This window comes from Entelurus aequoreus, linkage group LG27 (assembly GCF_033978785.1).
Source record: "Entelurus aequoreus isolate RoL-2023_Sb linkage group LG27, RoL_Eaeq_v1.1, whole genome shotgun sequence".
NCBI lineage: Eukaryota > Metazoa > Chordata > Actinopteri > Syngnathiformes > Syngnathidae > Entelurus > Entelurus aequoreus.
This window is the reverse complement of record NC_084757.1, coordinates 19,124,855-19,196,943: the sequence shown is the minus strand read 5'-3', so window position 1 is coordinate 19,196,943 and position 72,089 is coordinate 19,124,855. Positions and strand designations below refer to the sequence as shown.

At 39.2% G+C, this 72,089-nt stretch overlaps 2 protein-coding genes across 4 annotated transcripts in view; one reads left to right on the top strand and one right to left on the bottom strand.

Annotated features, from left to right (window-relative positions):
* fsd1 (fibronectin type III and SPRY domain containing 1) overlaps window positions 1-14,946 on the top strand; it is a 54,426-nt gene extending 39,480 nt beyond the window's left edge. The window contains exons 12-13 of the mRNA XM_062038553.1: window positions 13,998-14,086; window positions 14,165-14,946. Coding sequence (XP_061894537.1) covers window positions 13,998-14,086; window positions 14,165-14,275 — 200 coding nt within the window. The 3' untranslated portion in view covers window positions 14,276-14,946. The remainder of the gene's footprint in view (window positions 1-13,997; window positions 14,087-14,164) is intronic.
* Window positions 14,947-48,168: 33,222 nt separating this feature from the next.
* On the bottom strand, window positions 48,169-71,648 carry LOC133644509 (signal-transducing adaptor protein 1-like). Of its 3 annotated transcripts, none has more exons than XM_062039040.1 (15): window positions 71,360-71,648; window positions 68,691-68,791; window positions 66,249-66,351; window positions 60,335-60,406; window positions 60,130-60,249; window positions 59,892-59,948; window positions 58,432-58,535; window positions 56,596-56,727; window positions 55,599-55,668; window positions 53,293-53,395; window positions 53,128-53,217; window positions 51,524-51,577; window positions 51,406-51,438; window positions 51,147-51,293; window positions 48,169-48,625 (listed from the first exon to the last, which is right to left on the bottom strand). In XM_062039040.1, exons 3-15 carry the CDS (start codon window positions 66,333-66,335, stop codon window positions 48,570-48,572), a joined length of 1,125 nt encoding a protein of 374 aa, XP_061895024.1. In that variant the 5' UTR covers window positions 66,336-66,351; window positions 68,691-68,791; window positions 71,360-71,648; the 3' UTR covers window positions 48,169-48,569. The 3 variants fall into 3 exon arrangements, with proteins under 3 accessions (XP_061895024.1, XP_061895023.1, XP_061895022.1); XM_062039039.1 differs by lacking the exons at window positions 68,691-68,791; window positions 71,360-71,648 and adding exons at window positions 66,557-66,659; window positions 70,567-70,969; XM_062039038.1 differs by lacking the exon at window positions 68,691-68,791.
* Between the last annotated feature and the right edge of the window lie 441 nt (window positions 71,649-72,089).

Genomic DNA, 72,089 nt, shown 5'->3' with positions numbered 1-72,089 from the left:
TTGGTTGATGGTTGATTATATGACCAAAATAAACTTATTTCATTTATTCATTCATTATCTCTCGCACTCATAGTTTTATTCCATTTTGCATGTAATTATTCCTATTGATTTCTTCCCCTTTCACTCAAACAACTAAATAAACAAACAAATAAACAAACTTGTAGCTAACCACAATCAACAGCATACCATTTACGAATACCTTCATTTGTCACTTTCTCATCTTTTCTTCACTTTTGTTTTCCTTTACAAACAACATCCTGTATCCATCTCTTCCTTACACTTCACACAATGTTTCTATTTTCTGTTCTCCTAGAAACCATTCACATAAGGTAAGGTTATAAACATCCTTTTCCCATATTTTCTCAAACCATCCTCTTCACCCTCATTCTGTTTTTTCACCTGCTCTCTCTTCCTCTCTCTCTCACTTTCTCTCCTTCTCTCACAATACAAACACAATAATCCAAAATAATCAGTCTTATAAAATAATTTTAGCTTTAGATATGACTTAGGGCAGTGGTTTTCAACCTTTTTCCCCAGTAAACTAAAGAAATAAAATACAGCATAATGTCATCATTTTCTGATTTATTAAATTGTATAACAGTGCACCATATTGCTCATTTGTTGTGGTTTTACTTGACTTATTTGGACAAAAAATATAAGAATAACTAAAACGTTTTAAAAATTAAACAAGTGATTAAATTATAATAAAGATTTCTATACATATAATCAATCATCAACCTTCTTTGGATATTGTAATAAAGATCCATCTGGGCTCGTGAACTTAATTCTAAATATTTATTTTGTTGAAGAATTATTCTTCTATAATTATATTTATAAAGGATTTTGAATTGTCGCTATTTTAAAATATTTAAAATCTCAGGTACCCCTTGGCATACCTTCAAGTACCTCCCTTTTTTGTCCGGGCGGAAACACCGTACCCTCCTTTGAGAACTACTGGTTTAGCCTATAAAAAATCCTTTGTCTCATACATCATTACACTGTACAACTCCTCTTTGGGAGGGCTAGGATGACAGGGAATGCAAAACAATAACAGTGCGATACTTTTTTATATCATGGTCGTTAATGCCTAGTTTCTCTTATTTTACTGTTCTATTTTTATTCTCCTTGTAATATTTTTCTATTCTGTTTTCATTTATACCCTTATTAGTTACTGTTTACTTTTTACTTCTTCTTCCTGAGGGAACTCTCCTGAAGGAATCAATAACGTTTTATCTGTCTATCTATCTATCTATTACTAACCCGAGCATAATTCATGACGTCATGCTCATCTTGCAGACAGTTATTTCCATTTAGTTTTATTCTCTATTTGTAATTCTACATGCACCAATGTCACATAGAAATTAGCTTTCTTTGTTATTTATTTACATTATTATTTCTGGTTTACTTGCTGTCTGTTTACTTACGTTGTCATATTTTGGTCTGTCTTCCTTCTGATTAGAATTTGTTTAACGCTTCTCTACGTTTTGTTTTGACAATGGCGCTGAGTGGCTCTTATCTGTACTTCTTCAGACTCTATGTTTCACAGCCTGCACAGATACCCCTAGATGTTTTAGAATATAAATTTAACTTTTATTTTATTGTGTGTTTATTCCTAAAAAAAAAATTAAAATGTCAATGTATGATCAATTTATTTTTATCAAATTTAAATTCAATATTATTAATTTATTTGTTGTATAACTATTAATTCAAAGTTACAATGTGTCCTAATCTATGATGTTCGTGCGTGTGTGTTTGTCTCAACTTCCACACAGAAACTGGATGGATCAGATAAGCAACAAGGCTGTACCAAAAATAGTATACTAGACATATAAATGAATGATGAATTAAACAATGTTTCAATGTCCCACAATCCGTATTTATTTATTGATATTTAAACGTGTAATTTTCCATATATCTATTATTTTACTGGACTTAGCAAGCACCTACTACTAGCACACTCTACAGACCGAGAATAACTGTTCAACCACACTTAGTAATGCCAAGCTAGATGCTAACTTAGCCTTACTATGCCTCAGTAAGCAAACTTTTGCTAACCTAGCCCAATGCTATGCTAACACAATGCTAACCTAGCTCAATGCTATGCTAGCTCAATGCTATCCTAACATTGTCACACCTCTTCGGCCCACGCCTCGTACAGCTGACACTCACACAGCCTCGCCACACGCACACACTCTTATCTCAAAATGTCTTCCAGCTGAGACTCCTTTTTTTTTTTTCTTTTTTTTTTTCTTTATATGCGTCACACAGTCACTCACACAGAGAATTTACCAGCACAGTTAAAAGTAAATGCAATAGACAACTATTTTTCTCATCCAGAAGCACAGCTGTATCATATCAGAACCTTAATAATAAGAACAACATTTATCATTCACTCTTAGATGGACAAATAGTCAAGTTTAAGGAGGGTATTCCGGACTTCCCTGCTTAGGCTGCTGCCCCCGCGATCCAACCTCCGAGAGCGGAATAAGATAATTAAATGGATAGATCATACACTCATATGTTTTCTGTACATAAACTTTGTCTACTTTCTCACACGCACACACATTTTAGACAATTTCCAAACTTTTACAGATAGCGGGGCTGTGAGAAAAAGCGTGAAGGGAGGTTGCGAGAGGGGGGGAGGAAAAGGAAGGGGGGAATTAAACCAGATAAGAAACCAGGTGCTACACAAAAGTTATTAAATTATGCAGATATATATATATAAATTTAAAAAACACACATTTTTATCCCACAACCCACGCCCCCCTGGTCCGGACCAATATGAACAACTAATGCACGCGTGCTTTTGTGGAATCGGCCGTCTCATTAACAAACACAGGTCCCATCATTACTCATACAACGGCGATTAACCCGTTCAGCGGAGCAACCCCTGGTTTTACTCCCTGACCAATACACGGCAACAGCATAAAAGCACCATAGAGTCACTGATAATCACCCAATGCTCTACAGTCATCATGTTTTGGTCAGTTCCATACAGTTTCACCAAAGCTTCACCGAAGCTCCACCAAAGCTCTACCATATGCAGCCCGATCAATATCCATCTATACTGCAGCCAATTAAACAGAGCGTTGTGACAAATACAGCTCAGTTGATCTCCTTTACCGGAGTCACCAAACGGTCACCCAAAATGAGGCTTTTCCAACGCTGCAGTTTCCACATAGAGAGATTTGTCGCACATTCATAGACTTCATAAATTTGTATGGGCCAAATGTCACATCAGTTAGCAAAACCCTGCCTTAAATTTAGCTGTATCCAACTCTGGCTAATTCTGATGCACTTGCAGAAAGAAGCATCCTCTGCCAACAACGACAGAGGATGAAGAGGTTAAGAGAAATTTTTCGTCTCACATAGTCTATGCTTCTACACTCCAAACCACCAAAATTCTATCAACAATCCCCTTATGTTAAAAACAAGAAATCACAAGTTTTCAACAAACACACAGACAAATGATCACATATAAAACAACTCAATCCAACCATAATTTACCCCAGTCCAGGTTGTTTTTGGAGAACCTGACTAAACCTATCTTTTATCAAAAATAGATTCAGCAATTAGTCTTATCGATCCGGCTCTCTCCAGGCAGAAAATGTTTACACTTTAAGCAAACTGCTTACCTTGTTATGCGCGCGTGCAGCACACTGTCTGCCTGACTGAGAGAGCGGGAGCGGCTGTCGACCTGTAGCTTCTAAACCATCCTGTTCGTGACGCCAATTTGTGTAGTGGATTGTCCGAAGCTTAAACAGGCAACAAAAGTAGTTTAGTACAACAAATGTATTTACCCATTATCAGAAGTGCAGGTTGAATTGAGTTGGCCGTGCAGACAGACCACATGTCACTCCGGAGCAAACAAGACACACACAAGCCAAAATCACTCTCGAGTTCCGGTTTTCTGCCATTTTTTATATGTCTTTTGTGCGTCATTGTTTGTTATCTAAATGCGTCAATGTCTTGTTGTTTTTCCTATCTGTCTCTTGTGCGTCATTGTTTGTTATCTAAATGCGTCAATGTCTTGTTGTTTTTCCTATCTGTTCCATAACAACTCGAATCCTTTAGACCACATATGTCAGAGTCAAGGCCCGCGGGCCATATCCGGCCCGCGAGAAGGTTTTTTACGGCCCTTGGGATGATCTTGATTTATTATTAGAACCGGCCCGCAGACCGCAGATCTTTTACACGCACCAAGCGGATGCCGGTCCAAGGTTCCGAAAGGGGGCGAGCGGCCCGCCGGGACGTGCCTGCCGGCCGAAGGGCTGCAGCCCGGCCGTCAGTCGCGGAGCCCGCCGTGCCACGCGCGCCAAGGGGGCGGGCCGAAACCCGGCCCCGAGGCCCTGAGACTTCTGCTTTGTTTCCCCAAACCGCGCGTCACCGCCGGGCCCGCACCACCGTCGGGCTGCAGCCCGAGCGTCGGTGGCGGAACCCGTCATGTGCCGCGCGCGCCAAGCGGAGCAGGGGGGTCAAGCGGGCCAAAACCCGCAGGCCACCCCCTCACCACGAGGCCCTGAGACTTCTGCGTTTGACCCCTACGCGCGGCCCGTCGGGACGCGCCCGCCGTCAAGCCACGAGGGCCAGCCGTCGGGTCGCGGAGCCCGCCGTGCCACGCGCGCCAAGGGGCGGGCCGAAACCAGCGGGGGGTTTCGGGCACCCAACTCGCCTCCCTCCCACGGAGGGAGGAGGGGGGTTTAATGTGAACATTACTGTGCAATCACATATTTAGAGTTTTTACTCAATTCAAGTTTAAAAGTTAAAGTTTAATATTTGTTTTCACTGCATGTTACTTCTCCTTAAACAAAGTGTTGTTTTTGATTTATAGATTTTTGCACTTTATTTTATTGTATTTCAATTTAATTATATTTTAAAAATATTTCAGTTGAGTGGATGATAGAAAATTGCTATTATTGTTTTTTTCTTTGAAGTAAATTTAGCCCACTTTTGCTAAAATAGAAAATATAGGCTACTGATGGTGCCTTGAATACCGGTTTCTTTCATTTAATGTTCATGTTATGGGGATTTTTATATAAAGGAAATTTGTCTTTTGTGTCTGTTGAAAATTAAAGATTACTGACAGAGCCATAAGAAAATATTGCTTTATTTATCTGATCATATTGGAATATATTTGTTAGGTTTTCAGTAGGTTCAATTAGGTTCACTAGACTATATGCGTCATTTAAAAAATTTTCAATGAACATTCGAACAGTCCGGCCCTCGGCTTGTAGCTAAATTTTTTATTTGGCCCTCCGTCCATTTGACTTTGACACCCCTGCTTTAGACAGTCAACACATTCTGTAGACAGGTTGGCACGACTTAATATTCACTTTTGTCCCACCACTGGTCCATTCAATGGCACAAAATACAAGAGAATTGAAAATGAGCGGACATTCTTAAAAGACAAGAAATATAGGTCAAAAGGTCAGAAATTCTACGACACCACTATGATACATATGTGCGTAGCCGCTAAAAGCGACGAAAAGCGTGAATGCTCTTAAAGCATGCACATGGTGATTTATTGACGCTGACAAACTTACAGACTTTAATTTTCATTTATCTTTTGGTTGATTGACTTATCGAATATTGGCCCAGGCCTAACCAACACTAGGTTGAATTAACAAAAGAAAACATTTTCTGCTGTCATTTAAAAAAAATTAAATCTTCCATCCATCCATTTTCTACCGCTTGTCCCTCTCGGAGTCGTGGGGGTGGCTGGAGCCTATCCCAGCTGCATTCGGGCGGAAGGCGGGGTACACCCTGGACAATTCGCCACCTCATCGCAGGGCCAACACAGATAGACAGACGCACTTGCTCCTTCTGGAGACATTTAAGTCTTATTTTCAATAAAACTATAGTAACCAACTTTTTAACAGTAGATTTACCTGCTGAATACAGTTTTCTGACCCAGCCATACAGTATTTGTTCTCCGCCTTCGCGTCGCTGATAAAGGATAGCATCCCAGGTGTATGCGAGCATGTATGTCCCCTCATTCCTGTTGATGGTGTTGGCCCCTCACTTCCTAATTTCCAAAGCCTCCTTGATCCATCTCTATGTATATGGCTTGAAAGTGGGGCGTAGAAATGCATTGCATTGTGGTTGACTGGACTCTGATTTGCTTATTTTCATGGTCGAATGCAAGACTCTGTGCTTAAGTTTTTAGTGTTTTTTTTAATTTAACAAATTCAAAACATGGCGCGAACGTGCTGCATCATTAACTGCCCCAATCGTAGTCATGATCGCTTTAGAAAAAAAAGGATTTGGTGAGATTTTTCTGATTTCTAACGTGAAAGCAAAGCCGAAAGATGTTGTGTTATGAAGCTAATAAAGATACATGAATTACAGCCGTGAGACGATCAGATATGACTTTTAACGCCATCACCTGGTACATGCTGGTGTGTTCACGGCATTTCCCTACTGGTATGTTTAAATAAAAACATGTTTTATTCAGTTACACAAGTAGCATTTAGTTGGATGTTGGCGTTAGCCCAGCTAGCTGCGGGCGACAAACAACATACTTTGGGCATGTTGTCTGTGTACTCTTATTCTTAGGTAAGCACAAAAATGAGTAAGTATTATTTTCGGAGAGGTAGCGCAGTGATCAAAGTATTTAAAAGTAACAATGGACTTGTTTTTTCGAGGAACCCTGCTTATGAAAGTAGGCTGGGGGACCTCACCTGTCTCGGACACATAAAAGATGAAAGCCATAGGTTACGCACAATTTGGACAATGTACCTCAACAGACTTTGCATTCTGAAATTCTTCTCCGGTATTAAAACTGACTCCCTTGACGGAATATAGACATGTTGGCGGCAGTTGTACTTGATTCAAATCTCTTGTCCATCCGACTTGCTCATAGCTCATATGAGTCAATTCCACCATTGTTTATTTTTTTTTTCCAGGTAGTGAGCCTTTGGAATAGGGTGAAGTTTGTCTCGGTACAGTGCCTTGTTTTTATTTTATTTTGTACAGTCCTTTTTAATCCAGTTTGTTCCCTGCTGTCACATTGTAAACAAAGCCTTTATCCAACAAGTATTTTCTACCCAGCCGCCACAATGAATTGCAAAACCATGTGGACTTTCAAGCCCTATTTGTTTCTGATAAAATTACTTCTCCTTGTGTTCCGGAAGTCGGTGCACTGTCATAATTTGCTCCGCTGTCACTTCCATTGTGTCAATCACGTCCTTTGTGGCTTAAAGTTGTTTTGTGGCTTTATATTGTTCTGTTGTGGCTTTTGCAATCGTGCTGTAGCTGAAAGTTTTTGTGTTGTAATTAATGATATTTTCTTGTGGCCTTTTTGTTAATGACCTTATTCAACCACCGTAGCTTTCCGCAAGTAGACTTAAAGGGAAACTTCGGTTTTTTTCAACCTGGGCCCTGTTTTCATTATTTTTTCTGTATATGTGAGTGCTGGATAAAACATTTTTTGAGGTCGCGCCAGTATTGAGCAGGGCAGGCAGCCTCCAGCCCAGCTAACGCTCGTACACAGGGCAACTGGCTCTCGTCAAAATTCGGCCTATAAACATGCATTTTTTTCACACTGACAGGCTCAGATAGTTACAATGAGTGTCCGACAACATACTAGAAAGGAGAAATTAACGTATGTCTCTACCTTTAGCTGGAGATCGCTGTTTGTTGTGAGCTGTGTCCAAATCTCACCACGCTACAAATCTCGTTCCGAAATCTCGCGATAACTCGCGACAAAACACCGGTGGAAAAACAGTTACCTGACTGAGGTGAAGAGAGACGACCGAACTAAAATAACAGTCTTCGGTAATCCAACAGAAAATCACTTCAGTCATCTCTCTTCACCTCAGTCAGGTAACTGTTTTTCCACCGGTGTTTTGTCGCGAGTTATCGCGAGATTTCGGAACGAGATTTGTAGCGTGGTGAGATTTGGACACAGCTCACAACAAACAGCGATCTCCAGCTAAAGGTAGAGACATACGTTAATTTCTCCTTTCTAGTATGTTGTCGGACACTCATTGTAACTATCTGAGCCTGTCAGTGTGAAAAAAATGCATGTTTATAGGCCGAATTTTGACGAGAGCCAGTTGCCCTGTGTACGAGCGTTAGCTGGGCTGGAGGCTGCCTGCCCTGCTCAATACTGGCGCGACCTCAAAAAATGTTTTATCCAGCACTCACATATACAGAAAAAATTATGAAAACAGGGCCCAGGTTGAAAAAAACCGAAGTTTCCCTTTAACGTTTAACGTCTTTACACTTCATATACATGTTTTCGTTTTTAAATGTAATGTTTTCCTTTTTCTAGTATCGATAAAATCAATCGATTTCCTTTCAAAACAATATTGGATCAATACTTATCTTCTGGAAGACAAATTTGCAGAGCACAGACTGACATACTTGAAATTTTCTTTAAAAAAAAAGCATTTTTTACAAGCATTTGTATTGATACAAAATGTTGTACACTAGCAACATCATGTAACATCTCACAGCAGGGAAGTTTTTTAATCAATACCTGTTTTTTTTGTCTTAAACAGGTCAACTAAAGGTGCAGTACAAAGTGCAATGCTATTATATAATCATTTTGTAAAGACCACAACAGATCAATCACTGTTTCTTTTCATTACAATTAGACACAGTATATCAAGCCATCCATTTTCTACCCCTTGTCTATATAATATTTAAATTAATAGTCATAAAGTAATAAATAAAGTAAAATAATATTTATACATGGCATTTTTTTGCAGAGCACAGACCAAATATATAATATAAATCAATACAATCAAATAGCGTGTTAGGTAGGTATGCATCTTGTAACAATAGGAATTATTTGTGTTTGTTGCACACGGATGTATTTGAGTGATGGACCGAAAGCCATATTGAGTGTTGACAGCTATATGTGTCTTTGTCGTGTGTATCATGAAATTAAAATGACCCAGTGATTAATTGAACTGGATTGCTTTGAGGACGATTGATGAAACGGGATGGCGGCGGTCGTGAGTAAAGCGTGTTGCTTCCTTATTTTTTGATTATTTCTAGCTGATTATCTACCCGTGTCTTTTTTTTATGCGTAGCTTCAAGTGAATGTCACAATGTGTCACAATTACAAGGGTCAGCTGGATAAAAAAAATACAGATAGCTGTATAATTTGTCCAAAATTTTAACGGTCTTCCTGGACCGACCCATTTAGGGACTGGTACCAAAAAATACCTGTATAGATAGTAGGGTTGTCGGATCGGGCGCCGATATTTGCCAAAAAATGCGTATCGGCAAAGCATGGGAAAATGCCGATCCAGATCCAGTTCCGGTCCGTGTTTTCCAACGCACCAATTTAAATAATACATTCCACTTTTCTGCTGCTCTCTAATTTACGTCCCGCATTTTCCAGCACACCTTCAACACATCCACAGGTCTGTCCTAACTGTCCTAATCGGAAGCGGATGCCGGTTCATGGTTCCGAAAGGCGAGCGGAAGTTGAAATGTCAGCTGTGTGGGATTATTTTACCCTACAAAACGAAAAAGATGAAGAGGTGGAGTGCAAAACATGCCACAATAAAGTCAAGCGTGGTGGTAAAGTTTTAAGACATTTTAATACAACAAATCAGATCAAGCATTAAGCGAAATACCACCGTAAAGAATATGAAGAATTTCTAAAGAAAACTGACGATAAGAAAAAGAAAGGTCCTACCCAACTAACTGACAGAAACGTTCGCGAAGCGTGACATACTGCCACTGAACAGTGCTAAAGCCCAGGGGATAACTAGAGTCATTGCCGAGGAAATAATTCTGGATGATGAGCCGTTAACTCTCTCGTGAGTAAAGTCGGCTTTCGACGCACCATCCAACACATCTCCCCATTATGCTCGGACTGCAGTCAGGGGGGGGCAAACAATTGAAGGGAGTGTGTAGATAGTTTTTTTTTTTTTTTAAGTTTACACTTGAGGTCTTCGACCTCAAGTGTAAAAGGCAGGGCACATGGCGGTCCGATCCTCGGCTACAAAAGCTAGCTCTTGGGACGTGGAACGTCACCTCGCTGGGGGGGAAGGAGCCTGAGCTAGTGCGCGAGGTGGAGAAGTTCCGGCTAGACATAGTCGGACTCACTTCGACGCACAGCAAGGGCTCTGGAACCAGTTCTCTCGAGAGGGGCTGGACTCTCTTCCACTCTGGCGTTGCCGGCAGTGAGAGGCGACGGGCTGGGGTGACAATTCTTGTTGCCCCCCGGCTCAGAGCCTGCATGTTGGAGTTCAACCCGGTGGACGAGAGGGTAGCTTCCCTCCGCCTTCGGGTGGGGGAACGGGTCCTGAGTACCCACCACTGCTCAGAGTACCCACCCTTTTTGGATTCTCTCGAGGGAGTACTTGAGAGTGCTCCCCCGGGTGATTCCCTCGTTCTACTGGGGGACTTCAACACTCATGTTGGCAGCAACAGTGAAACCTGGAGAGGCGTGGTTGGGAAAAATGGCCGCCCGGATCTGAACCCGAGCGGTGTTTTGTTATTGGACTTTTGTGCCCGTCACAGATTGTCCATAACGAACATCATGTTCAAACATAAGGGTGTCCATATGTGCACTTGGCACCAGGACACCCTAGGCCGCGGTTCCATTATTGACTTTGTAGTTGTGTCGTCGGATTTGCGGCCTCATGTTTTGGACACTCGCGTGAAGAGAGGGGCGAAGCTTTCTACCGATCACCACCTGGTGGTGAGTTGGCTGCGATGGTGGGGGAGGATGCCGGACAGAACTGGCAGGCCCAAACGCATTGTGAGGGTTTGCAGGGAACGTCTGGCAGAGTCTCCTGTCAGAGAGAGTTTCAATTCCCACCTCCGGAAGAACTTTGAACATGTCACGAGGGAGGTGCTGGACATTGAGTCCGAATGGACCATGTTCCGCGCCTCTACTGTCGAGGCGGCTGATTGGAGCTGTGGCCGCAAGGTAGTTGGTGCCTGTCGTGGCGGTAATCCTAGAACCCGTTGGTGGACACCGGCGGTGAGGGATGCCGTCAAGCTGAAGAAGGAGTCCTATCGGGTTCTTTTGGCTCATAGGACTCCTGAGGCAGCGGACCGGTACCGACAGGCCAAGCGGTGTGCGGCTTCAGCTGTCGCAGAGGCAAAAACTCGGACATGGGAGGAGTTCGGGGAAGCTTTGGAAAACGACTTCCGGACGGCTTCGAAGCGATTCTGGACCACCATCCGCCGCCTCAGGAAGGGGAAGCAGTGCACTATCAACACCGTGTATGGTGGAGATGGTGTTCTGCTGACCTCGACTGCGGATGTTGTGGATCGGTGGAGGGAATACTTCGAAGACCTCCTCAATCCCACCAACACGTCTTCCTATGAGGAAGCAGTGCCTGGGGAATCTGTGGTGGGCTCTCCTATTTCTGGGGCTGAGGTTGCTGAAGTAGTTAAAAAGCTCCTCGGTGGCAAGGCCCCGGGGGTGGATGAGATCCGCCCGGAGTTCCTTAAGGCTCTGGATGCTGTGGGGCTGTCTTGGTTGACAAGACTCTGCAGCATTGCGTGGACATCGGGGGCGGTACCTCTGGATTGGCAGACCGGGGTGGTGGTTCCTCTCTTTAAGAAGGGGAACCGGAGGGTGTGTTCTAACTATCGTGGGATCACACTCCTCAGCCTTCCCGGTAAGGTCTATTCGGGTGTGCTGGAGAGGAGGCTAGGCCGGATAGTCGAACCTCGGATTCAGGAGAAACAGTGTGGTTTTCGTCCTGGTCGTGGAACTGTGGACCAGCTCTATCCTCTCGGCAGGGTCCTTGAGGGTGCATGGGAGTTTGCCCAACCAGTCTACATGTGTTTTGTGGACTTGGAGAATGCATTCGACCGTGTCCCTCGGGAAGTCCTGTGGGGAGTGCTCAGAGAGTATGGGGTATCGGACTGTCTGATTGTGGCGGTCCGCTCCCTGTATGATCAGTGCCAGAGTTTGGTCCGCTTGCCGGCAGTAAGTCGGACACGTTTCCAGTGAGGGTTGGACTCCGCCAAGGCTGCCCTTTGTCACCGATTCTGTTCATAACTTTTATGGACAGAATTTCTAGGCGCAGTCAAGGCGTTGAGGGGATCTGGTTTGGTGGCTGCAGGATTAGGTCTCTGCTTTTTGCAGATGATGTGGTCCTGATGGCTTCATCTGGCCAGGATCTTCAGCTCTCGCTGGATCGGTTCGCAGCTGAGTGTGAAGCGACTGGGATGAGAATCGGCACCTCCAAGTCCGAGTCCATGGTTCTCGCCCGGAAAAGGGTGGAGTGCCATCTCCGGGTTGCGGAGGAGACCCTGCCCCAAGTGGAGGAGTTCAAGTACCTTGCAGTCTTGTTCACGAGTGAGGGAAAAGTGGATCGTGAGATCGACAGGCGGATCGGTGCGGCGTCTTCAGTAATGCGGACGCTGTATCGATCCGTTGTGGTGAAGAAGGAGCTGAGCCAGAAGGCAAAGCTCTCAATTTACCGGTCGATCTACGTTCCCATCCTCACCTATGGTCATGAGCTTTGGGTTATGACCGAAAGGACAAGATCACGGGTACAAGCGGCCGAAATGAGTTTCCTCCGTCGGGTGGCGGGGCTCTCCCTTAGAGATAGGGTGAGAAGCTCTGCCATCCGGGGGGAGCTCAAAGTAAAGCCGCTGCTCCTCCACATCGAGAGGAGCCAGTTGAGGTGGTTCGGGCATCTGGTCAGGATGCCACCCGAACGCCTCCCTAGGGAGGTGTTTAGGGCACGTCCGACCGGTAGGAGGCCACGGGGAAGACCCAGGACACGTTGGGAAGACTATGTCTCCCGGCTGGCCTGGGAACGCCTCGGGATCCCCCGGGAAGAGCTGGACGAAGTGGCTGGGGAGAGGGAAGTCTGGGTTTCCCTGCTTAGGCTGCTGCCCCCGCGACCCAACCTCGGATAAGCGGAAGAAGAAGATGGAGTTTACACTTGTTCAAGAGCAAGTATTGATGCTGAGTTATAGACATTTTATCCCACTCAGGTTGTTAGTGTGTTTTGCTTTTTTTTAATAATGTTTACAGAATTATTTGCACTTTATACTGTTCACTTTTTTACTGTTCATGCCATTTCTGTTTGTCATGTATAATTTGGTCTATTTTGTGTTTATCCTTGAATAAACAGGTCAGTGTCTTGTTACCAACCATTATGTATTATTCAAACTCACCTAATTCAGCTGGCTAGTTGTTATCAAGAGTACTAAAACCCTTTTCAACATGAATCTGACAACTAAGTAGGCTAAAAAACTTTAAACTTTAATACATGCTCGGATAGGCCAGTATCTGCCAGTATCGATATCGGATCGGAAGTGCAAAAACAACATCGGTATTGGATTGGAAGTGCAAAAACCTGGATTGGGACATCCCTAATAGATAGATAGATAGTACTTACATCCCTAGCGAGGGATACATCATACTTGCCAACCCTCCCGATTTTCTCGGGAGACTCCCGAATTTCAGTGCCCCTCCGGAAAATCTCCCGGGGCAACCATTCTCCCGAATTTTTCCCGATTTCCACTCAGACAACAATATTGGGGGCGTGCCTTTAAGGCACTGCTTTTAGCGTCCTCTCTCACCTGAAACCTTCACCCCTTAACAGCCGCATGCTGTCCTCACTCAGTTCTGCATGCTGACCTGAGGACAGCCTGACGTCACGTCCGCTTTTCCTCCATACAAACAGCGTGCCGGCCCATTCACATAACATCTACGGCTATTCACACACACAAGTGAATGCCAAGCATACTTGGTCAACAGCCATACAGGTCACACTGAGGGTAGCCGTATAAACAACTTTAACACTGTTACAAATACGCGCCACACTGTGAACCCACACCAAACAAGAATGACAAACACATTTCGGGAGAACATCCGCACCGTAACACAACATAAACACAACAGAACAAATACCCAGAACCCCTTGCAGCACTAACTCTTCCGGGACGCTACAATATACACCCCCGCTCCCCCCAACCCCGCCCACTTCAAGGTTAGCAATTATGGGATACATGGATACATCATGTCTCGTCACTGACGTATTTGTGATCGCCTTCAGGCGTGCTCTCTTTCTTCAACGCCAAAACCAAGCAGTTGATGCACACCTTTAGGACCAAGTTCCAGCATCCAGTCATCCCGGCGTTCATGGTAAGAAACCGCTGCTCAAAAACAATGCCCTGATTTTTTTCTTTGTTGTTCATCTAATGTCATGCCGATGATTCACAGGTGTGGAACGGCAGCTTCTCGGTTGTGACAGGCCTGCAGGTCCCCAGCATGGTCCAAAGCGGCCAGAGGAGGAACAGCGGCACCAGCAGCTCCAACGCCAGCCTCACTTAGAGACCCAGCACTTCCCATCGTTCGGCCCTGCACAGCCAGCTCGGCAGCCTCACCTTGCGGTCGACAGCGCAACAGTTAGTGGCTCATGAGATACTGTGCGCTCCTCACACGCAAGGGGGTTGGTTCCTTCAGTCTTCTTGCATGTCAAGCTCAGTCCTACGAATTAGCGCTGGCCGCTTCTCTTCTTGAATCCCTTCCCCCTTCCTTTACTGCGGTCATATCTTCTCTCTCCCTGTGCCTTTCTTCTCATTTCCACATCACTGCTGCGAGAGAGACACCTCCCCATTTCACTTAAATGTTAGTGTCTAATGTGTCTTCATGTAGCTTATTGATCATTATGCGCCTCTATGGCTATTTACCCAAATGAAAAACTCTGTTCACTACCCAATTCAATGTTGCTTGTTTATTGGCATCCATAGGGCCTTCCTGTTGCTGCATTACAGGTTGCCAATCAACTTTAAACAAAGACTACTTATTTTGAATGGTGCATGACACGAATGGCTGAAGTCAAAGAGTAGATGTGCTCTTTTCAGAGCTCTGCCGCTTCCACCTTTTTTTTTTTTACATGGATCTGTTCATCCTGGTGTTGGAAGTCTGAGCCGAGATGTGCTGGGTGGCTAACTAACTAGCCTTGCTACTAATCAGTAAACAACTTCTGATTTCTAGTCGAATCCAGACTTGTTCAAGTTCATATGTCCCAGCCCAATTTCACATTGAGGAGGTGATGACTTAATATACAGTGGAACCTCAAAACTCGAGCGCCCCCAAAGTCTGAAAAAAATAACGTATTTTTCGGATTATAGGTCAGTCGCAGTTTTTTCATAGCTTGGCCGTGGGTTTGAATTGAACACGCTTCACTTTTGTGTGAAATTATTAACACATTACCGTAAAATATCAAATAATATTATTTATCTCATTAGCGTAAGAGACGAAGCAAATGGCAGCAATCGTCACACACACGTCAGCAATCGTCACACACACGTCAACCAATAAGAATTCGGCGGGGGAGGGTCATGGCACAAGTGCATTGTGGGTCATGGGATGCTAACTGCTATATGCTCTATGCTACTGCCGTAGCTATTAAAATGGATCACATCAACATTAGCGGTAACTTATAAAAACTGAGAAGGACTGAACAAAAATGGCACCGAAAAGGAAATCAAATACTGCAGATTACAAGCTGGACGTAGTGAAATATGCAGCAGAGAACGGCAATCGAGCAGCAGAAAGAAAGGACATACCAGAGGCGACACCGGGGAGGAAGATTTCATGGGATTTAGCGATCGGGAGTGACAGATTGTTTGGTAAACGTATAGCATGTTCTATATGTTGTAGTTATTTGAATGACTCTTACCATAATATGTTACGTTAACATACCAGGCCCGTTCTCAGTTGGTTATTTATGCGTCATATAACGTACACTTATTCAGCCTGTTGTTCACTATTCTTTATTTATTTTAAACTGCCTTTCAAATGTCTATTCTTGGTGTTAGATTTTATCAAATAAATTTCCCCCAAAAATGCGACTTGTACTCCAGTGCGACGTATATATGTTTTTTTTCCTTCTTTATTGTGCATTTTCGGCCAGTGCGACGTATACTCCGGAGCGACTTATAGTCCGAAAAATACGGTAATCAAAAGTCAAATGTGACTTGAGGTCGAAAATAATATAATTCAGTTTAGGGATTAACTCTGTGACTGTGAGTTGTTCTGTTTTTGGCTTTTTTGTATTTTGTGTAGCAGTGTTGAGGAAAAGTGTGATGATAACCATAGAACAGGAAATGTAACTTACTGTGACATCTAATCAATACCATATGGAACAGCAGTATGGGCAATACAAATAAGTAGACAGTTAAATATGCAAATTACCTTTATTTTACATTGAATATATATTATTATTATATATTACAGAACTGGTATTAATACCACAACCAAACAAACAACTGTTTTCTGTCCATTACATATCACTCAGGATGACTAGTTTAAATGTATTTTAGATGTTTTTAGTTTCATAATGCTAGTGTTTTTTTTACACAAGGTTAAAAAGCATTTTAAAATCTTATTTTAAACGTTAATGTGTTTTATGAGAGTGGCATTTCGAGCCTGTAACAATTTAATGCGCTTTTCATAATTTCATAAGGGAAAAACCTGGAAGTCAAACAGCATGTTTGAATTTAGTGGTTCCACTGTACAATTGTGAATATTCCATGCATGTTCACTCAATCACCTCCCCTCCTCATTGTTGCTTTGTCTCAAAACAACCAGAGCTTCATCTTTGTAGCCTCTTTTTTTCTACGTAATTGTTAAATGTACTTCACAATAGTGTCAGTCATTGTCATCGAAAAATAACCTCTGTCTTCCAAGCCCCTGCTAACAAGTCGCCTCGTGATCTGATCTGCCACCCGGCTGACAAACAAATTGATGAAGTGTTGACAGGTGTACATGTTTACTTCCTCGTGGCTCCAACACTTTGTTTTCACCTGAAAAATATGTGTAGGCGCTCTTAAAAAAAGAAGGGAATCTTTTTGGTTCGTTTACATGCTAATGAAATGTCAGAAAAATATGTGTAGGCGCTCTTAAAAAAGAAGGGAATCTTTTTGGTTCGTTTACATGCTAATGAAATGTCACAACCTAGTGTGAATAGTCATTTTGTTTTCCAATATAACCTCATCAATCAGTGACCTAATAAAGGAGTGAGAGCACTTAGACTCAAGTGTCTGTTTGAGAAGCGATGTGGCTAAGCTAGTACAATAGGAACAACTATAGACTGATAAGTATCGTATTTTCCGGACCATAGGGCGCACCGCATTATAAGGCGCACTCCAGATGAATGGTCTACTGTTGATCTTTTTTCATATATAAGGCGTTATATGCTGAGTCACAGGCTTTACTGCGCCCTATGATCCGGTGATTATAGGGCGCGTTAAAGGAGTCATATTATGTATAATTTTTTTCTAAATGTAAAACACTTCCTTGTGGTCTACATAACATGTAATGGTGGTTCTTTGGTCAAAATGTTGCATAGATTGCTTTACAGATCATCTTCAAGCCGCTTTCTGACAGTCGCTTACGAATGCGCCGTTTTGTGGGCGGTCTTATTTACGTGGCTCACCTTCGGCAGCGTCTTCTCCCCGTCATCTTTGTTGTAGCGGTGTATCGTGCAAGGACGGGGTTCGAAGAAGTGTCAAAAGATGGAGCTAACTGTTTTAATGACATTCAGACTTTACTTCAATCAAAACGGAGCAGCATCTTCTCATCCAGAAACAACAACACCGGAAATGTGTCCCGAGAAAAACCGTCCGACCGGATCTCTAATAACTAAAGTTCCTTGGGTGAATAATGTAAACTCACTACACCTGTATGTTTTAGCGCTTTCTTGGCGAGTTTACTGACAGATATAAGTAAGAACTTTACACTACTTTATATTAGAATTGGCAACAGCAGAGGATGAATGTCCCATAACAAGAAGATAGAGAAAAAGAAGAAGCTTATCGACGAACTACAAAGGCGGACGCATGCAATTTTTCCGGATTTATGCAGATCCCAAATACAGATCAGCAGGTACCAGAAGGTAAGAAAAGTTGCTTTTGCATAATATTGTGAAGCAAAACGCCAGATCATATGTCTCACCTTATACACACACCATAATAATACTTGTATGTTGAAGCACATCAAACGGTGCAGCCTACACTTATCTCCTTATGTTTGACTGCCATCTACTGGTCCCACTTATCATTACACCATGTACCAAATAAAATTGCTTCGAGGTGGGTAAGCTCAACCAAACCTATTCCTTACATGAGGCGCACCGGGTTATAAGGCGACGGTCATATTTTGAGAAACAAAAAGGATTTTAAGTACGCCTTACAGTCCGGAAAATACGCTAATAGGGCTGCACGATTAATCGCCATTGAATCACTATCCAGGTTTTTATTAGTGCGGTATCCTACTGCAAGAGTTTGAGTGTGTGTGTCCCCCGCCTACCCAGCTGTAGAGTAACAGACGTGTTCACCAATCAGAATTATTGAGCTTTGCTTCGTGGCCGATCAAAGGTGTCTCTCTCTCTCTCTTCAAACAGGGAGGAAGATGAATTGCTCTCAGCACCTGAGCGCCTTCATTCAACAGTAGAATTAACTGAACGCAATGAGCCCTCTTTTACGTCATTCACAATCTTTGTCTGGGTGGGCGGAAAGCGCAGCGCCAGCTTACACACAGCACGGACAGAGTGCCTCGCGACTAACTTTAATTAACAGTGTGTGAATGTGGAAGAGCTTCCACACATAATTTAAATTTTGCTTACAGAAAGGAGAATATTATTATTTTTATTTTATTTATCAGAATCACAATCATCTTTATTGGCCAAGTATGTAACACACAAGGAATTTGACTTTGTACTGTGCTCATTTTGTTATTTAGGATAAAGTTATTTACCCTCCAATTATAATTCAATAGTAAACATATCTACAGTAATAGAGTTTATATCCTTTTAAATGACAACTTGCATTATTGTTATACTGTATATTATGATTGATCACTGTATAGTTTTTATCGGTTATTTAGTATGATATAGACAAAAGCTCTGAGTCTGCACAAAGCCAAATATTTTTGAAAGTAGCATATTGTTCTAATGTGTGGCACCTCGAGACAAGAATATGTTGCTTGGTAATCTAAAAGTAACATGTCTTCCTTCACTTGTTATTTTCACATTTTTATGTATAAAATATATAAACGGCAAATTGAATGGCAATTTTGGACATCGCGCAGCCTTTGAGCACATACTGAACCGAAAGTGAATCAGCACCACATTGCACCCACCTCCTTTTCACGGGAATTGATTAGTCATAGGATTAGTTTTTCATAGGAAACGTCAAACGTTAACAAATAACATTCATCAACAGTGACGGCAGTGAACGGCAGACTATATAATTATCTTTTATTCAACCCCTTAGTGAGAACTCACTTTTCACACTTGATTCATTCTTGATTCATTCTTGGAATCCATAACCCGAATCTACTAAGCTCAGCTCATGTTGATGTCTCATTTAGTTATTAATCCTTATGTAACACAGAGAAGCTGACTGGAAAAATACAAAAAATAAAGCAAAAGGTTCTACACACCTGCACTGATCCAATCTTTATAGAGACCGCTTTACCCGTCCATTGACAGTGTCATGAATTTTTTTTTGTGGTTTTTGCCTATTTGTTTCCTCGCAAAACCAACAATAATGTAATCCCACCCCAAACCAAAGGTATTAATTAGATGCTTTATTTATCCCTTTAAGTACATTTTTGATTTATTAATCATCAGAATCTTCCAAGTTTGTACCGTCCCAATTTGGATCAGCACCAATGTGTTCACATTAAAACATATACACACACGTGTATGCTTGAATTGTGTTATTAAATTGGACATATAGTGATTCATATCTACATTTAAAACACGTCCTTGTGGTCTAGATGAGAGATTCTCAAACTGTGGTACTAGTGCGCGGGTTTCATCTAGTAGTTTGCCGAAATAATCATTGAATTAAATATTGAAACACATTGTTACTGTTCAAACTGTGTGTCATGTTACAGTGGCCAAAAATATTAAATATACTTGGTCATTAAAACATCAGCCTCGTTTTTAATGAATGTGTAAGCCTACTACGCTACTGTATTTTAATGTTGGTCAACATGGTGGTACTTGGAGAGACGAAAAAAGTTTGAGAATCACTGGTGTAGACGATATGTACTGGATATACTGTATGTGGTGTAAATGTTTCTCCAGAGTCCCATTTATAACCCGTTTTTGAGAGACTTGTCTGCAAGATGTTCATTTGTGGTGGTGTTCCAAGAATACAACTAAAAAGTATCAGAATTCATCATTTGAAAATATATACTGTTAAATACATACTGGTAAATATACGGTACAGGCCAAAAGTTTGGACACACCTTCTCACTCACAACACAACTGCTGGTCCCAACCCCATTGATAAAGCAAGAAATTCCACTGATCAACACTGATAAGGCACACCTGTGAAGTGAACACCGTTTCAGGTGACTACCTCTTGAAGCTCATCGAGAGAATGCCAAGAGTGTGCAAAGCAGTAATCGGAGCGAAGGGTGGCTATTTTGAAGAAACTAGAATATAAAACATGTTTTCAGTTATTTCACCCTTTATTGTTAAGTACATAACTCCACATGTGTTCATTCATAGTTTTGATGCCTTCAGTGACAATCTACAATGTACCGTAATTTCCGGACTATAAGCCGCACCTGACTATAAGCCGCACCAGCTAAATTTAGGGGAAAATACAGATTGCTCCATATATAAGCCGCACCCGACTATAAGCCGCAGGGTTTTGATGTGTAATTACTGTAGTATATAGGGGTTCCTGCTACCACGGAGGGGATTGTCGGGACAGAGATGACTGTTTGGGAACGCAAAGCGTCCCATTTATTAACAATAAATCTTTCAATCATTCAATCAAACTTTCACATCTTTGACATGGCTAACAGCATTCGTGCAGAGTACAAATAATACAACGGTGCAAAGTAATACAAAGTGCTCGCCTGTACGTTATCAAAATAACCAGCCTACCGGTATATGAAAAGTCAGTCTTTAATCATTGTGTCATCGTCTTCCTCCTGCGTACTAAAACCACCGAAATCCTCTTCGTCGGTGTCGGAAAAGAACAAGCCGTAAATAAGCCGCACCCTTGTATAAGCCGCAGGGACCAGAACGAGGGGAAAAAGTAGCGGCTTATAGTCCGGAAATTACGGTAAATAGTCATGAAAATAAAGAAAACGCATTGAATGAGAAGCTGTGTCCAAACTTTTGGCCTGTACTGTAAATCACTGCTCTTTTTTTTTAATCATGGTTAAAAATAAACTTCATAAACCTGTTATAGAATCACAGTTACACCTACCCACTCTTGGATTAATCCAGCTCTGCATAAAAAAAGTATTTTTTAGCAGCGTTCATGGCACTGCATGTCACACATCAGTGTTATTATGCGCACGCCACGATTAAAATAAAATACTGTAATACTTAATCCTACCTTTATCTTGTTTCCTCAAACCAAGTCATAATGTCGCCCTATTTTTATTTTTTCGGTTAGTGTTCTAATGGCTAATCCAATTCTGTGGTAGCCCAAATGTTGAGGACAAACATGGCAGTATTTATTCTGTAGCATTTATTTTATAGACCTTGAGCATGAAACGAGAAAGAATGTACAAAATCTCCAGCGGTAGCGGTCTTGCTCAGCAAAGAGGGAGGAGGCTTGCTGACAAAGCATGTCCAAGAATGAACACATATGTCTGACCACCTCACTGGGATGTCACAATGTAGCCAATGTTAAAAAAAAACACCTCAAACAGAGGCATTCAAAACTGAGTGCAAGCTCCTGCTAGTGTTGTACGGTATACCAGTACTGGTACTAATGAACGGAAAACGGTACTATACTCTGTTTGAAAAGTACCAGTTCCCGGGCATGATGGTGCGTCGTCACGTAATGACATTGCTGGTTTACGAGCAGAGGAGCATGTTCGGCAGCGCACAATCACGGAGTACTTACAAGCAGATACAGTGTGTAGACCAGGGGCCGTACTTATCAAGCTTCTTAGAGTGCCATTTTACACTTAAGTCCTGAGAATTTGCAAAATTTAGTCCTACTCTCAAACTTAAGAATAAAAGCTTTTTATCAACGTTCTTAAGTCTAAGAATCACTCCTACTCTCCACGATATTTAAGAGACCTTCAGAGGTGTCTTAAGTGGTTAGGAGTTGCCAGCAGGGGATGGCACTGAGGCGAGAGAGACGTGCGCGAACGTTCAGGGAACGGAACAATGTTTTGTTTTTTTTTGATGACGAGCAGCTGATCAAACGGTATCGTTTGGACAGAGCGGATATTATTTTTGTCACAGATGTAATACTTTTCGATTCCTTGTTGATTTCTGCATGTGGCTGCAGTGGGCTAGTATATATAGAGCCACCCAGTTTCAAATTAGTTGCCTAATTAATGAATTGGAAAGAAAATGTTATGACAGTAGCGTATGTGTGTGGCCGTGAGGTGAGTGACGTCAGTGAGTGTGTGGGCGAGAGAAGAGAGGGAGCGGTAGCGTGAGTGCCGGCGGGGACTAGTTTGTTTTGTATTATTTTGTAGTTTATTGTCAAAATATACACTCCCATTGTCCACTTAAATATTTCCAAGATATTTCTTTATTCTTAGACAACGGATTCCCTTCCGTGATTGGTCATTTCTATGGACACAGAAATTACGTCACCTAAAATTCCGTTTACGGCACATAGTAATGTCGTAATTCAGCTCTGAGTGTGACACTTAAGATTCAGTCCTACACTTCGCTGAAAGTGTGAGTTAGACGCTTGATAACTAACTTTTAAGTGCAGCTTTCAGCGAAGAATTTATTTACTCTTAAGTCAACTCTTAGCAGACTTCTTAGGAGTAATTCTAAGAAGCTTGATAAGTACGGCCCCAGGTGTCACCAACGCGGTGCCCACGGGCACCAGGTCGCCCGTAAGGACCAGATGAGTAGCCCGCTGGCCTGTTCTAAAAATAGCTCAAATAGCAGCACTTACCAGTGAGCTGCCTCTATTTTTTAAATTTTATTTATTTACAATCAAGCTGGTTTCGCTTTGCTCGACATTTTTAATTCTAAGAGAGACAAAACTCAAATAGAATTTGAAAATCCAAGAAAATATTTTAAAGACTTGGTCTTCACTAACTGACAAAGAAACAGATAACAGATTTGGTGTTCAGTTCAAAGTGTGACATGATTTATTTAAAAATTTGAGAGTTGACTTTTGTATTTTACATGAGTTATTATTTGTACAAACATGGTGCAAAGTAATTCATGATTTGTTAAAAAATGTTAGTGGCTAGCTAGTTAAAGTGGGATATTGTGATTTCATAAGACTGTCTTAGAAGTGATCATTTGAAAATGTTCAATTTGAAAAATGTGCACTTAGAGAAAATATAAAAATAAAGTGTTGCATATTGATATTTATCTGTTTCTATATATATATATATATTGTGAGAAATCATTAAGATGATCAGTGTTTCCACAAAGATAAATATAATTATTTATTAATAATAACATAGAGTTAAAGGTAAATTGAGCAAATTGGCTATTTCTGACAATTTATTTAAGTGTGTATCAAACTGGTAGCCCTTCAAATCAATCAGTACCCAAGAAGTAGCTCTTGGTTTCAAAAAGGTTGGTGACCTCTGGTGTAGACAGTAAAGGGAGAACGGACGCATTTTGGCCTAAAAACTAACGATAAAGGTGAAGTTGTCATGATCTGTGGTCTAGATCAGTGGTCCCCAACCACCGGGCCGCGGCCGCACAAGAAAAAAAGAAAAAGAAAAACATTTTTTATTTTATTTTATTTTTTATTCATTTAATTAAATCAAGATAAAAAACACAATATATACATTATACATCAATATAAATCAATACAGTCTGCAGGGATACGGTCTGTAAGCACACATGATTGTATTTCTTTATGACAAAAAAAAATAAAAATATATATATATGTATATATACATAATCCCCCCGGTCCGTGGGACAATTTTTCAAGCGTTGACTGGTCCGCAGCTACAAAAAGGTTGGGGACCACTGGTCTAGATCATGTTTTGTTTAGTTATGTTCTGTCTGTTTGACTCCATGTAGTTCCTGTTTGCGCTCCCTTGTTTGGTTTCCATGGCTACTCATTGGTTTCACCTGGCTTATGCACACACCTGTTCTAATCATGAGATCACTATTTAAGTCTGCCTTTGTTAATCACTCGTTCTGGCTTCATTGTTTGCGTCACGTTCATGCCAAGTAAGTTTTGTTCATTCCTTGCTATAGCCTACGCTAAGTCCTAGCTTCACCTGTTTTTAGGCACGCTTGTCTTTTTTGTTCTTTGCCTGTGTTTTTGGTAGTTGGGTGGTTTATGTTTAATAAATATGCTAGTGATGGGTTGATGAGGCCTCATGAAGCGTTTCGACACATTGCAAAACTGTATTGATACTGTGTCGATACTGTGTCACTAAATACTGACATCTGCTGGACATTAAAAATCCCTACAGGCAACCTATGGACCGACTCAACTGACACTGATTTTATGACCTAGTATATACAATAATATAAACCAAGTCATTGTATTTCATTTAGGATTATTTAATATCTTCATTTAAATAAAAATATATTTGTATCTTTTTTAGATACAGTCAAATAATGTGAACATGTATCATGACTAGGATGGTAGAAGGTGGGGATTGAACCCCAGTAACCGATTGCTGGCACGGCCACGCTACCAACTTCGCCACGCCGTCATTCCTGTACCTTCTCTAGTAACAGTAGTGATGGGTCCTGCAACACAGATGCATCGGCGCATGCGTCGAGCTCATAGAGCGAAACCCTGTGTCGGTGCGCGTACCGCTTTTAGAAAGTCACGTGACCGATCATGAGCTGCTTTGGTCACGTGACCGATCATGAGCTGCTTTGGTCACGTGACCGATACGCGAACTGTATCGCACTGACGCCTCCTCTGTGCCCTGTGAGCAACGTTCCCTCTAAGGTGCGCGCCTGCGCAACTGCGCAGTGCTCAAGCGTCCTCCGCGCACACCGTGCGCCGCACAGCCAATATATGCCGCGCACCAAATCAAACCCATCTGAATTCTAAACAAAATAAACACATTTATTCTGTGTAATTTTGAAATGCAACTTTGAGTGACAGTGACAACAAGCGGCCCTAATGGTGTTCGTCAACAACACGCATTGCGCCGCTTCCTAATAAACACAGTTTGACGCGCAGGCGTCAGTGCGATACAGTTCATGAGCGGTCACGTGACCAGAACAGCTCATGAGCGGTCACGTGACCAAAACAGCTCGTGTTCGGTCACGTGACTTTCTAAAAGCGATACGCGCACCGACACAGGGTATCGCTCTATGAGCTCGACGCATGCGCCGATGCATCGGTGTTGCCGGACCCATCACTAAAATATGCTACAAAGACAACATATTTGATGTTCAAACTGATAAACTTTTTTTTTTTTGCAAATAATCATTAACTTTAGAATTTGATGCCAGCAACACGTGACAAAGAAGTTGGGAAAGGTGGCAATAAATACTGACAAAGTTGAGGAATGCTCATCAAACACTTATTTGGAACATCCCACAGGTGAACAGGCAAATTGGGAACAGGTGGGTGCCATGATTGGGTATAAAAGTAGATTCCATGAAATGCTCAGTCATTCACAAACAAGGATGGGGCGAGGGTCACCACTTAATCAACAAATGCGTGAGCAAATTGTTGAACAGTTCAAGAAAAACCTTTCTCAACCAGCTATTGCAAGGAGTTTAGGGATTTCACCATCTACGGTCCGTAATATCATCAAAGGGTTCAGAGAATCTGGAGAAATCACTGCACGTAAGCAGCTAAGCCCGTGACCTTCGATCCCTCAGGCTGTACTGCATCAACAAGCGACATCAGTGTGTAAAGGATATCACCACATGGGCTCAAGAACACTTCAGAAACCCACTGTCAGTAACTACAGTTGGTCGCTACATCTGTAAGTGCAAGTTAAAACTCTCCTATGCAAGGCGAAAACAGTTTATCAACAACACCCAGAAACGCCGTCGGCTTCGCTGGGCCTGAGCTCATCTAAGATGGACTGATACAAAGTGGAAAAGTGTTCTGTGGTCTGACGAGTCCACATTTCAAATTGTTTTTGGAAACTGTGGACGTCGTGTCCTCCGGACCAAAGAGGAAAAGAACCATCCGGATTGTTTTAGGCGCAAAGTTGAAAAGCCAGCATGTGTGATGGTATGGGGGTGTATTAGTGCCCAAGACATGGGTAACTTACACATCTGTGAAGGCGCCATTAATGCTGAAAGGTACATACAGGTTTTGAAGCAACATATGTTGACATCCAAGCAACGTTACCAGGGACGCCCCTGCTTATTTCAGCAAGACAATGCCAAGCCACGTGTTACATCAACGTGGCTTCATAGTAAAAGAGTGTGGGTACTAGACTGGCCTGCCTGTAGTCCAGACCTGTCTCCCATTGAAAATGTGTGGCGCACTATGAAGCCTAAAATACCACAACGGAGACCCCCGGACTGTTGAACAACTTAAGCTGTACATCAAGCCAGAATGGGAAAGAATTCCACCTGAGAAGCTTCAAAAATGTGTCTCCTCAGTTCCCAAACGTTTACTGAGTGTTGTTAAAAGGAAAGGCCATGTAACACAGTGGTGAACATGCCCTTTCCCAACTACTTTGGCACGTGTTGCAGCCATAAAATTCTAAGTTAATTTTTATTTGCAAAAAAAAAAAAAGTTTATGAGTTTGAACGTCAAATATCTTATCTTTGTAGTGCATTCAATTGAATATGGGTTGAAAAGAATTTGCAAATCATTGTATTCGGTTTATATTTACATCTAACACAATTTCCCAACTCATATGGAAACGGGGTTTGTATGTTCATTATTTTATTTAAGGACAAAATTGTTCTTCGATTGCAATAAGAAACATATGTTTAATGTACCGTAAGATTTTTTGTTAAAATAAAGCCAATAATGCTATTTTTTGTGGTCCCCCATACTTAGAAAAGTATCGAAATACATTTTGGTATCGGGACAACCGTAACTCCTGCCCAAATGCATGAATCTTATGATTTGACACTTCGGCATTGTTTAACTTGAGTATATTGTAACATTGTACCAACTTATATAAGTCAGAAAAGACATAAATACTCTTAGTTCCCCTAAAGATTCATTGATTATTCAGTGAGAAACGGAGGAAAAATAAACAAAGAAAAATATAACTGGCTTACGCTGCAAGGCTGTCGAAAATTTTGTAAGGTTTGTTGTGGTTTTGGCTCAAACTTGTTTTCTTGCAACACCAACAAATGCCGGTAACATGAAAAGTATCCTCCATAAAAGAAGTCATAATTAGATGCTTTATTAACCCCATTCAGGTCACTCTTGATTTATTAATTATGGGAACTTTCCATGGTTAAACCTTCATAATTGAGATCAGCACCAAATTGTCACCTTTATACATGCACACGTGATGTAATTCAGATTCATGCATTATTCACTGAAAAACACACAAGATTGTTTTTTTTTGTGTGTTTTTTTTCCGACGGTGCAAAGTGCACACCGATAAATGTTTTAAAAAAATTGATAAGTGAAAATCTGTCACAAAGCTTTGGTAAAAAAGCAAAAATAATGTCAGTGTGAAAGTCTCAAGTTGTTAATTACCAGATATGACCACCTGAACAACAAAAAGCATGATGAGCACCAATGGATGCATGAACGGAAATATTCTGCACAACAAAATAGCGCTTAAACCAGGGGTGTCAAACTCATTTTAGATGGGGGGCCACATGGAGAAAAATCTACTCCCAAGTGGTCCGGACTGCTAAAATCACGGCACGATAACTTTAAAATAAAGACAACTTCAGATTGTTTTCTTTGTTTAAAAATAGAACAAGCACATTCTGAAAATGTACAAATCATAATGTTGTTGTTGGTTTTTTTGCAGTTAATAGTGTCCTCTCTTTATTTGTCGTTATACAAACAAAGGTCATCCATGTAAAAATAAACTTGTAAAACATGTTTGTTGTTTCAGCCCAACAATCCATGAACGCACCACACCCTCCATACAAGAAGTGATAATTTGATGCTTCATTTATTCCTTTCATTTCATTCTTGATGTATTAATCATCAGAATTTTCCAAAGGTAAAATCATCCTAATTTGGATCGGCATTAAATTGTCATGCGGCATGTGTATGCTTGATTATTTACTGAGAAACTGAGGGAAGGGATGAGGGGAATACAGAGAGAAATTATATATTTTTTTAAATCAATAGATGCTTTTAAAACATTTGTTTAGTTTCTGGACAATTTTTGTCAATCACATATAAATGTTACTGTTTTCAAAAAAACAAGCACAAACAAAACACATCAGTCAGATGACATGTCAATCCGTCAATATGTAATGAAAATAAAGTTTCAATCAGGGCTGAGTTGAAGATCAGTCTCATGAGCAAATTTAATATAAGGATCCCATGTTTCTCGAAATGTATTAATATAAATCCATTTAATAAAGTCAAATACAAATAAGGCAACAAGAGAAGTATTCCACACTTATTTTTTGTAAAGTAAATGTGTACAGCAAATATGGACATCTACATCAACTATATGATTTGCCTGAGTAGCTGGACAGGACAAAAAAACCAAAACACTCCTGAATAGTCTGCCCAGAGCAACTCTATTGGGTTCAAAGGCTCAGGGTGTAAAATACAAATGTGTTAACATTTATGTAACCCCTTTTGCGTTGGGAGTGGTGGTAATAAAACATCCAGAGCTGTGTCAGTTCATAGGAAAAGTGCAACAAACCTGTAAATATCTAAAAAAATATATATATATATGTTATAATAAATTATATTTATATAGGTGCGCAAATGAATATTTGTCACAAAGAAGAAGTATTGTCTCTAAAGTTGTTGTACCCAGACAGGAGCAACTTTAAAACACTTCAATAAGAGAGGAAGAAAAACATGACGGAATGGAAATATTTTGTAGGACAACAACGCGTAAACGTAACCTAAATCCTGAATGAGGTTTTCATAATGCCGTTTATAAAAAAGAAAGACGAACAGTGAACAAAAGCATGAAGAGATGCTAGCTCAGTGGAATTTGCCCCCATGACTAACCTGCATGACGTAGGAGGATCATAACCCTCCGCATTGAAGCATGCACTGTTTAAACATTCCAATATTGTATAATAATAAAACTGTGAAAAATGTGAATCTTCTTAAGCCAAAACCAGGGCTGTGGTGAGGTCAGGAGATTAAGCAAGATTAAAACGTGGCAATATTTCTCATTAAGAGAAACGGGAAGAACACGTGCTGAACGCGGTTTAAGTTAGTTGGGTTTTTTTAATTTTTTATTTAAGCTTACAGTATGGGCCTGATTCTCTAAAATGCAAATACCACGCGCTAAACAGCGTGTGGAATTTAAAAAATAGCGTGTACTATTAGTGGACGATTTTTTAAGACCGTGTGCAATTGTAGAATGGGGCAGACCGCCTTATTTAAATGAGACCTCACCACGGAGGCACTCATTTTGCACATTCATGTTCTTTTGCTATCTGTGGCGTTTTGCTATGTTTTCAAACAAGCAAGCGACATGTACCACTTTTTATGGGCATTTTAGCAGCAGTATAGATGGATGGATGGAGTAGCAGTTGTGCAGTGCATCTACATTGAATACACCCACCTCATTGGCGAGACGCAAAAAAATGCCCACATAAATAAGTTTTTTTCCACATAAGAAATATTTTGATAATATACACTCTATTTGAAAAAAACGAACGCCATTAAAAAGATACTTAAGGACACCAAAACGCATCAATTGAATTTGGTGTAATCAGCCCCTTAAAGGGGAACTGCACTTTTTTTGGAATTTTGCCTATCGTTCACAATCATTACGAAAGACATGACGACGGATGGATTTTTGTAATGCATTCTAAATATTAAATAAACGTAAATAAGAGTCTGCTTTTAGCGGAGCCAATGGGAGCTCCACTATTCCGCCCATAAAAGCCGATAAATAACCATTCAAAAAGCGCCAACAATACCTCATTTACAGTTCCTAATCAGAATTTTACCGTATTTTAGAGAAAAAGAAGAAGCTTATTGACTACGGTGTCGGCACAGATTACAGTGGCGGGCGCTCGCAAGTTTTCAGGACTTATGCAGATCCCAAATACACATCAGCAGGTAACAGTAGGTAAGACAAGTCGGTTATGTACAATATTGCAAAACAAAACGCCAGATAATATGTCTGCTAATAAGTGCCATTTTTCGGTCCTTATACACACACCATAGTAATATCGTATGTTGTAGCACAGCACGTCTGACTACTGTAGCCGTGATGCTGTTTCGTAACTTGCCAAAGTCGTGCTAAAACATTTTGACAGATTTTTGAGCGCCGTGCGTAATGTTCTATATTCTCAAAGGAACATTTAACGTTTTGGTGGTGTTTACTGGCGTCATCTTGCGGTCCACACGTATCTCGTATGTGTGACTGCCATCTACTGGTCACACTTATCACTACACCATGTACAAATAAAACTGTGTTCCATACATTAAATCCACTGTCGATTTTTGAGAAAATGAAAGGATTTTAAATGCGGTTTATAGTCCGAAAATACGGTGTATATATATACTAGTATTAGTGATATTGTTAACATAAGTGCTCACACAAACTATTTATAGCGGCGACGTAATCACTTCCGTGTGTGCCTGCCTATGTTTACATCATCGAGTGGGCTGCTGTTTCTTCTTGTCCCTGCTCCCTGTAAGTTTATTGTCATGCATCTCACCTGGACATGAGATGTCTGAGCAGGTAATCCGACAAGTTGGGACACTTTGACAGCCAATTTAGAACCTGGAACTGGCAAGAACGACACAAAAAGCGCTTGTTCCCCCACACCCTCACCCCGTTTTTTTGCGAGGATTATGATACATTCTTCACCAAAATGGGAATATATCAACATCCCAGCAGTCGGCACCCTAATGACAGCAGACATGGTACAGTAAGGGATGTTTTATTATGTTTGTTGGCTCTCATTAAGTCTGCTGTGATTAGTAATCAGTGATGAAGGGGAAAAAAGTAGTTGTCGTGATGCATTTAGAATAGAATAGACTTTATTGTCATTATATTTGCATACAATGATATTAAGGACTTCAATTTAAGGTGCGGTAGTGGAAACAAACATGGAATAAAAATAAATCACACAAGTAGTAATAAAGATAAAAAATAAGAATTGATTTTTTAAATGAACTCGCCGCGCATGCTTAAAATTATCAAAATACATAAATATTAAAAGTTATTATAAATGTGCCTGTTACTACATTACATATATGTAAATAAAACCCTAATGGAGGTATTTTAATGTTTTTTAGGGGCTCTATAGGCAGAAATGAACAGCTCCCATAGGCTCCATTGTAAGCTGACTTTTGATCGCATTTATTTAATATTTAGAATGCATGAAAAAAAAAAAAAAAAATTGTCATCATGTCTCTCATAATAATCGTGAACGATAGGCAAAATAATATTTAAAAAAAGTGCAGTTCCCCCTTAAGTCCTGTCGTGTTTTAGTACATGCAAACTTTTAGTAAATCTTGAGTAAATTTTAGTAATGTGTCTGGCTGTGAGCAAGGAATTGGAACCGCACATTAAGTGCTTTGCGCACACATCAAACCGGCATGGCCACATTTCTACATTATCAAAATACATAAATATTAAAAGTTATTATAAATGTGCCTGTTACTACATTACATATATGTAAATAAAACCCTAATGGAGGTATTTGAATGTTTTTTAGGGGCTCTATAGGCAGAAATGAACAGCTCCCATAGGCTCCATTGTAAGCTGACTTTTGATCGCATTTATTTAATATTTAGAATGCATGAAAAAAAAAAAAAAATTGTCGTCATGTCTCTCATAATAATCGTGAACGATAGGCAAAATAACATTTTAAAAAAGTGCAGTTCCCCCTTAAGTCCTGTCGTGTTTTAGTACATGCAAACTTTTAGTAAATCTTGAGTAAATTTTAGTAATGTGTCTGGCCGTGAGCAAGGAATTGGAGCCGCACATTAAGTGCTTTGCGCACACATCAAACCGGCATGGCCACATTTCTACATTTGAGTTTCACCGCCAACACGGCGCGAGTATGCCCAGGCACGCTAAAATGTCAACATGGATGCATAGGCGCTACAGAAAAGTAACCCTTACCCACTGGACACCAGTCCAACAGTTACAAGCTTATGCGTTTTGTGACCCAGGCTATTTAAAAAATGTTTCTTTGTGCAATCCTTGTACTCGAGTCCCCTTAAAAAGAGGGGCACTGTCAGGAACTCTGGGACCCCAGGCCTCCCCACCTGCACCACTTGCCAGTGCAATTGGAATTATCCCCACTTTTCCTCCCTTTAAACTTAAAATATCGTCTCCTTCTGACATACCTAATAGTGTCATCTTGTCTCGTGAGATAAGTGTATTATGTGTATTCTAATTTGGATTAGCACCAATTACACCTTTTATACATGCACACGCGACGTGTAGGCTTGCGAAATGTGTCATTCCGATCGATAATGATGAGAATGAGAGGGAAAAACACAATAGAGTGAAATAACCGCTTACGCCACACTGCTTTTGTAGAGTGATTAATACAGCAAGGCCCGAGACGGTGACGTCAAAAACAAACAAAAGGAGGTCATCTACGTAAAAAGAAACTTGTAAAAAATGTTTGTGCTTTTTACCTCAAACGTGTTTCCTTGCAAAACCAACAATTAATGAAAGCACACTCCATACCAAAGGTAATAATTAGATGCTTTATCTATTCCATTAAGTTCATTCTTGATTAGATCATTGGAATCTTTTATGGTCAAACCATTCTAATTTGGATTAGCACCAACTACACATTTATAGATACACACGCGATGTCTCTGCTTGAATTTTCCTTTATCATGAATTACTCCCTGAGAAACAGGGAACATTTGAAGGAAAAAGAACATTTTAAAAAAATAAACGTTTTGTAGATTGTTGTTTTTTGTGGCTTTTAGCCCAGGGGTTGACAGCCTTTACTGTCAAAAGAAACATTTTGCCCCCTTTCCTATGTAAGAAATACAGCTTGGAGCTGCAAAACATGACTCTAAATAACATATTAGTTTTAATATTTTATTTGACTTTAGCTTCTACAACAGATTACAGGTGAAACTCAAAATGTGTTCATATTCTGCAAGGGTTTGTTAATTCCAGGAATTCGATCTACAAGACAAAACTAGTAAGACATAGGCTCATAACATGCAACTCAAGGCATTTCAGGCCTCCTTTTGATATAATTTCGATGATTACAGCTTACAGCTTATGAAAACCAACCAAAATGCAAATACCTCGTACTAAACAACGTGTGGAATTTATAAAATAGCGTCTACTATTAGTGGGCGTGTTGCGTGCGATTTACTAAGACTGTGTGTGCAATTGTAGACCGCAGACCTTATTTAAATGAGGATTTTTGTGTGTGCTATATAAGGCATCACCACGGAGACACTCATTTACTGCACATTCATGTTATCATGCTATCTGTGGCGTTTTGCTATGTTTTCAAACAGGCAAGAGACATGTACCACTTTTTATGGGCCTTTTAGCAGCAATATGGATGGATGGATGGATGGATGGAGTAGCAGTCGTGCAATGCATCTACATTAAATATACATTTTTTTTGTGTACCGTCGAAGGTGCGCTCATTGGCGAGAGGCTGCACTTAGTCCGCTCAAGATGCAAAAAAATGCATACCGTATTTTCCGGACTATAAAGCGCACTTAAAATTCCTTTTTTTTCTCTCAAAAGATATATATTTATTTAATATTTAGAATGCATGAAAAAAAAAATTGTCGTCATGTCCCTCATAATGATCGTTAATGATAGGCAAAATAAAATAAAAAAGTGCAGTTCCCCTTTAAGTCCTGTCGTGTTTTAGTATATGCAAACCTTAAGTAAATCAGCCTCTAAGTGTCTGGCCGTGAGCAAGGAATTGGAACCGCACATTAAGTGCTTTGCTCACACATCAAACCGGAATGGCCACTTTTCTACATTTGAGTCCAACAGGTGCAAGCTTATGCGTTTTGTGACCCAGGCGAATTAAAAAATGTTTCTTTGTGCTATCCTTGTACTCGAGTCCCCTTAAAAACAGGGGCACTGTCAGGAACTCTGGGACCCCAGGCCTCCCCACCTGCACCACTTGCCAGTGCAAATGGAATCATCCCCACTTTACCTCCCTTTAAAGTTAAAATATCGTCTCCTTCTGACATACCTAATAGTGTCATCTTGTCTCATGAGATAAGTGTATTATGTGTATTCTAATTTGGATTAGCACCAATTACACCTTTTTATACATGCACACGCGACGTGTAGGCTTGCGAAATGTGTCATTCCGATCGATAATGATGAGAATGAGAGGGAAAAACACAATAGAGCGAAATAACCGCTTACGCCACACTGCTTTTGTAGAGTGATTAATACAGCAAGGCCCGAGACGGTGACGTCAAAAACAAACAAAAGGAGGTCATCTACGTAAAAAGAAAATTGTAAAAAATGTTTGTGCTTTTTACCTCAAAGTGTTTCCTTGCAAAACCAACAATTAATGAAAGCACACTCTCTACCAAAGGTAATAATTAGATGCTTTATCTGTTCCATTAAGTTCATTCTTGATTAGATCATTGGAATCTTTTATGGTCAAACCATTCTAATTTGGATCAGCACCAATTACACATTTATAGATACGCACGCGATGTCTATGCTTGGATTTTCCTTTATCAGGAATTACTCCCTGAGAAACAGGGAACATTTTAAGGAAATAATAAATAAAAAATAAACGTTTTGTAGATAGTTTTTTTTGTGGCTTTTAGCCCTTTCCTATGTAAGAAATACAGCTTGTAGCTGCAAAACATAACTCTAAATAACATAATATTAGTTTTAATATTTTATTAGACTTTACCTACTACAACAGATTACAGGTGAAACTCAAAAAATTGCAATGTTTATTCCAGCAATTCGATTTACAAGATAAAACAATTTTTTCTATTACTTGACCGCTTCTATGTTAGCTACCTCTCTTTGTTTTATAATGTATATTTTCTGCTGGATCTACTCTATTTTATGCTGCCCTTTTTTTGCTGCAGCTGTTAAATATACTGTAATATTGTACATGGTAATTGGGATTTGTTACATATTCTATATATTATATAATATAACAATATAATTGTGGAAGTCGCTTCCTAGCCCAGCGTGCTGTTTTAACAAAGTTTTAATGCACATATGTTTTTATCAAAGTCTTCTTGGTTCGCAGGACGTGACCTTTCAGTCGCGTCCGTATCCTCTCTCCCTCTCTGCTCCCGGCTGCTCACTGTTAAAGACAACAGATTACCACGTACCACCTGTGAAATCTAATCACCTGCCAGCTGTGGCTCGCCTATCCGATGGTGCTCCGCCCTCAACACCATCGACAGCGGCGGTGACCTTTGCTCCTGCAGGCGCACTGATCACACTCCCCCCCCCCCCACAATAATATATCAGTATATATTATATACTGTATATATAATATGTAAATATTACATATGTTATATTTTATATTGCTACTATGGTATATTTTTAGCCTACTTTATATCTGCATTATCCTTTCCATCCTTATCCTTTCCATCCTTTGTAACTGAGCTAATCTGTGGAACAATTTCCCTTGTGGATCATTAAAGTTTAGACATAGGCTCATAACATGCAACTCAAGACATTTCAGGCCTTCTTTTGATATCATTTTGATGATTACAGCTTTACAGCTTATGAAAATCTCATAAAATTTGGGGGTTTCAAAAACTATAAGCCATGATCATCAAAATTAAAACAAAGGCTTGACAAGTCCTTTTTTGCACGTAATGAGTTTATATCACCTTTGAAGTTGAATTGCTGACATGAATGCATTTTTGCAAATGGAACAATTTTCACCTACACAACAAATAAAGTGCATGTGTAGGCCAACTCTACACATTAAGGACTGCTTTTTGCGAAAGTGCTGTGTTTTGAAAATGTCTTTCAATGTTACATTCCTTGTTTGTCATTTTCTCGACATATATCAAGAACGCAGTTAAGCCAGCGTTGTTGACAGTGAAGGCAAAGAATTCTGTTCATGAAGAATGAAACTATTTTCTTCTGAGATTTTTCTTTTTTTCCGTTGCACTGTATTCGTTGTTAGCGTACCGCTGGGAATTAGCCACAAGAAAATGCCATCTTTCACCGCACACAATTTGACTCCTCCTCCCCTTTCCTTTGCCTTCTTTGTGTCCACCCAATCACGAGTCAGGACTAGAAAGTGGGTAGTCATAATAAATTGTAAAGCTCTTTTAAAAAAATGCACATTTTCTCTACTTTGGTATTAAACAGCAAGCTCTGCAAAGGGAGCCACGACATGGAAACTGAATAGGCACATGAAGCTGCAGAGCCCTAGGTTGCCATTCCTCGTTTGAGCAAAACTTGTTTCTTTGCACAACCAACAATCAGCGATGGAACCATTTTTCATACCAGCGGTTATAATTACAGGTTTCATTCAAGTCTTACAGTTCACTATTGAGTTACTAGACATCAGAATTTACCACTGCCAAACCTTCCCAAGTTAGACGAGGAGCTAATTGTGCACCTTTATACGTACACACATGATGTATACGCTTGAATTTTGTCATTTGGATACATCACTGAAAAACTGAGGAAAATAATAAGAAACTGAGAAATACCTGTACTTTTTTTTTTTTAAATTTCCAACTAATTTTTTTTGTATTTGTGCTTCAACCATTTGTTTGAGTTTAAATTGTACAGTGACCCTGTGCCCAAACTTTAGAGCTTTTTTGTTTTTTTTCCGATTAGGAGCAGTGCCTCCGCAAATTGTTATGCATTTTAAAATGAACGTGAAGAACAGTGCTGAGAAAACGATATTCATCGAATTAACGAAACAGAGCCTTTCGTCGACTTGTCAAAGCAATTTTAGTGTATCTCTGCTAGTCTGCAGCATACTGAAGCAGACTGAGTAATGTCAACAGAAAATGTTAAAATGTTATCGAAACGGCAAACATTTATCCATGAAAATATGTAAAAGCTGCTGATAGTGTCTTTGACAGAGATGCAGCTGGAAGGAGATACCCAAGAAGTCAACTCTTACAGGTAAATGCTGTACATTATTACTTATTTTTTGTAAAAAAAAAAAAAAAAAAAAAAAAAAACATTTTAAATGCATGTTACATGCAAACACCAATTATCAATCAATCAATCAATCAATGTTTATTTATATAGCCCTAAATCACAAGTGTCTCAAAGGGCTGTACAAGCCACAACGACATCCTCGGTGTCGAGTGGGTCTGACATAATATTGTGAAAGTCCAACACATCAGCGAAAGTCCAGTCCATGGTGGGGCCAGCGGGAACCATCCCGAGCGGAGACGGGTCAGCAGCGTAGAGATGTCCCCATCCGATGAACAGGCTAGCGGTCCACCCCGGAGCAGAGTAGAAAAGAAAAGAAAAGAAACGGCAGATCAACTGGTCTAAAAAGGGAGTCTATTTAAAGGCTAGAGTATACAAATGAGTTTTAAGATGAGACTTAAATGCTTCTACTGAGGTAGCATCTCTAACTTTTACCGGGAGGGCATTCCATAGTATTGGAGCCCGAATAGAAAACGCTCTATAGCCCGCAGACTTTTTTTGGGCTCTGGGAATCACTAATAAGCCGGAGTTCTTTGAACGCAGATTTCTTGCCGGGACATATGGTACAATACAATCGGCAAGATAGGCTGGAGCTAAACCGTGTAGTATTTTATACGTAAGTAGTAAAACCTTAAAGTCGCATCTTAGGTGCACAGGAAGCCAGTGCAAGTGAGCCAGTATAGGCGTAATATGATCAAACTTTCTTGTTTTTGTCAAAAGTCTAGCAGCCGCATTTTGTACCATCTGTAATCTTTTAATGCTAGACATAGGGAGGCCCGAAAATAAAACGTTACAGTAATCGAGACGAGATGTAACAAACGCATGAATAATGATCTCAGCATCATTTGTGGACAAAATGGAACGAATTTTAGCGATATTACGGAGATGAAAGAAGGCCGTTTTAGTAACACTCTTAATGTGTGACTCAAACGAGAGAGTTGGGTCGAAGATAATACCCAGATTCTTTACCGAGTCGCCTTGTTTAATTGTTTGGTTGTCAAATGTTAAGGTGGTATTATTAAATAGATGTCGGTGTTGAGCAGGACCGATAATCAGCATTTCCGTTTTCTTAGCGTTGAGTTGCAAAAAGTTAGCGGACATCCATTGTTTAATTTCATTAAGACACGCCTCCAGCTGACTACAATCCGGCGTGTTGGTCAGCTTTAGGGGCATGTAGAGTTGAGTGTCATCAGCATAACAGTGAAAGCTAACACCGTATTTGCGTATAATGTCACCTAGCGGCAGCATGTAAATACTAAAGAGTGCAGGGCCAAGAACCGAACCCTGGGGAACTCCGCACGTTACCTTAACATAGTCCGAGGTCACATTGTTATGGGAGACACACTGCATCCTGTCAGTAAGATAAGAGTTAAACCAAGACAAGGCTAAGTCTGACATCCCAATACGCGTTTTGATACGCTCTAATAAAATATTATGATCAACAGTATCGAAAGCGGCGCTAAGATCAAGAAGCAGCAACATAGATGAAGCATCAGAATCCATCGTTAGCAATAGATCATTAGTCATTTTTGCGAGGGCTGTCTCCGTAGAGTGATTTGCCCTGAAACCGGACTGAAAAGGTTCACAGAGATTGTTAGACGCTAAGTGTTCATTTAGCTGCTGTGCGACAATTTTTTCGAGAATTTTCGAGATAAACGGTAGGTGGGACACCGGCCGGTAGTTTACCATGAGGTCAGGATCGAGGTTAGGTCTTTTGAGTAGAGGATGAATAACCGCTTTTTTGAATTAAATTGGTTTAAATTCATTTCAAATGGGAGACATTAATTTCTTGTGTTTTGAGGTAAGACCTCTATCATAAAATTAATTAACCTCGTAAATTGAGTTACTACTTTATACAATTTTAGTCAGACCTTAATGGATTTTGCACTTAATTGTAGACATTTTTACATACACATGTGATATGCATGATTGAAATTTGTCATCAAAATTCCTGAACTGTTAACTGAGAAATAATTAGGAGTGAAATAATAAAAGAAATAAAATTAACAGCTTACGTCAGACTCTTGCGTAAAAGCTTTGAAGATTTTTTTTTAGCCCAACCTAATGTTCTTGAAAAACCAACAATTTGCAATGAAGCAACCTTCCATACCAGGTGTAATAATTACATGTTTTATTGATGCTTTTCAGTTCCCTTTGAGTCAAACTATTCTATTGTCAAACCATCCCAAATTACGTTGGCTCAAAATTGTGCACCTTTGTACTTAGACTCAGAATTGTCAGTGCATTGAATCGATTTCAAATGGACTCCTTAGATTGTCTTAGCAGGCGTTTTGCGTTTCATCCGAGCAAGCTTCATTCATAGCAGTGGTTCTTAACCTTGTTGGAGGTACCGAACCCCACCAGTTTCATATGCGCATTCACTGAACCCTTCTTTAGTGAAAAATAAAATGTTTTTTTTTTCAAATTCAAGACAAAGTTATATGTTTTTGGTAACACTTTAGTATGGGGAACATATTCTAAGTAACAAAGACTTAATTTAGAGTTATTTGGACACTAGGGGAACATATTCTAAGTAACAAAGACTTAATTTAGAGTTATTTGGTTAGGGTTAGGGTCAGGGTTAGAGGGTTAGGGTTATAATAAGGCCATGCCGAATAAGGCATTAAAGGCCTACTGAAACCCACTACTACCGACCACGCAGTCTGATAGTTTATACATCAATGATGAAATCTTAACATTGCAACACATGCCAATACGGCCGGGTTAACTTATAAGGTGCAATTTTAAATTTCCCGCTAAACTTCAGGTTGAAAACGTCTATGTATGATGACGTATGCGCGTGACGTCAATCGTTGAAACCATTGAATCCAATTCAAAAAGCTCTGTTTTCATCTCAAAATTCCACAGTATTCTGGACATCTGTGTTGGTGAATCTTTTGTAATTTGTTTAATGAACAATGGAGACTGCAAAGAAGAAAGCTGTAGGTGGGATCGGTGTATTAGCGGCGGACTACAGCAGCACAACCAGGAGGACTTTGAGATGGATAGCAGACGCGCTATCCGATGCTAGCCGCCGACTGCATCTATGATCGGGTGAAGTCCTTTGTTGCTCCGTCGATCGCTGGAACGCAGGTGGGCACTGGTGTTGATGAGCAGATGAGCGCTGGCGTAGGTGGAGCGCTAATGTTTTTATCATAGCTTTGACGAGGTCCCGTAGCTAAGTTAGCTTCAATGGCGTCGTTAGCAACAGCATTGTTAAGCTTCGCCAGGCTGGAAAACATTAACCGTGTATTTACATGTCCCTGGTTTAATAGTATTGTTGATTTTCTGTCTATCCTTCCAGTCAGGGGTTTATTTCTTTTGTTTCTATCTGCATTTAAGCCCGATGCTATCACGTTAGCTCCGTAGCTAAAGAGCTTCGCCGATGTATTGTCGTGGGGATAAAAGTCACTGTGAATGTCCATTTCGCGTTCTCGACTCTCATTTTCAGGAGGATATAGTATCCGAGGTGGTTTAAAATACAAATCCGTGATCCACAATAGAAAAAGGAGAGAGTGTGGAATCCAATGAACCCTTGTACCTAAGTTACGGTCAGAGTGAAAAAAGATACGTCCTGCACTGCACTCTAGTCCTTTACTCTCACGTTCCTCATCCACAAATCTTTCATCCTCACTCAAATTAATGGGGTAATCGTCGCTTTCTCGGTCCGAATCGCTCTCTCTGCATTGTAAACTATGGGGAAATGTGAGGAGCCTTTCAACCTGTGACGTCACGCTACTTCTGGTACAGGCAAGGCTTTTTTATCAGCGAGCAAAACTTTATCGTCGATGTTCTCTATTAAATCCTTTTAGCAAAAATATGGCAATATCGCGAAATGATCAAGTATGACACATAGAATGGATCTCTTATCCCCGTTTAAATAAAAAATAAAAAAAAATTTCTTTTTGTAGTTTATTTCGAACATGAACACACTTACATCTTAATACATCACACAATTTCATATCATTTCATTTTACATCATGCCCGAAAAGGCCTTTAAGAGGATGTATACGTTATACCAGGGGTCGGCAACCCAACATGTTGAAAGAGCCATATTGGACCAAAAATACAAAAAACAAATCCGTCTGGAGCCGCAAAAAGTAAAAAGCCTAATGTAAGTGTTATAATGAAGGCAATACATTAAGTAAGAGTCTCAGAGGGTGAGATAACTCCTGGAAATTACTGGCTTAAAACTGCCAAAGGTAAAGATGAGTGTGTCCAAGTTAAAGGAATTGGCAATAAATTATAATGGATTTATTACAATCTTTGCAAGCTGGGTAACGTTTGCTGTGGTCTGGAACAACATGGCACACAATCAGAAATGCAGCCAATATCGGCCCTGCAGTGGGATCTGAGCCGAGGATGTCATTGTGGCTTGTGCAGCCCTTTGAGACATTTGTGATTAAGGGCTATATAAATAAACTTTGATTTGATTTGACTTTGAATATTACATATAGATAATGTTTCATGAGACATGCAAATATAAATGAAATACACAAAGGACATGGGGTTGTTTGATCAGTCAATGTCTTTGTCGTCAACTGACCAAAAACTGATTTTATCATCTCGGAAATATTTCTAAAGTGAGAAATTTGTTGTCAAAATTGGATGTCGAAATGATCATTCACGCGTTCATTTCGTCTCATATTGACTATTGCAATTCTCTTTTCAGTCTTTTCAACAAGTCAACACTAAAGAGACTTCAGACTGTACAAAATGCGTCTGTCAGACTTTTGACAGGTGCACCCAGAACAGTCAATATTACCTCCGTTTTATCCAGTCTTCATTGGCTTCCAGTTAAATTCTGCGTTGAGTTTAACATTTTAGTCCTGACATTCTGTGCGTTCCATGGTGGGGCTCCTCAGTACTTCACTGACTTGCGCCCCTACTCTTCAGGGCGCAGCCTCCGGTCTTCAGGCCAGGGTCTTCTAAAGATCCCAAAAACTTGTTTTAAAACCCGTGGAGACCTGGCATTCCAGGCTACAGCTCCCAGACTCTGGAACAATTTGCACCGGTCCCTCCGTGATCTTGACTGTATTGAAACTTTTAAGAAACATTTGAAAACTTCTCTTTTTAGTAAAGCTTTTAGTTAATGCACCTTTTAATTATCATTTTTAATCACCTTTGTATCATTTTTATGATGTTGCCCCTGTTGTTTTGAATTGAATTGTTGTTTTACTTCACCTATTTTTTGTACAGCGCTTTGCGATGTTATCTGTGAAAAGCACTTTATAAATAAAATCTACTTACTTACTTACTTACATAAGTTTAGGAAATGAAATTAGCTCAAATACGAGGCATAATGATGCAATATGTACACACAGCTGGCCTAAATAGCATGTTAGCGTCGATTATTAGCACGCCACGCAAGTCAATAACATCAACAAAGCTCACCTTTGTGCATTCACGCACAGCATAAAAGGTTTGGTGGACAAAATGAGACAAAGAAGGAGTGGCATAAAACATGTCTTTCTGTGGCAGCGTCGGAGAAAGTTGTACATGTAAACCAACTACGGTGAGTTCAAGAACAGACGAAATTAGTAGGACAAAAGCGGCGCTCGCCAAATACTGTTATCAGTGAAACATACAGACAAACATATTAAACAGTGGGCTTTCTAACAATTAGGAGGGTTTGTGTCATGTTTGTCCTCCTACAGAAACATTATTAAAACAACAAATATATTTTTCCCCCCCATATTTTTCCATTTTTGAAAAAGCTCCAAGGAGCCACTAGGGCGGTGCTAAAGAGCCGCGGGTTGCCGATCTCCGCGTTATACCATCACTATTCTCTCAGACTAAAGCTGTCTCATCAAGTCTTCTAAGCATAAAATTGTTGAAGCCTGCTCGAATGAAAGACTAAATGTAGTGTCCGCTTGCGACACAAAGTCATTTTGATAGTAGGCTAATATAGCTAATATAGACACTAGTGTTGTCCTGATACCAATATTTTGGTACCGGTACCAAAATAATTTCGATATTTTCCGGTACTTTTCTAAATAAAGGGCACCACAAAAAATTGCATTGGCTTTATTTTAACCACAAATCTTACGGTATATTAAACATATGTTTCTTATTGCATGTTTGTCCTTAAATAAAATAGTGAACATACTAGACAACTTGTCTTTTAGTAGTAAGTAAACAAACAAAGGCTCCTAATTTAGCTGCTGACATATGCAGTAACATATTGTGTCATTTATCATTCTATTAGTTTGTCAAAATTATTAAAGACAAGTGGTAGAAAATAATGAATTAATCTACTTGTTCATTTACTGTTAATATCTGCTTACTTTCTCTTTTAACATGTTCTATCTACACTTATGTTAAAATGTAATAATCAAATATTTTCTAAGACAATCTGAATAGTCCTTTTGTGATCAGTTTAGTTTATTTATTTATTTATTTATTTATATAGCACATTTAAAAACAACCCCAGTGGGCCAAAGTACTGTACAGACATAAGAAAAGGGGTCACATCTACATGGAAACACAGAAGGATGAATAAAATACAATAGTAAAATATACCTTAAAAGAAGTGCAGAATATATCATGCAAAATACTAACATGTAATTAATAAATAAAAAAAGATAAAACAAGAAATAAAATAAAAAACAATTAGAATGCCAGGGAGTACAAATATGTTTTTAGCCTAGATTTAAATTGGCTCAGAGACTGGGAGGACCTATTAGGGGCGGTATAGCTCGGGTGGTAGACTGGCCGTGCCAGCAACTTGAGGGTTCCAGGTTCGATCCCCGCTTCCACCATCCTATTCACTGCTGTTGTGTCCTTGGGCAAGACACTTTACCCACCTGCTCCCAGTGCCACCCACACTGGTTTAAATGTAACTTAGATAATGGGTTTCACTATGTAAAGCGCTTTGAGTCACTAGAGAAAAACGCTATATAAATATAATTCACTTCACTTATTAGATAATGGAAGGTTGTTGAAGGCTCTATCTCCTCTGGTTTTTTAGCCTAGTTTTAAGACAGCTAGGAGGTGCTGGTGTGAAGACCTCAGGGTCCTGCTGGGAGAATAAGGCTGGAGCAGCTCAATAAGATAGGGCGGGGCTTCTTGGTGTAAGCATTTGAAAACAATAAGTAACATTTTAAAATGAGCTCTAAAAGTAACCGGGAGCCAATGAAGGGAAACCAGTACAAGGGTCATGTGCTCACGTCGTTTGGTTTTAGTTCAAATACGAGTTCTGCAAGCGCTGCAGCCCTAACCCTGATCCAGGCCTGCGTGCAAAGAATTACAGTAGTCCAGGCGTGACGTCACAAATGCATGGATAGCACTTTCAAAGTCAGCCTGTGGAAGATACTCTTTTATTTTTGCAAGGAGTCTTAGCTGATCGATTCAATGCTCCGGATGAATGACAATATTAACACAAATGATGTGTATGCTGAAGCTAATGGACATCGCCAAGTTTTGACTGACTGGACTATTTTTCATAAATTGGCTGTCATTCATAATATTTGTTGACCTACTCAGTGGCCTAGTGGTTAGAGTGTCCGCCCTGAGATCGGTCGGTCGTGAGTTCAAACCCCGGCCGAGTCATACCAAAGACTATAAAAATGGGAGCCATTTCCTCCCTGCTTGGCACTCAGCATCAAGGGTTGGAATTGGGGGTTAAATCCCCAAAAATGATTCCCGGGCATGGCACAGCTGCTGCTCACTGCTCCCCTCACCTGCCAGGGGGTGAACAAGGGGATGGGTCAAATGCAAAGGACACATTTCACCACACCTAGTCATTGGTTTATTTATTTATTTAGCCTTTATTCCAGGTAAAATCCCATTGTTAAGTACATAACTCCACATGTGTTCATTCATAATTTTGATGCCTTCAGTGACAATCTACAATGTAAATAGTCATGAAAATAAAGAAAAGGTGTGTCCAAACTTGTGGCCTGTACTGTACATCTAAAACAGTGGTTCTTAACCTGGGTTCGATCGAACCCTAGGGGTTCGGTGAGTCGGCCTCAGGGGTACGGCGGAGGTCAAAACACACCCGACTCATCGTGTAAATAAAAACTTCTCCCTATCGGCGTATTACGGATACGACAACAGCAGAAGTCACACTGATTTGCAGGTGTGTAATTTGTTGTGAGTTTATGCACTGTGTTGGTTTTGTTCTTTGAACACGGTGATGTTCATGCACGGTTCATTTTGTGCACCGGTAAAAAAACATGGTAACACTTTAATATGGGGAACATATTCACCATTAATTAGTTGCTTATTAACATGCAAATTAGTAACATATTGGCTCTTAACTAGTCATTATTAAGTACTTATTAATGCCTTATTCGGCATGGCCTTATAATAACCCTAACCCTAACCCTAACCAAATAACTCTAAATCAGGGGTCACCAACCTTTTTGAAACCAAGGGCTACTTCTTGGGTACTGATTAATGCGAAGGGCTACCAGTTAGATACACACTTAAATAAATTGCCAGAAGTAGCCAATTTGCTCAATTTACCTTTAACTCTGTAATTATGAATAATTAATGATATTTATCTTTGTGGAAACACTGATCATCTTAATGATTTCTCACAATAAATATATATAGAAACAGATAAATATCAATATGCAACACTTTATTTTTATATTTTCTCTAAGTGCACATTTTTCAAATTGAACATTTTCAAATGATCACTTCTAGTGATCATTTCACAGTCTTGTGAAATCACAATATCCCATTTTAACTAGTTAGCCACTAACATTTTTTAACAAATCATGAATTACTTTGCACCATGTTTGTACAAATAATAACTCATGTAAAATACAAAAGTAAACTCTCCAATTTGTAAATCATGTCACACTTTGAACTGGACACCAAATCTGTTATCTGTTTCTTTGTCAGTTAGTGGGAAGCCTGGCATTGCATGCTGTTAACTAGTGTGTTGTACTCTGGTGTGTAACTTGACACTGCAACTCTGAGTGAGTCTCGCAGATGTGCATCAGTGAGGCGTGTTCTGTGTTTGAAAGGTTTTGTACAAAGAGTATGATATGGGGGCCTGAAACTTCTCAACCTTGAAGCTATGTGTCTGTCTTTAAAAGCATCAATTGTTCCAAAGATGTATTTAAACATTGAGTGGTACACAAATGTCCTGTTGGACAAAAAACATGTACTGTATCAAAAGAAATTGTATCCTTTTTTACAAGTGATCCCCTCCCAGAGAGTCTGCTGGGAAACATGGTGGGGTTCATAAAGGAAACAATCCACTCATAGTGGTGTTTTCAATTTTATGTGCCAGAAAAAAGAGACGATATTTTGCAGCAGTTAATATGGATGAACTCTAATATTGTAATAGATGGAAAGCCTTTCTTTTGGAAAAATATGTTTGAAAGAGGAATCATTTTTGTCAATGATATTATCAATGAGAATGGTAAAATTATGAAGTATGATGAATTTAGAGCTATGTATGGTGATGCTTGCTCAAGCTTTTCATTTTATCAACTAACTGGAGTAATTGGGAAAAGATGGAAACAAATAATTAATTATGGAACTACTCAATTATTAGTTTGTAAACCTCTAATAAGAAATTCTAGTTGGCAAAAAGGAACTAAAATAAATAGAAAAATATATAATTTTTATTTAATAAAGAAATCTTTGAAGGCTGCCTCATACAACACAAATGGAAAATGGGAGGACTTTTTTGACTGCCCGTTGCCATGGGATGCCATATTCAAACTAATCTATAAAACCACTATCGATGTGCAAAATCGTTATTTTCAAATTAAAATTATTTATAACTTCTTACCCACAGGGAAAATGTTAAAATTATGGAATATGACAGAGTCAGATGATTGCCGATTTTGTTGTCAGGAGCCTGAATCCACCCTGCATTTGTTTTGGTATTGTCATATTGTGTCTTTGTTTTGGGTGGAAGTTGAAAAAATGTGTTTAAGGATTGGTTTGTTTATGAAGCTTAATGTGGTTTCTGTTATTATAGGAGAGTTCATTGACAATCATGATTTAGTCAATTTAATTATAGTACTCGGTAAAATGTTTATTTTTAAGGCCAAAAACAGATATTCACTTAGTATTACTTTCTTTAAAACATTTATTCAGTATTTTCTAACTTTAGAAAGTTACATGGTTGAAAACGATAATGATGCCAAAAAACATTTTAAAAAAAGATGAGAAGTCCTCAAAGGCTTATTTTGAAAGTATAATTATGTTTATAGATTATATGATATCTGTTGTTGTGTTCCCTAATTTGAGTGACCTGGACATAATCTGGACTGTACATAAATGCTTATTTTGAAAATGTAATTTTGTTTATAAATGATATGCAATCTGTTGTGTTCCCTAATTTTTTTCTGTGTACATGAATGAAGGTGTGTGTTGCTGAGTCCGACTTGGACATTATCTGGACTGGGCCTGGTTTAAAAAACCCTTTAAACAAATCTAATTTCATTGACAACCTGGTCTGTTGAAGATAAGGCCCTTTTTTTAAAAATAAAATAAAATAAGAAATAAATAAAAAACATTTTCTTGGATAAAAAAGAAAGTAAAACAATATAAAAATAATTACATAAAAAATAGTAATTAATGAAAATGTTAGTGGACCAGCAGCCTATACAATCATGTGTGCTTCAGGGACTGTGTCCCTTGCAGATGTGTTGTCTATGTTGTGGGAACCAGAATATTGGTAGCAGAAAGAAATAACCCCTTTTGTGTGAGTGGATGAGTGTGCATGGGGGAGGTTGTTTGGGTTGATGCACTGATTGAAAGTGTATCTTGTGTTTTTTCTATGTAGATTTAATTTTAAAAAAAAAAAAATTTTTTTTTTTTTTTTAAGAACAGGTCCGCGGGCGACTCATCTGGTCCTTACGGGCGACCTGGTGCCCGCGGGCACCGCGTTGGTGACCCCTGCTCTAAATTAAGTCTTTGTTACTTAGAATATGTTGCCCTAGTGTCCAAAAAACTCTAAATTAAGTCTGTGTTACTTAGAATATGTTCCCCATACTAAAGTGTTACCAAAAACATATAATAACTTTGTCTTAAATTTGAAAAAAAAGGAGGGTTCGGTGAATGCGCATATGAAACTGGTGGGGTTCGGTACTTCCAACAAGGCTACGAACCACTGATCTAAAAGCTTTTTAATTTAAAAAAAAGAAAGAACGAAATCCCTCCAGAAATGTTTCATTTTGGTCAAAGATGAAAAACAGGCAAGCACACTTCATTACATTTCTGACTTTTATTCACTTTATATCCTGTAGAAAACTATATACTGTACATTGAATATACACGTTTGCTCTATTTACATTTATCTGGCAGTCATTGTCCATTATGAACAATAAAAAAACAACCTTAAATACTTTTTTTTTTTATTTTTTTACACATTGCACATATGTAGACTATTAACAGTGGTACCCGTGTAAAGTATTGCAAATGGGTCTAAGTTGGGGTCGTCATGGCAACACATGGGTTGTCGGGGGGGGGGGGGGGATTCACAGTGATTTTGTTGCAGAGGTCAACTCTTCTCAGGTTAGTCGGCAAACCTTGTCCTCTTGTCCTCAAACTTCTGCTTGAGCTCTGATATGGCTGTAGAAAGGAGGACATTGAAAGTCAGTTCACAAATGTTATATTTAATACAGAACATTGATTCAATCGGCTACTATTTATTTATTTATTTCCCTGTGGTTAAAATGTTGTCGCAAAATCTTTTGGAGAAGTGTGTCTTTAAAGGACTCCTAGAAATTGGCACCCTAACTTGGCTGCTTCACACCCAGATGGCAGACTTAATGTTTGTTTTAAGCATAAATTATTTTGACTTTTCAATAGGCATGCCTACCATAGTTTGTGTTGCTAAGTGACACTGGTTTCATTCCAGGGGGTACTACTGAGTCCATTTTTGGAAGGGGTCATGGAAATGTTGAATAGAATGAATGGTCAATTTTGGTGTGTTTTTGAGTTTGGGAAAGCCCTCAAAAACGTCAAAGAATAATAAGGCGAAAGAAACAAGTCAATTTTAAGGGTACCTAATAGGGTTGTATAGTATACCGCTATTAGTATAGTACTGCGATACTAATGAAACATTTTCGGTACTATACCGCCTCTGAAATGTACCGGTCCCACGCCCGCGTCAAAGTCAGGACGTGACATTGCTGGCTTACGAGCAGACGAGCATGTTCAGCAGCGCACAGTCACGGAGTACTTACAAGCAGACACAGTGTGTAGACAGAAAAGGGAGAACGGACGCATTTTGGCTTGAAAACTACCGATAAAGGTGAAGTTATAACAGTGAAACGCCCTCAGGAAGAGGTGCTTTAAGACATGGCTAGCTAGCTAGCGGCTAACGTCCATCCGCAGGGTTTTAGCTACTTCTAAATCACTAATCCTTGTCTCCATGGCGACAAATAAAGTAGGTTTCTTACAAGTATCATCCCTGCAGGACGAGGAATAGCTAAACATGCTTCACTACACACCGTAGCTCACCGGCGTCAAAATGTAAACAAACGCCATTGGTGGATCTACGCCTAACATCCACTGCAATGATATCAAGTACAGGGACGTATCTAGTCGATACTACTATGATTACGTCGATATTTTTTGGCATATAAACTCAGCAAATATGTCCCTGGACACATGAGGACTTTGAATATGACCAATGTATGATCCTGTAACGACTTGGTATCGGATTGATACCCAAATATGTGGCATCATCCAAAACTAATGTAAAGTATCAACCAACAGAAGAATAAGTGATTAATACATTTTAACAGAAGTGTAGATAGAACATGTTAAAAGAGAAAGTAAGCAGATATTAACAGTAAATGAACAAGTAGATTAATAATACATTTTCTAACACTTGTCCTTAATAATGTTGACAAAATAATAGAATGATAAATGACACAATATGTTACTGCATATGTCAGCAGACTAAATTAGGAGCCTTTGTTTGTTTACTTACTACTAAAAGACAAGTTGTCTAGTATGTTCGCTATTTTATTTAAGGACTAAATTGCAATAAGAAACATATGTTTAATGTACCCTAAGATTTTTTGTTAAAATAAAGCCAATAATGCAATTTTTTGTGGTCCCCTTTATTTAGAAAAGTACCAAAAAGTACCAAAATAATTTTAGTACCGGTACCGAAATATTGGTGTCGTTACAACTAGAGATGTCCGATAATGGCTTTTTTGCCGATATCCGATATTCCGATATTGTCCAACTCTTAATTACCGATTCCGATATCAACCGATACCGATATATACAGTCGTGGAATTAACACATTATTATGCCTAATTTTGTTGTGATGCCCCGCTGGATGCATTAAACAATGTAACAAGTTTTTCCAAAATAAATCAACTCAAGTTATGGAAAAAAATGCCAACATGGCACTGCCATATTTATTATTGAAGTCACAAAGTGCATTATTTCTTTTAACATGCCTCAAAACAGCAGCCTGGAATTTGGGACATGAGGAGGTTGAGGGGGTTGGGGGGTGGGGGGCGGCGGGGGGTGTATATTGTGGCGTCCCGGAAGAGTTAGTGCTGCAAGGAGTTCTGGGTATTTGTTCTGTTGTGTTTATGTTGTGTTACGGTGCGGATGTTCTCCCGAAATGTGCTTGTCATTCTTGTTTGGTGTGGGTTCACAGTGTGGCGCATATTTGTATCAGTGTTAAAGTTGTTTATACGGCCACCCTCAGTGTGACGTGCATGGCTGTTGACCAAGTATGGATTGCATTCACTTGTGTGTGTGAAAAGCCGTAGAAAGTATGTGATTGGGCCGGCACGCAAAGGCAGTGCCTTTAAGGTTTATTGGCGCTCTGTACTTCTCACTACGTCCGTGTACACAATGACGTTTTAAAAAGTCATACATTTTACTTTTTGAAACCGATACCGATCATTTTGAAACCGATACGGATAATTTCCGATATTACATTTTAAAGCATTTATCGGCAGATAATATCGGCAATCCGATATTATCGGACATCTCTAGTTACAAAACTAGTACCTAATCCTAAAGATGCAATCAAAAAGTGCTATAATTTCCCTAAAAACATCGCAGTACAACCAACGGCGGAATATGAAAGTGAATGTTTGTCGCAGTGCAGACGTACTCTGGCCGAGATGATCCATGTGGCTCCTCATCTTCGTCTCTTTGCTATGCGTCGACCCGGTGACCGAGACTTGGGAGGAGGGCGGGTTTTTGCGGCGTGCGGGAATTGGAGCTTTCTTTGACTTCACTTGAGCTTTTATTTCCGGCTCTGTCGAAAACAAAAAAAGGCATCCCATCAGAAAAGGTTCAAAAACATTTTTTTGCAAACACTAACACAACATGAATGCCCGTGCCATGTAAAACGTATGAAAGAGTCTCACCTGACGACCTTCTGTCAGTGAAAATTCGCTGCTCTGTTGGAAAACACGATATCAGTAAATAAGAGGGCAAAAAATGGAGTCGGGCCTGTTTGGCAACAATGGCATGACTGGTACTCACCGCTGTTGTTGACATAGGTATTTTCTTCTTCTTGACTCAAAGCTTTTGTCATTGCTGCAAAAACACAACATTATGTTGTTATCCTCTATTCATAATCGTGGAATTGTAGCTTTGGGAAGACATGCACGCACGCCAACGCAACCACAACCCATCATCTCTCATGCAGCGGATTTGTAATGTTTTTATTTGTGCGCAATTAAAAGTATTTAGACATCTGGTTGGTAACGGCAGTGTTAAGACAGGGGTGTCGAACTCATTTTAGATCGGGGGCCACATGGGGGAAAAAATCTACTTCCGAGTGGGCCGGAATGGTAAAATCACGGCACGATAACTTAAAAATAAAGACGACTTCAGATTGTTTTCTTTGTTTAGAAATGGAACAAGCACATGCTGAAAATTTACAAATAATAATTTTTTTTTTTTTTTACACTTACATGTTGCGGTTAATAGTATTCTATCTTTATTTGTCGTTTTTCTGACTAAATTATGTGATAATGTTAATCAGTCAACTCATTGGTGTTCATTTTCAATCTATCAAGATAAAAAAATGACCGTATTTTTCGGATTATAAATCGCACCGGCCGAAAATGCATAATAAAGAAGGACGAAAACATATATACTGTAAGTCGCACTAGAGTATAAGTCGCACTTTTTGGGGAAATTTATTTGATAAAACCCAACACCAAGAATAGACATTTGAAAGGCAATTTAAAATAAATAAAGAATAGTGAACAACAAGCTGAATAAGTGTACGTTATATGACGCAAAGTAATTTATATTCATCTCCTTGGCAACTACCTGGGCGTAATTTCACACATAAATCGCTCCAGAGTATAAATCGCACCCTATGAAAAAAACTGCGATTTATAATCCGAAAAATACGGTATATCAGAACAAATACCCAGAACCCCGTGCAGCACTAACTCTTCCGGGACGCTACAATATACACCCCCCCCCACCTCAACCTCCTCATGCTCTCTCAGGGAGAGCATGTCCCAAATTCCAAGCTGCTGTTTTGAGGCATGTTAAAAAAAATAATGCACTTTGTGACTTCAATAATAAATATGGCAGTGCCATGTTGGCATTTTTTTGATGATTTATTTTGGAAAACCTTGTTACATTGTTTAATGCATCCAGCGAGGCATCACAACAAAATTAGGCATAATAATGTGTTAATTCCACGACTGTATATATCGGCATCGGTTGATATCGGAATCGGTAATTAAGAGTTGGACAATATCGGAATATCGGACATCGGCAAAAAAGCCATTATCGGACATCTCTAATTAAAATTCATACACATTTACTGTAATATCCGGCCCTCGGAGAGCAGCCCTAGGTGAAATGTGGCCCTCAAGGAAAACGAGTTGGACACCCCTGCCGTAGGTGGTGAGTCAAAATACATGAAAGAAAACCGCACACCAGCAAGCACTTTTGCGATGGAATTAAGGCAAAACCTAGAATCATTAAGGGCTGAAAGAAAGGGTGTGAGTGTGCATATAACTTCAGCGGTGTCAATAAAACAACTAAAGCCACTGTTATATAACACGTTTGGCATACAGTCAACATTTTTCTGCTTGTTATGTTCAGTCTTGGCACCGTACCTGGTTTGGTTGGCAAATCAAGCATGGTGACGTCCACAGCAGCGTCCCGCACTGTCCTCTCTCCATTTTCATTATCGACGTCAACAAAAGCTGCGAAAGAAATGCATAGGAAAGGTCATGACCGGAGTTAAAGCTAGGAGATGCGTACGCGACGCATGCGCTTACATATATTCTGCTCGTAGGTTTCTTCTCGTGATAGAGAGTTCAGAGCGCCGTCCGTGGTGTCCACGAAGTACCGGACGATGTCGGGTAGCGACGCACAGGTGACCTGAACAGACACGACTTCTTTCAGCTTGAAGCAGAGATAACCTTGATGGCAAATCTTATTCAATATGCAACATAGAAATGTTTTTAATTATTTTTTTGCACAAGCAGGGCACAATATTTAATAACATGAAGCAAAAGAGTATGTTACGGTACTGCTTGAGCTGTGATTTATTTATTTTTTACACATGCTGCTAGATTGAAGACACTGCACAATTGAACATGTCCGAAAAGGATTAGGAAAAAGCTTACTGATTTTATGTTTTTTTTTTTTTTTTTTTAATCTTACTACTCAGTGGTTAAGTAAATCCTTCCGTTCATTCTATTTCCAATTCTGAAACGCAAATCAAAAAATTGAATTAGGGCCGTTTTTCGATTTGTATTATATATGGCAGGTTTTAAAACAAACAAAAATGGGTTGATTTTCATTTAAATATTGCCATTAAATTGTATTTTGTGCTGTTTACCCTTTTATGGATTTTTATTTTTCCAGATAAACACAAAAATCCATTTCATGTTTATCCAAAATGCAAAAATTTGTGTGATGACAAATTGAACCGGAAGCAGTATTTTAGCTTTTCCTTTGCGTTTAGCATGTTTTTAGCATAACGCTAACATCTTTGTTCGCCAGGAGTCCTATTATCGTTTTTTTTAAAAGTGTCATTAAATAACTGTTACGCATTTAAGAATTGGAAATAGAATGAACGGAAGGTACACGGACCAGACTGGCTTACGGATTTTATGTTTGTTTTTTTTTTAAATCTTACTACTCAGTGGTTAAGTAAATCTTTCCGTTCATTCTATTTCCAATTCTGAAACGCAAATCAAAAAATTCAATTAGGGCCGTTTTTCGATTTTTATTATATATGGCAGATTTTAAAACAAACAAAAATGGGTTGATTTTCATTTAAATATTGCCATTAAATTGTATTTTGTGCTGTTTACCCTTTTCTGGATTTTTATTTTTCCACATAAACACAAAAATCCATTTCATGTTTATCCAAAATGCTAAAATTTGTGGTTATCTGTGTGATGACAAATTGAACCGGAAGCAGTATTTTAGCTTTTCCTTTGCGTTTAGCATGTTTTTAGCATAACGCTAACATCTTTGTTTGCCAGGAGTGCTGTTGTCGTTTAAGAAAAGTGTAATTAAATAACTTTTAAGCATTTAAGAATTGGAAATAGAATGAACGGAAGGTACACGGACCAGACTAGCTTACGGATTTTATGTTTTTAAAAAAAAATCTTACTACTCAGTGGTTAAGTAAATCGGTCCGTCTACCTTCCGTTAATTCTATTTCCAATTCTGAAACGCAAATCAAAAAATAAAATTACGGCCGTTTTTCGATTTTTATTATATATGGCAGATTTTAAAACAAACAAAAATGGGTTGATTTTCATTAAAATATTGCCTTTAAATTGGATTTTGTGCTGTTTTCCTGTTATGGACTAAAAATGTGTCCAGACAAACACAAACATCGAATATACGTCCATCCAAAATGCAAAAATTTGTGGTTATCTATGTGATGACAAATTGAACCGGAAGCAGTATTCTTTGCTTTTCCTTTGCGTTTAGCATGTTTTTAGCATAACGCTAACATCTTTGTTCAGTAGGAATCCTGTTGTCGTTTAAAAAAAAAAGTGTGATTAAATAACTTTTGTTTCAGAAGTGAAATAGAAAAAATGGTCCGAAATTATTTTTTTAAATTTGCATTTAAGAATTTAAAATAGAATCGTACACTTTATGACAATAAAGAATTTGATTAGTGCATATAGACACAAGGACATTTTTGAACTGGACAATGTGCTATAATGAGTCTTTTGCCGTGTATATGTTTTTAAAGCTGTTTTATTCTTTATTATTGTTTTTTGTGTACACTGCAGGCTATTGCTATGACTGCCTTGTGTGCGGCATAGGGTGTTGCTATTACTGAAAACTTAATTTTCCTTAGGGCACACACACAAGAGATGAAAAAAGTTATATAAATAACAATGGTAAAATATTAAAATATTGCCTGTGCAGTTAATAAATGTGTTTTGAAGTTAAAACATAAACCAGCGCCACAGAAAATATTGTGTTTGATGCAGAGCATTTCCTGAGTGGCATCATCACAAGAATATCATTCATAATTTTTCTCGGACGTCCAACACCCAACATTTAGACTTAGGGTTTCACATTTTCACAAACACAACAAGAGTAAACTTACAGGCTTGTCCAAATTGATGGTGAAGCTGTCGTCGGGATTCCGGCTCACTTGATAATGTTTGTAGATAGGCCTGAAAATGGAGAAATACAACACATGAGGACAAGTGAACGTGGTGACACCTAATGAACATTTTTATACTGTATGTGCAGCTTTCATATCAAAAATGGGTATGTATTCTTTATACATGGAATTTTATGACAATTATTTATGTGTATATTGTCATTCTTTTGGTTATTATTGGGCTAAATCTGAGACCTTGACTATAAATTGTGTACTAGTGCTCTCAGACAATCATGTTATTCATGTGGGCTGGTATGACAAAGTTCCTTTTAAAGTTTAAAGGAGACCGATGATGAATTTGGTCTTTTCTGACTCATTAATGTTGTTACAGTGTTGGATACTCGTGTTGAACTATGCCAAAGCGTCAAATCATAAGGCCCCACTATGGACTGGACTCTCACTATTATGTGAGAACCACTATGGACTGGACTCTCTATATTGTAAAAAATATATTGTAAAAAATGATATTGTGTATTATTGGTTTACATTTGTTAGTAGGATAGTCATTTTATTTGATCTGTAAAACCTTCCATGTTGGATAAGGTGATTTTAAAATATGGCTCACTGTCCAATGAAAATAATGTGTGTCATTTATTTTAAAAACAATTATCAAAAATTATTGATTTTCAATAATATTTCAATAATATGACAAGTTGAAACCCTCCTTGAGCTTTCTTCTTACTACAGAGCGCCAAACTTCCTGTGACCTTCCAATTAACCCACATACAGTACGCAGAGAGCTTATTGGAATGGTTTTCCATGGCCGGGCGGCTGCATCTAAGCCATCCATAAACACTGTTTTGTGTATTATTGTTGCTGTTTAAATGTGTTAACATATGATATATTTTACATACTGTATATATAATAATATGCAATGCATGGAGTAGTTTGGAATGTTTACCTCTCATGTTTAAATTGTGTTCACAATTTGACTTACCCATTTAATTCTTCACGGGTGCTAATAGCGAAGGCGCAGCCGTAACTGCTGGGCCTGAGCAGCAGGTTTCCTCTGCTGGCGTCTCGTTCCAGAAGAAGCTCCGCCTCCGTGCGGGACACCGGGTGGAAGCAGCTGTGGGCCAGACCATGTGAGCACATTAATTACTTTTACCACACCTCGGTACATTTTGGACATTTTTTAATTGTCCTTGGGACATACTTTCTGGCTTTTCCTCCAAAACAGTTTGAAAGTAGCCCAACCAGATGAAAACGCTAACAGTGTCGTATGCTAGCTTGTAAGCTAACATAATAGCAACCCGCCTTGACCTTTTACCATTATAATGCAAGGATAAACAAGACAATTAATGATTGGGTATTCTACCCAGCAACTAAGGTTAATAAAACAATAACATGGATTTTGGACTGTTGGAGAGTGTTTTACACCAGTCTTTTTCAACCTTTTCTGAGCCAAGGCATGTATTGTTCATTGAAAAAATCCGGAGGCACACCACCAGCAGAAATCATTGAAAAATGAAACTCGGCAGCCGATATTGACAATAAAAAGTCGTTTTCGCAATTGTTGGATATGAATTTGTCATGCCTGTGATCATGTTTTGTTTAAGTTATGTCCTGTTTGGGTTTTGGACTCGTTTTAGTTCCTGTTTGATCACCATAGCAACCCATTAGTTCCACCCGTTTCACGTTTGCACTCACGCACCTGTTGCTAATCATGTTCACGACTATTTAAGCCGATAGTTGCCAGGAAGTCAGCCTGGCGACATTAACTCTGATGCCTCTGTTACGTCAAGTACCCTAGTCACTCATGCCTGTTCATAGTTTCATGCTCCGCTCATGCCACACTAAGTGTTGTTTGTTTTATGTTATCCAAGTTTATCTCCGCCTTGAGCACGCCTTTTGTTTGTTCCCCTTTTGTAGTTAGTGTTATAATAAAGATGTATTTACCTTCACGCCACGTCCGCTCCAATTCCTTTGCATTCCGGGAAAACAAACCATCCCACAGTCCACGTCATGACAGAATTCAAACCATAACCAAGCATGCATCACTATAGCTCTTGTCTCAAAGTAGGTGTACTGTCACCACCTGTCACATCACGCCATGACTTATTTTGAGGTTTTCCTGTGTCGTGTTTTAGTTCTTGTCTTGCGCTCCTATTGCGGTGGCTTTTCTTGTTTTGTTGGTGTTTCCCCGTAGCAGTTTCATGTCTTCTTGAGTGCTATTCCCCGCACCGGCTTTGTTTTGGCAATCAAAACTGTTTAAGTTGTGCGGACGCTATCCTTCTTTGTGGGGACATTGTTGATTGTCATATCATGTACAGGTGTACTTTGTGGACGCCGTCTTTGCTCCGCACGCTGTAAGTCTTTGCTGTCGTCCAGCATTCTGTTTTTGTTTACTTTGCAGCCAGTTCAGTTTTAGTTTCGTTTTGCATAGCCATCCCTAAGCTTCGATGCCTTTTCTTAGCGGCACTCGGCTTTTGTTTATTTTTGGTTTAAGCGTTAGATACCTTTTTACCTGCACGCTGCCTGCCGCATATTGTGATCACGACAAACCATGTTCCCGACATCTACAAAGCAATTAGCTACCTGCTGCCACCTACTGATATGGAAGAGTATTACACGGTTACTCTGCCGAGCTCTAGACCGTACAGACACTCAACAACGGCACATTATTTGCAGATTATAATTACTGGTTTGCAAAAAATATTTTTAACCCAATTAGGTGAAATTACATAATCTCCCACGGCACACCAGACTGTATCTCACGGCACATTAGTGGTTGAAAAACACTGTTTTACACAAACAAAGTGAACTAACTCACTCTGGCATGTCCATGTTTTTTTGTCTTTCTTTCTCCTTTTTCACGACATCTTCCAGCATGAGTATTTGTCCCGGCATCAGGTTGAGGGAGGAAGACACGGACAGCTGCACGAACACAAACAACTTCATGTTAAATACGGGAGCGGTGAGGTAATATTTCACTACTTTTTTTTTTTTAAGATTAATTTATACAGAAAAAATATACAACATAAAGGAGCAAGAAACACGTCAGTAATGAATAAAGCAAAACACGTTCGAGACCAAAAATCACTTCATATTCTTTCCTGCTCACTAGTGTTACCATATCTGAGTTATTGTGCAGAAATATGGGGAAACAACTACAAATGTGCGCTTCATTCACTAACTGTGTTACAAAAAAGATCAATTATAATAACACATAATGTTGGATATAGAGAACATACAAACCCTTTATTTATTGAATCACAATTATTGAAATTCAACAATTTGGTGCATTTGCAAACAGCTAAAATGATGTACAAAGCAAACTATATACCCAAGAATGTACAACAATTCTTCTCAACAAAAGAGGAGAAATATAACCTTAGAGCAGACCTGGGCAAATTAAGGCCCGGGGGCCACATGCGGCCCGTTGAGCTTTTCAATCTGGCCCGCCGGACTTTCCCAAAGATTTTTTTTAGATGTTTAAGATGGAAAGTGTAGCTGCCATTAAGATGTGCAGTGATGTTTTCTAATGACCGTAAGTCTTCAACTATACAAAGTATTTCAATGGTAGGAATCTGTGCTTTTGCATGATATACCAGTTACTATGGTAATCTAATTAGTTACTATGGTAATCTAATTAGTTACTATGGTCATCTAATTAGTTACTATGGTAATCTACGTCACAGCAGCTCAGACGAGGCACCAAGCAGTGTGGGCGGGAAGCGTTTCCACAGACGCGGAAGGAGATTTTCACAACAAAGTTCTAAAGCTTAGTGATATATCAGATTGTAGGTGGGTTTATTTTGTACCCTTCGCGTTCATATTTCACTGTTTGTTGCATTTTTGTTGCGTTTCACTTGATTGTAAAATATGTCGATCGAAAGGGGGTGTGACGTTCATATTTTGTCAATATTCAGTGTTTTATCGTTCATAGAAAAATTTTAAATTCCATTTTGTTTTTTAAAGCGGTCTGTCATAACATTTTTAGCATTCAATCAGACATTATTGTGAGGTTTTGTCTTAGTGTCCCTAAAAATAGATATACCGGCCCCCAGACACATTTTTTTCTCTAAATGTGGCCCCCGAGTCAAAATAATTGCCCAGGCCTGCCTTAGAGGAAAATGTAATTTAAAACATTTGTATGCCCGTACAACACTTAAAACCTTTAACACAGTGGTTCTTAACCTGGGTTCGATCGAACCCTAGAGGTTCGGTGAGGGTTTGGAGTTTCCACTGGACACGAATGCTTAGGGAAGTAAGTGAAGGAGGAAAACAAACCTCAGACACGGATTGAATGAGGCCTTTCCAAAGCTCACGAGCCTCTGCGTTCGGAGCCTGTCAAATTTGAGCAAAATTAGTAAAAAAAAATGTTTTAAAAGATGTCCGTCAACAAGCACAATGCTATTTGCTTGATGATTATAAAACTAAGGATGTCTTTATAAATTGTACACTAGTTTGTCCTAATGTTTCCACATAGCTATATATACAGTATTCCTAATTTCAAATATTCCCTTACAGAAAATCCGATGTGGATGTCTTTAATTTGTAGATTCAGCCTTGCTGCATGCAGGTTGCAATCCACCGAGGTGTCATCTGTGATTTCAATCAGTCCACTGAGATCCAGCTTTTCAAGGTACTGTTCCAACATAGAGTGTCAAGTTGAACAACATCCGCACAATCTTCCATCCAACGTTTCCAAAATGCCAACACTTTCAACTTACTTCAGTGTCCCTCTTGTCGTTGAAGAAGAAAAGTGTGCTGCCGCACAGGCACGTCCACAGTTTGCGAGATTTCTGCACACACACAGGAAGGATATCATTTTATTAAATGGACAAAGACAGATGTACAGTTAAAAAAACATCACTTTAATCATAAATAACATAGCGACCCATTTCTATTTGATTTATATTTTTGTATAAACAAGAGTTGGAAACATTGATTACAAAAGTGTTTACGTTTGCATAGTGCGTGGAATTGACTAATCCTTCATGATCCCACTTGACAGTTTTGACCTTGTTCGCTATTATCCTGTGTTAAGTGCCATTTCCTATCCTGGTGCTTTTATTTTGGTACCACTTCCTGTCGGATTCTTTGTTTTGCTGCACTTTCACGCTCTGCATTGTTTCCTGCTTTCCCCTTAGTCAATCTAGCCCAGTGATTTTCAAACCACGACAGGTACGCGGGCTTCATCCAGTGGTACGCCAAAGAAGTCTGTAAATAAGTACTGGATTGATTGATTGATTGAAAGTTTTATTAGTAGATTGCAAAGGAAGAGAATACATTATATGAAACAATACAGTTTACACAGTACAGTACATATTCCGTACAATTGACCACTAAATGGTAACACCCGAATAAGTTTTTAAACTTGTTTAAGTCGGGATCCACGTTAGTCAATTCATGGTACAATGTATATGCGTGTAATGTTACAGTGGCCAAAAATATTAAATATACTTGTTAGATAAAACACCTGCCGCGTTCTCAAGGAATACTTAGGCCTACTGCGCTACTGTATTTTAATCTTGGTCATTATGGTGGTACTTGGAGAGCCAAGTGTTTTTCTGGGGTGGTACTCATTTGGGAACCTCTAATCTAGCCTTTTTAGTAGAGATGTCCGATAATATCGGACTGCCGATATTATCGGCCGATAAATGCTTTAAAATGTCCATCCATCCATTTTCTACCGCTTATTCCCTTCGGGGTCGTGGGGGGCGCTGGAGCCTATCTCAGCTACAATCGGGCGGAAGCTTTAAAATGTAATATTGGAAATTATCGGTATCGGTTTCAAAAAGTTAAATTTATGACTTTTTCAAACGCAGCTGTGTACACGGACGTAGGGAGAAGTACAGAGCACCATAAACCTTAAAGGCACTGCCTTTGCGTGACGGCCCAATCACATAATATCTACGGCTTTTCACACACACAAGTGAATGCAAGGCATACTTGGTCAACAGCCATACAGGTCACACTGAGGGTGGCCATATATACAACTTTAACACTGTTACAAATATGCGCCACACTGTGAACCCACACCAAACAAGAATGACAAACACATTTCGGGAGAACATCCGCACCGTAACACAACATAAACACAACAGAACAAATACCCAGAACCCCTTGCAGCACTAACTCTTCCGGGACGCTACAATATACACCCCCCGCAACCCCCCCTCACCCCCCATACACACACACCTCAACCCCGCCTCCCCCCAATCCCGCCCACCTCAACCTCCTCATGCTCTCTCAGGGAGAGCATATCCCAAATTCCAAGCTGCTGTTTTGAGGCATGTTAAAAAAAATAATGCACTTTGTGACTTCAATAATAAATATGGCAGTGCCATGTTGGCATTTTTTTCCATAACTTGAGTTGATTTTTTTTGGAAAACCTTGTTACATTGTTTAATGCATCCAGCGGGGCATCACAACAAAATTAGGCATAATAATGTGTTAATTCCATGACTGTATATATCGGTATCGGTTGATATCGGAATTGGTAATTAAGAGTTGGACAATATCGGAATATCGGATATCGGCAAAAAAGCCATTATCGGACATCTCTACTTTTTAGTTTCACCTTCTGCTCCTTGGATCATTCTCTTTGTAACTTGACAATAGTTTCTTCTGTGCACTCCCATGCTGCACTACATTTGTTTTGCACTTCCTGTGTTTTCCAATTAAGCAGACTAATAGTCTCTACTTCACCTTCCAAGCCAACAACGCCAACAAAAGAGTGTAAGAAATCCCTTCATAACAAATAGTGCTCTGACTGGTTAGTCAAATATACGTTTAAAAAAAAAGTTCTGTTTCTGCAAAACATACAGTTCTATTCTCATTTTTAGAGTACAATATCATCCGTTTTAATGTGTAAAATCTCCAATGTCTTTTGCCACTTTTAACAGGGTATATGTTCTTTTTGAAACTTTACATATACATTATAGCAGAGATTCTCAAACTGCGGTACATGCACCACTAGTGGTACGCGGGCTCCGTTTAAATACAGCATTACTGTTTGTAATGTTACAATGCCCCAACATTTTAAATATAATTGTTGAATAGAACCTCTGACTGTTTTTTTTATGAATATTTAGGCCTACTGCGCTACTGTATTTTGTTGTTGGTCATTATGGTGGTACTTGAAGAGCCAAGTGAAGAACCACTGCTTTATAGTATAACAATTATATATATTATATATACAACAATTTCCCTTGTGGATCAATAAAGTTTGTCTAAGTCTAAGTGTATGTATAAAAGTTTGGACACGCATTGTCATGAGAAAATTTGCTGAAGTTAGTAAATGTAACGCCTTAAGGTGCTGCACACGGTTGTTTAGCTAGTAAAACATTCGCTCCCATTGAAATAATTGCATTTTGGCATCATCATGTGTAATTGTCTTAAATTGTTGCGGTTGTGACAACTTTCCAGAATATTTTGTGTCCTCCAGCTGGAGTGGGGACTGCCAGGAAAAAACACGTTGTAAATCATCATTCCGCAGATCGCATGCAGACGTGCAGAACTGTTTCCGTCTTACGGCTCGTTAACAAGACAGTCAGACAACTTTTAAAGATGTTGGCATTCCAAGAAACCGTAGCTGTAGCTCTGACGTACATCTCTGACTTGTAAAAAAAAAAAATGTAGTTACAGTTCCCAGGTTTATTTTATGTAAAGTAAGAGGCATATGTATGCTTTAGTGCTATGTATGAAGCTATAGACACATGTAGAATATTTAATGAGCAAACGTTACTGTAGGAACTTTATATTTATGTTAAGTGAATATTTTTGTTCAATGCTGATGAACTTTATTAACAGTATGTTTTGGGCCACATTTTAATATTCTTAACTGTCATACAAGCGTGAAAGTAAGTTAACCGAATGCAAATCAAGTAAAGTAAAACTAGTAGGGACGTAAATGAGCAGGAAGTTGTTGCAGTTGCAGAGCAACAATGTCAGAGGGATGTTTACTAGATACTACCTGTATAAGAAGTATGTTGTGTTGGCAGGCTGTACTCACTGTCTTGTTGAACTAGACATTATTAGTTGCAAAGTAGGGAAAACACGTTGGCAAGGTTCTTGGAAAACATCCTTGCTTTGAATTAGCCATTATGCTTTCAACTACATTTGCGTGGTCATGTTAAATGTTTCTATTTGCGTGGTGAAATTAAATAGTTTTTTGTGTGTAAATAATTATCGACACTTTCCTATGTTGCAATTTCAACCTTCAACTGAACTGTCCACTGGGTTTGCTAACATTGCGCATGGCGATGGTTTGACCCGCAAGTTTTGTTTGATCCTTGGGGCGTAATTTTCTAGAAAGTTTTTCCTCGAACTTCAAATTTTAGCACTTAACTCAACTTTTGAGTTCTAAACTGCGCCATTCTTTAATGTGGTCATATTGTGATTTGCTTCTACATTTAAATAAAGACTTCCTTATAATCTACCGTATTTTTCGGAGTATAAGTGGCTCCGGAGTATAAGTCGCACCGGCCGAAAATGCATAATAAAGAAGGAAAAAAACATATATAAGTCGCACTGGAGTATAAGTCGTATTTTTGGGGGAAATTTATTTGATAAAACCCAACACCAAGAATAGACATTTGAAAGGCAATTTAAAATAACGAATAGTGAACAACAGGCGGAATAAGTGTACGTTATATGAGGCATAAATAACCAACTGAGAACGTGCCTGGTATGTTAACGTAACATATTATGGTAAGAGTCATTCAAATAACTATAACATATAGAACATGCTATACGTTTACCAAACAATCTGTCACTCCTAATCGCTAAATCCCATGAAATCTTATACGTCTAGTCTCTTACGTGAATGAGCTAAATAATATTATTTGATATTTTACGGTAATGTGTTAATAATTTCACACATAAATCGCTCTTGAGTATAAGTCGCAAACTAAGGCCAGCCAAACTATGAAAAAAACTGTGAATTATAGTCCGAAAAGTACATAACATGTAATGGTGGACCTTTGATCAAAATCTTGCATAGATTATGTTTTAAACTGCTTTCTGACCGTCTCGTCGGAATGCGCCGTTTTGTGGGCGGTCTTATTTACGTTTCAAAACCCTCCTTCAGGCCAAAGCCCCTTCGACTGCGTCTCCACCATGTCAACCATGTTGTTGTTTTTAGCGCCTCCATATCAAATCTACTGACAGATATACATTAGAACTATAAGCTACTTTTTATTAGAAATTGCAACATTTTAGCATGCATGTGCTTTGTAACCCATTGGGTTGAGTTTGATGTGGGATCTTAGCCGAGGACATTGTTGTGGCTCGTGCAGCCCTTTGAGACACTTGTGATTAAGGGCTATACAAATAAACTTTGATTGATTGATTGATTGATGCAAGAGCCAGTCTGCCCCACAACAAGATGATACAGAAAAATAAGGAACTTATTGACTACAACTTTCGACAACAACTAAATAAAAATAGCAAACTCTCGCAAAGCTCTTTGGGTAAACCTCCACCATATATATAGAGATATCCGCTTACGTAAAATAGGGCAAAATACACCACTGAAGTCTCAAATTCCAAAGTTTGGAAAAAGGCAGGATTGTTTCATAAATATCTATGCCATCCCTTATACTAATTACGATCCCAAATACACAACAGCAGATAGCAACAGATAATAAAAGTTGGTTTTGCATTATAGGACCCCTATCTACAAAACCGATCTGGGTATCACTCCATCTTATCTGTCTTGTCTTTTAACAAAGAACCAAGGAAGTCACAATCTTCGTTCAATGAATGTTCTGCAATTTGTCGTCCCCAAAGTAAGAACTGAACTTGGCAAGAAAGCATTTAGGTTTTCAGCACCAAAGGCTTGGAATAACCTACAATCAAATATTAAACTTCAAACCCTTGTTACATTGAATGAGTTTAAAGCTTCTGTGAAAGGACTGCAGTCTACCTTGTCTGTATGCACATGTGTCATGTGAGCAAGTTTTAATGTTGTAAATGTGATGTTTTATGTGTTGTTTACTGTTTTTTTTTAATGTAACCTTGCTGCTGCCCTCTTGGCCAGGTCTCCCTTGGAAAAGAGATCCTTGATCTCAATGGGATTTTTACCTGGTTAAATAAAGGCTAAATAAATAAAAATTTTAAAAAAGAATTTTAAAAAGTACAGCAAATGCATTGTTTTGGCAGTATCAGTAAGGATGTGTGATTTGCATAGTACATAATGAAGTCAATCACTTCTTGTATGCATGCATGTATTTAGAATTACAACTAATATACACTATATTTTTTACAAGTGTGCGTGGGATTATTATGAACGACAGTGTGGACTGACACGTTCACAAGAAAGCATAATAATCTTGGGGTCATTTCCTAGAGAAATAGCACACCTAAATACTGACTTATATTTAATGATCAAAAACTATTGCTTTCTCAGTGTTCATGCTGCATTTTTATCTTCAGGTACTTAATTAAGAATATAAAAAAGTTTCCGAGCATGCAAGTTTGTGTTACCCTTTAACAGCCGGGTTGGCAACCTACATGCAGCCCATGAAGACATTTGATTCAGTCAGCCATGCCATAAAAGCTCCACAAAACGTTGAACACAAGATGCTTATAATAGAATTGTATATTATAATGAACAATTTTTTTCAAAAAAACCCCTACCTTGTCTTTAAAGGACCTCTTCTCCAGATATCCCTCGTAGTAACAATATGGCAGTTGGCTCATGGTCCGCACCGGTCGCATGTTCATTACGAAGCCTCTCCTTCTGGTAAGATCGACCAAGACAAAACCTCTTTTTCACTTCTGTCAATGCAGGAGCATGTTCACCTTGAATCGACTAAAGGCGAAAAACTCAGGTGAAGTCGAGATATAGTTGGGTCCCAGTCAGTGATTGGTCGGCAGAAACCTTGGTAAGTTTTTTTTTTTTTTTTACAAGCAAGTATAAGCTCTTACACAACCCTGGAAATTACCTGGCTGGAAACTAAAAGTTGAAAAACAGGTGAAGTTAGATGTACCGGTTTTCAGTTTTCCTGAGCTAAAGCCAGCTTAGTTTGACTGCAACTTGCACGGAGCCTAAAAATAGAAGAGCAAACACAACAAATGTTTCGATAGGCTAATAATATTTGTGTTATATTTACATAGGTTCCCTTTTTAACAAACATTTGACACCAATACATACTTAAGCAGTGACAAACTGACCGTGATGCTGCCCATTTGTTAAAAAAATCATTATGTTAGCAATTATCAATGATTATCTAGTTTTACAATTAAGTTTATACGCGTAATGTCCCCCCTTTTATTTACTTACCTACCTGTGAAACTCCACCCCTTCATTTTTTAAATTAATACATGAGTAACTTACCATACCCCATTTTTCCAGGTTCTGTAACAGCTTCTTCCCTCAGGCCGTAAGACTCTTGAACGCATCATAATGAAATTATCCCCTCAACTCCCCCCAAAATGGATTAATTCGCTGGAATAAAAAAGACAATATAACATACATCCATAAACGTGGATGCATGTGAAAAAGTGCAATATATTTATCTGTACAGTAATCTATTTATTTATTTATATATATTTATATATATTTATTTATTATATATATATATATTTATAATTTATTTATATATATATATTTATTTATATATGCACCTTATTGATTTTTTTATCCTGCACTACCATGAGCTTATGTAACGAAATTTCGTTCTTCTCTGTGCTGTAAAGTTCAAATTTGAATGACAATAAAAAGGAAGTCTAAGTCTTTTCTCTAAATAAATAAATAAAATCATCACGAGTGCTAAAATGATATTTAGTTGGAAGGATTTCACATTTAGACCCCGTGACCACTGCAAACTAAATTTTGATAGTGAATGTTGACAAAAAATAATTTTGTTTTGGTTGAATGCAAGGCTGTCTTCAAGTAGTCAAAAATTCGACAATTGGATTCAAAGGAGTCTGATTTTATAATCAACCTTGCTTCTTTGTCTTGTCTTAACTTTTTGATTCCATTCCGTAGCTCCAACTCCCTCCCCTCTGTTGCAAGTTTTGTTGATTCTATGTAACTTGTTTATGTGTGCTATGGCTATGAGGATTTTTCCCTTGGCCTCAGTCTGGACCCCCACTCTGGAGTCCAGCCTTTGACACCTGGTGTCAATCAGCCGGCTGCTATTTATACCTGCCCTGCCCTCCAGTCAGTGCTGGAGTATTGTCGATGTCATTACTACCTGTCGTAGTAATGACAGGTAGTTACTACCTGTAACTACATCGTTAGTTATCGTCTTTGAAGCTGTACCTGTATCCTGTAGCTGTTTGCAGCGTGCTGTCTTTTCGTTCCTAGTTCCTGTTTGCTGGTTCCTGGTTTCTGGTTTGTGGGTTTTTTTCTTAATTTTTGGACATTAAATTATGTTTTCCCGCGCAAAGCCTGCCTTCTCTGCATCTTGGGGTTCGTCACCAACATTCTGTGACAGTATTAATGATATCAAAAAATTAAAAAAGCATCACATTACTATATTTATATATGTAATGGCCACTATCATTTACAATTCACTGATATCAAGACAATATTTAAGAAGGGGGTTCACCTCAAGTCCAGCATCCTGAGGCTATGTACAGTACAGGCCAAAAGTTTGGACACATCTTCTTCTCATTCAATGCGGTTTCTTTATTTTCATGACTATTTACATTGTAGATTGTCACTGAAGGCATCAAAACTATGAATGAACACATGTGGAGTTATGTACTTAACAAAAAAAGGTGAAATAACGGAAAACATGTTTTATATTCTAGTTTCTTCAAAATAGCCTCCCTTTGCTCTGATTACTGTTTTGCACACTCTTGGCATTCTCTCGATGAGCTTCAAGAGGTAGTCACCTGAAAGGGTTTCCACTTCACAGGTGTCATAGTTTTGATGCCTTCAGTGACAATCTACAATGTAAATAGTCATGAAAATAAATAAAACACATTGAAATGAGAAGGTGTGTCCAAACTTTTGGCCTGCACTGTATGTAATGGCCACTATAATTTGCAATTCACTGATATCAAGGCAAGATTTAAGGAGGGGGTTTACACCAAGACCAGCATCTTGAGGCTACTGTATATACGTACAGAAAGCAGAGAGGAAGGCCAGGACTCGTGGGCGTTTTAGATACTATCTAGGAGGAAACAGGCTTCCAAAAATTCCCAAGAAGATGGTCCCCAGCGTCAACCTGTTAAGTAAATGCCTCAGTTAAAAGAAACCCAGTAAGGAGGAGGAGCCAGATGGGCTGTCATTGACAGACAAGCCCTTGCATTAGATGCACCACCCACAAATCGAAGGAGGTGGCTGAATTTGGGAAAACACAGCAGTGCTGGAAAAGGCTGGACTAAAAGATAACACAAAGATAATAATTAATCGGTACAAACTGATAACCGATTTTAACTTAAGAGATATGAATACATCGCTTTCCGAGCCTCTGGATCGATCTATATGTTATATGGATCGGTCGATGTCCGGTTGGAAAGTCATGAATCGGCTGATTGTAGATCTGTTACAAAATATGCACTGATGGGCAAGCCCCTTGGAAAATGGAGTAAGCTAAGCTACAAGTTACTCTCGATTAGATGTAGCTAAGCTAACAGCATCAAACATTAACCAAAACAAAAAACAATGACTTGTGTGTTGTTTGGGAACAGTTGGTAATGGTTATGTGCAGTTAAACATTTCATGAACTCAACTCACCTTAATGTGTGTTCCTGAATTTGTGTTGGACGTCTTAGATGAAGAGAACTAAAGCTAAAGTTTTGGGCATTGTTTTCTCTAAACGTATACATTTGTCCAAATATGGCTAAGGACATGCATTATTGTGGGTTTCCTGCACGTCATCTTTATCACTAAAGGAAAAACCTAATGTGCGGGAGAGAATTCCTCTGACATTTTTAAGTATGTTTTTTTTTTTTTTGAGTTGTCAGCCTGAAGCGTCCCTCTGTCTCTCACTCTGACGACCTCATCGTCAAGTGACAAGAGTGCGTGACTGTTATGATTTTGCTTACTATCAATCAATCAATCAATCAATGTTTATTTATATAGCCCTAAATCACAAGTGTCTCAAAGAGCTGCGCAAGCCACAACAACATCCTCGGTTCAGAGCCCACATAAGGGCAAGGAAAAACTCACAACCCAGTGGGATGTCAATATGAATGACTATGAGAAACCTTGGAGAGGACCGCACATGTGGGTTTTTATTATTATTATTATTATTTTCAATCCGTCTTTTCTAATCTAATCCATTTTTTGGTGTTCCGCTCAGGCAAATCATATTGTCTACAAATGCATTTCCCTGTATGACGTATATTGTCTTAGCTGTTTTCATGTGATCTGATTGTTACGTTCTTATTTCAGAGTCACCACACAGCTGCATGACCATTTCAACAAGGACGGAATAAACAACCTCTGGATTCATGGAACTTCTCTGCACACAAATATATTAATTGGAATATTCAATACATTTCTCATAAACATATTAAATATCTTTTTTTTTTTTTCTCAAAAAAGGTTCCCTATGCCTTATTATTTATATACTTTTCAATGCTTCTTGTAGTCAGACAATAGATATTGTTTGTCTAAAATTATAGTTTAAATTAATGTGTTAATATTTACACCTAGCCCCTAACCTAAATACAATAATCATAAGACAAAAAAATTGTGTATCACAAGCGTTTGGGACAAGTTTGGGGAGATTTTGACAAAGTGTGTGTGGTGGTGGGGGCTGGATGACATTACTAGTCAGAACATAAAATAACTTAAAAACATCAACCGTAGAAACATAAATGTTCACAGCACAAACGTATTGCGGTGTTATTCTGATATTTGCAATAATAAAGTGGGCAACTTCATACAGGTCTGTATAATAGGTTCCTTATTTATTTATTTTTTACAAAATGTTTAAACAAAATGTTAATTTGCAGAATACACTGCACAAGTGAAGAAAACATTTTAACAAACCTTATTATTCCCATGTTGTCCACTGAATAAAGTGCAGAATTGAAGTGAAAATGTCTATTCCATAGTTGCCATCATTTTCAAGTGGGTTCACTTGTTGAAAAATGTTCATTGTTGTCTCATTAATGTTTACATCTATGTCTGGAATTACACACCGACAAGTATTGAAAGGATATGAATAATGAGACATAAGGAACCTTTCTGAGCCAAAAAAGGTTGTTTTCAACACACTGTTGAAAATAATATTCACAATGTTTCTATGTGAAATTTATTGAATATTCCAATTAATATATTTGTGTGCAAAGAAGTTCCATGAATCCAGAGGTTGTTTATTCCGTCCTTGTTGAAATGGTCATGCAGCTGTGTGGTGACTCTGAAATAAGAATGTAACAATCAGATCACATGAAAACAGCTAAGACAATATAAGTCATACAGGGAAATGCATTTGTAGACAATATGATTTGCCTGAGCGGCTAGGGAACACCAAAAAATGGATTAGATTAGAAAAGACGGATTGAAAATAATAATACAAAAAAATTGTTTTTCCCAGCGGGCCGGATGTTGGACTTTGGAGGGCCGTAACCGGCCCGCGGGCCGTAGTTTGGGGACCGCTTATCTAGTCGATGATAAGCGCTAAATAAATGCAATCCATTATCATTAGTATATGATTAGCTACTGACGTAACACGACGTGACTCACATTTCGACATGTTACCATTGTAGCTCACTACAATGCCATGTTGTCTTACATTTCGTGTGATTCAACAATCATTTAGAAATAAATAATGTCTAATTACCTTTTCCTCCTTTTGCCCCGATGTCCATGAACTGAAACGTTGCATATGTGCGGTGCAAACTCGCAATGGAACGAGTGCTCCAGGCTGCGGCTGTCGGGAGGAGAAAGGCACCGCTGTGTGGCCGCTCAGGTGCTACGTCCTGCGGGGGAGACGCATGGCGGCAGCCCGACCCTTGTTGCATTGAAAGTGTTCTTATATTCTCCGCTGAAGCCCTCAAATTATGAAGTGGAGCTCCCGCCGCGGTTAAGCTGCTTGTCGGCAGACATTTTGTCCACAACTTGGCTTTAAAAAAATTTAAAATAAACTTGTCTGAAAAGGGGCGGGGATTATACCGGAACCGGAATGCAACATCGCTCACACACACTAGTAAGATGCTCTTACACATAGTGGTAAAATGCTCGTATACACAATGGTAAGATGCGCTCATACACATAACTGAAATCTTTGCACACATACTACTGAAATTGTTGTCCCTTACACACACGTGTAAAAAGCACACACACACACAGGTGAAATCCGTTTATACATACTAGTGAAAAATAATTCCAGGTGTGTGTGTGTGCGTGAGACAAAAACATTTCAGTAGTGTTTATAAGAGTGTTCCAGTAGTGTATGTAAGAATGTTTCAGTAGTGTTTATAAGAGTGTTTCAGTAGTGTTTATAAGAGTGTTCCAGTAGTGTATGTAAGAGTGTTCCAGTAGTGTTTATAAGAGTGTTTCAGTAGTGTTTA

What these genes read in the sequence shown, in the direction of transcription:
- LOC133644509 (XM_062039040.1), bottom strand. Translation starts at nt 66,335, where the DNA reads ATGAACATGCGACCGGTGCGGACCATGAGCCAACTGCCATATTGTTAC. An exon ending in TGATTTGCCAACCAAACCAG is followed by an intron (nt 51,578 to 53,127) that starts GTACGGTGCCAA and finishes GTGTTTTTGCAG; the next exon opens with CAATGACAAAAGCTTTGAGT. An exon ending in CATGGATCATCTCGGCCAGA is followed by an intron (nt 48,626 to 51,146) that starts GTACGTCTGCAC and finishes TCCTTTCTACAG; the next exon opens with CCATATCAGAGCTCAAGCAG.